Genomic DNA, 72,089 nt, shown 5'->3' on the forward strand with positions numbered 1-72,089 from the left:
CAGGTATAAGATTTTACTCCTACACAGAGAAACATTTCCAGATAGAATCATGGCTTTTCATGAAGTGACTGGCTTTTCATGAAGTGACTGAAACTGGAGAATAATCCATAATCTGAAGAGTCTGGTAGACATTGACAATAGAGTGTTTTAATATCAGCTAATGCTTGATGTTTTGAATCTGTCCGGATGTTGCTTTTCTAACACTATTTTTTAGTTACTGCTTCCCTGTGTATTCTAATGTTTCTGTTAACTCATTTGACCAATCTTAATGTGCAAATAAACTCACATCCATTAGTGTTGCAGAGCTGAATGGAGTGTGGGCCAGTATCCATTAAAACTCATTTGGATTTTCATGACACAGATAAAACAATTTGGATTTTATTGAGAGTAAAACCAGTCAGAAATCTTGGAAAATTTGTTGATAAATATATATTCTATTGACAGAATTTGCAACATGAGTTCATCTTACATTTAACTATGATACATTTCACTTTTGCAGTCTTCCATGTGTAATTTGAGACTGCAGATGTGTGTGGTAATATAATAGTAATTTGTTATTGTATTTTAAAATTACAATATGGGTATTAGCATTGAGATTTATGTATCTGGCTTCAGCTTGGTTACTATGATGACATGATTTTTGTACATATAGTGGACACTTAGAAAAATTATTCTTCATAGTTTCAATGTTTTACATAATATGCTAATCAAAGATTACTCTTCTTCTGTGACCCCCCTTCTTCATTCGACAAATCACCATCTTAAATTTTTACTTTACTTTTTCCTTCTTTCCCCCCCCAAACACATCACAGTATATCAGTAAAATATTTTAAGTACCGATGAGCACTATTTTGGATTGCCTTTTTACATACTAGATATCACCATTCCAGTACCATTTTCCCACAATCTGATTTTCACATGATTTTAAAGCCACATCACTGTGTTTTCACATTATCGAGGAGGTAGTTGATGCGACTGTGTCTTAGATTTTTATAGAACTCTTCTGAATGAGACAGTCTCTCATATCAGTGATAGTAATTTATTTTTTGGCAGTATAATTCTGAGGTTTTTCATATTTAAATATGTTCAGAATGTTATTTTTATAGATCTGTTACTTCTTCATCATTTAAAAAGCAGAAATAGTTGCTAATAACTTTAAATATGAAGTTGATCTTACTTCTGAATAGTCTTCCTGGGAGGAATTATAAAGAAGACATGCATTATGCTGTTAAACATCTCATTAATTTTAAAACCAAGCATGTTTAGTTGCAGGTTTACCTATTACAAAATACCATAGTCATTGTAAGCAGTATTGTATTGTACTGATTTATTTGGATGCTGAGATCTTACCACTGCTTTTTTACCTTCTTCTAAAGCAAATAATTTTAGCAAGAGTGACCAGCTCTCAGTTATATTTAAGACTAGAACAAAAATGGAAGGTGCAGGATGCTAGCATTAACTACAATACCTAAAGATTGCCTATAATATGAGAAATGGATAAGGATTTCTACAGATACTTGGATTTCACATATTAAGAATGACTTACAATGAAGGTGGTAGTCATTGATGGATATTTTTAGCCAGATCAAGGTCATCTTCGCCAGTTTGCAAGAAAATGTGTGCTTTATGTTTGAAATATGTGCTCGGTTTGCATATCTCTCTCCAAATAAATGATTTAACCTTTTAGACATTTGGCAATTAGAAGTAGGACTATTCAAATTTCAATGCATAATTGAACTACAGATGCTGATTTTGCAGACAAAAGTGAGTTTCACCCTTTTGGAAATTTGCCTTTTTATTTGCACTTCATGACTGTAGAACATCCTGAGTCAAGCTTATCCTGTCAGTGCCTTAGAATTATCCATTGGCCACCAACAAGATGTCTCATTAAAAACAGACTGGAACAAATAATCATCATAGCCCCAAGTCAGAGGAACCTTTTACTGAAAAAATAGTTGTTCCTGTTCTATTTGACTAATCACTTTTGCCTGTCCTGCAGTTCCATTCATGCACAGGTCCCATACCCAATGTGAGAGCTCCATTAAATTTTGACTGCCACCTTCTGTAGCATGTGGAAACTCCACAGGAACCACTACCGCTGATAGCAAAGCTTTTATCATCTCCATACATTGCCCCCTCAGTGATCTTTCTCGTCATCTAGATGTTACACAACATTATTGCTTCCAAAATTCCCTTTCCATTAATTTCATGCATACCTACTGCACTGACCCCCTTGTGTGTCTGTGTCTTGTCCTGAAGGCTAAATGCTGGCCAGGTGAGTGGCATGGTCATGTTGTCTGGAGACAAGACAAAGCAGTGACATATATCCTTTAGCTACAGAATGACTATGGAAAAGGCCATCTATACAGCAGTAGAAAAAAGCCCTATTGTCTTCTTTATTTCAATGTGTCTGTGTGATAATTCAGAAATTTATTCCAATTGATTTTGTATAACCAGAATAATGTCTCATTATGTTGTGTGATACTCCACAAAGAAAGACCATGAAATAAAATAGTGCTTTAGTCAGTGGTGTCCTACATGATAAGAGTTATCCTATGAAAGATGCTGTCCTATCATTTTCTCTAGTGTCTGGCTTTTCTGTCTTTCATTTATTACTATTTTGTTATGACAGTAACAGAGATGTTGCTTTTCAAATTCATTATCACTGCTGTTTCTCAACATTTCCCAAATGAAACCATGGTGAGATAGAGCACCATGCTTCCATTTCCCTGATAATCGCTTTCTCCAAGGAAACAGATAGGTTTCAAATTTATGTTGATAATGAAGGTGCTGTTTGTCTACAGCTATCTCGGTAAGTCTTTTTTCTCTCTGTCTTTTTTCTTTTTCTCTTTTTTTGTCTTTTTTTGTCTTTTTTTGTTTCTGCACAACAGCCTTTGTGCTTTCCAGGTCACTGAAAATGGGACAGAATGCTCTGAGCTATGTGCCCTACTGAGTGGAACTGTTTTGTTCACATGCACTGATGCTCCGTTTGTAAAGAAATAAAAAATGCAGTCAGGAGAATGCAAAGGTGAATGTTCTTATTCTACGCTCTAAGTTTAACAAAACAAATAACATTACTGGCCTCCTCTGTATTTGAAATACTTCACAGATGTGTCAGGTGCTGATAATTCCATTTTGCTATGGCACTTAAATGATTTTTATTGCACTAATGTTTCTATGAAGCTGTTCTATTTATGCAATGACACTTTAAAGTGGAGGTATTGTCCAAAGAAATCTTATTTCTTTATGGAGGTTTTCTCTGCACAAACAAATTTTTTTCTTGTATTATTCTAATATTTCTAAAACTAAAGAAAAAAGTAAAAGTTGCGGGTTTTTTTTAAAAAAACCCCTAACATGTAAGAGCACTTGAAATAATAATAATCTGTATTGTTTTAAAGGATCTCAACAGGCAACATATGCTTTGCACAGAAATGCAATGAATGCTGGCTGGCCTGAGATGCAACACAGGAGAAAAGCTGAAGTAAGGGAAATCTTTGCTACAAAGACATAGTTTTTTATCAATATGGCAAAAAAAGAAGTCTCTTGCTGTTAAAAAAAAAAATGGAGATGGGGAGCTCACCCTGTCTTGAGTGTAACTCAATAGTTTTTTCCTATCTATCTGCTATTTTGTGAGATGAGTACCCTGAGACTGGTGGATTTGAGTGCAAAAGAGACAGAAAAGGCAAAGACTCACAGAAATATTTCACTCCAGTAAACTTTTAGTAGTCAGGGGAAGGGAAGGGAAGGGAAGGGTAAAAACAAGCTTTGAAACTATGAATGCCCATGTAAATTGCCCATGGGTAACCATGCCCATAAAAATTATATTCTAAATATCTTTTGAGCATTATACTGTAAAGCAAACTGAATAAAAGCCTCGTTCTTATTCATGTCTATAGAACTGCAATCCATTAAAAACTTCATCTCTAACAGACTCAAGAATTCAGTGAACAGATTTCCTTTTGCTGGGAAATCACAATTTTTACAACTATAGTATTTTGGAATATACTAACAGACTTTTTTTCTCATAATGTGAGTATCTTTTTGTTGAATATCCACTCAGAATCATCCATACAGTATCTGACAAAAGTTTTTTCATGAACATGAAACCCAGCTATGTGTCCTATATCACGGAAAAAGTCATGAACCCAGCTTTCCAAAATACCAAAAACTTTGACTCACTCCAGTCCAGCATGTTTGCATGTGTCCATTTTCAGTAAGGGACTGGTCACTTGTTTAAGTGCTCTGCTGGAGCAGTACCAGAGTGTTTAGTGCTTTGCAGTATTGAGTTTTATGTACCATTCACCACCTTTCTGGTTTCCTCAACTTTGAAGCATGTTTTCACTTACGATTCAGGGGCAGACTGCCACTTTCTGAAGCACTAACACTGTTGCCTCTAGAATCTGGATTTTTTGGAAGCTTCCAAGCAATTATAAATCAGGCCTTGAGCCTGTTAAGTGTAGGAAATAAAACCAGACCTCAAGCTCAGGTAGTGCCTCTGATGGGTTCCAGAAGTAGATATTCTCAAGTAAATACACACATGTGAGCAGTGTCACTGGGGAACTTTATCAAACTGGAACACTGAAATGCACCAAAACAAGAAAGTAATCAAATATTATTAATTATCTTGGACTATCTTCTATGGAGGCTATCCTTTATAATCTGCAGAGAATCTTTGATATTTAACCTGAGTTTTAGGACAAACTGGCTAACCTCAATTTTTAAATCTAGGCATGCTTCAGTTTCTAAAGTTCTCCCCAGGCACTTCAATGCAGAATTTCTTTGATTCACTGCAAAATGAAGTTTGACATATCTTATTATGAAGAAATACTTCATTTGAAAACACACAGAGTAGCTCTAGGAAAACAACGGTACACTCAGAAAACCTTGCCAATAGTGCAGCCTTTCTACAAATGCAACTGACCAAACTGAAATAATATTTCCCATTAACAATGAAGCTTGCAAATAGCTGTGAGTGGAATCTCTGATGGTACTTTCGCTGTAAGACTGTTAGCCAGAAAATGTTGAGAATTTATAAGTTTGCTATGCTGTCCTGAGGGCACTTACAGTGAATTCTGTGGTCTCACTTGCTGTTAATAGCTCTCTCACCTCTCTTTGTTGCTGTACAAGAAACATAGGTGGAATATTTATGCAGCGAGCCTTGTGGTAACAGTTCCTCTGAGTCAGTGTAGAAGACATTTCACAAGTAAAGTGGCTGAATCACAGGTTGCATGAAACCAGTCTGTCAAAATCTTATATTCATTTTGTCCTTCTCAGCAGAATACTGTCATTTATGTGGAGTAATGCCCACTTACAAAAGGCAGCTTTTTCCCCACCCATTTCCATTAATTGTTCTCCCCTTTCACTGACATCTACAATGGCATCTTACACACTCAGACGTGGCTGATATGGCTGATATTGCCCACACTATAAATCAGATTGTGGATTCACACTGTCAATGTTTCATATTTTCTGAGAATTCCCTGGGATGTCATAGCCTTTTCCTTTCCTCCCAAAGAAAACTGCAAAACATGTTCCCTGTTTAGCTCAATATGTTGAGATTATTTCACTGAATAGGCTGGCGGGGAGGGAGATGGTGATGGAGAGGGGGGTGGGAATGAAGAAAAGGACACTCTTTATCCATATATGCTTTTATTGGTTAAATTTATCAAACAAAGCTGTCAGCCCTTTTGAATGGAAAGGTCATTAATGGCGAATGCAGGGGTGTATGGGATACCGAAGGCAAGTTAAACCATTATGGCCTTCTCATCATTCCCAGTACCACTGTGTCCTCCATGAGGCTTACTCATGTTTGCGAGACATCTCAGTGATAACCACCTGGAGACAAAGAGACTGGCAGCCTCACCACCCCAACCAGCTTCTATGAAATCTCCAGAATGCTTAAGAGAGAAACACACAGATATTACTGTCAATCCTAAGGGGTCATTTCCTTCCATGAGCTTTTTTCCATTTTTTAAAAAAATCTTCCTCACCATTTTATTTCTAAAAAAAAGCCTGTAGTTTGCAAATCTCAGCGTTGTGTTGTGAGCCATGACTGTCATATTGAGATAAATCAATGCCTTCAACAGCTAGATATGGTGAAGGATTTGCTAGCTGTGTGAGCAGCCCATCTGAGCAGGTGCTGTATTTCTGGTACAAAGAGGGAGTACAAAGGAGTCAGCACCAGAAATAGAAGCATTTTCCAGAAATATTTTCCCTTGTCATCATTTTGTTTTCCTTGGTTGTGTTTTTTGTTGTGTGTGTAAGAAGAAAGATAGTGCTGCTACAAGGATAGTCCGAAGTTTTCTCTTCCTCCCACTAATGACTCTAAATCATTCTTGATACAACCCAAAATATTGTCCTACAGAAGGGGGGAGGTTTATACACTTCTGAATGAGCAAAATTTTAAATGCAAATTTTACTTGGCTGAATGCTCAGAAAGGAGGCAGTAGGTTCGTTACAATATGCAGTGATTGAGACGCATTTCAGGGTAAAGGGCCAAGGTGTCTCTCATAGCGTGGTTAGGGTGAGTATAAGGAAAGGCATCCAGACATGATGTATGTGCTCAGCATAGCAAATGTAATGACTGCACTATGTTGCCAGTGGCTTGACCACAACCCATTGATTCTCTGGTGCTCTACTTAGAGGGTAGTCCATTAATCAACTTACCTGCCAATTGGACAGAAACATTTTGCATGTTCTTCCAATTCCAGCACAAACACCAGAAGTCTAGGTCTTTAATACTATATGTAGCTGCCTTAACAAGCCATGGCAATATAGCATTCTTTTTTTCTTTTTCTCACTCATTTTCATGCATGTAAATGAGGATGTAAGGGTGTGCAGATATAGAGAGCTGTCAGTTACCTCATATTCTAAATTCTTGGCAATAAAGTCATTCAGAAACACAGCTTCATGCAGGTAACAGTAGCTTTGAAAGAAACATAAAAAAGCTTCTTTTACGTCATGGCATCCCCTTCATAGGTGTGCTGAAGCAGGAGACCTAATTACTTTATTGGCTGTCTGCAAACAGACAGATAAAGAGTAAAATATTACACCTCAGCAAAGGGACCAAGCGGTGACAGCAGAAAGAGGGAGGGTAAGAAGACAAAGAAACTGTGGTTTTGTTGTTACAAGGAAATCAGTACAAATCTTTGGGAAGGTGTGCTGAATAACTGGTCTTTAAATCACTGTAGGTAGTAAGGGTATTTTCAACCAGGTGTTCAGTTAATAGGATTTAATATAATAGGTGTTGCCACCTGCTACACCTACAGTTGTATTAATAAAAAAGTGCACAGACATGCTGTGACCTCAGTCTGCAGCAGCACATTGGAGAATTCAGGAGTTCTCTCCTGCTTGTAAATACTCTTTCTTCCTTTGGAGACACACATAGGTGAATAATATCCGTGGGAACTGATAGAAGCAGTTCACCAAGATAAAGTGGTCTTATATTTCTGACATGTCAAAAAAATCTGCTTCCTTCTTAAATAAGCCATTGAATGAATATTCTCATGCAGCACTACTGAAGCATGCAATACAGATTCACTAAAAGCCTTCCACTGCCCTCCAGACACACTTAAGAAAATAACTCCAAATGGAAGGATGATACACACAATAACTAAAGGAAATACAGTCACATTCAGAGGAGATGAAGAAATCATAAGCAGACACCTGCATTTCTGGAAAGTCCTTCGGGTCTTGCTTTTGACAATCTAACAAAACACTTCACAGCATACACCCATGTCTGCTCCCAAAGCTTTCAGGTTGAACCACAGGCTCTGGCTTGCCTTGCTATTGTGAGAATAACTTACCTCCATGAAAAGCAGTTACTTAGGAATAGGAAAGACTATTAGAAATCAGTAGCACCTGGGCAGTTCTTCCCCTGGAACTTTCTTAAGCATTAAAAAAAGTGTAAGCAGAAGAACTTCAGGAGTGTTAAGGAATGGCTCCTCAAGACTGTCTTCTGTGCAATCAGAGTACCCTGGCATGCCAGCCCCAGCTGCTTGCATAGGTAACTCAAGTTCAAATTTTGCTTGTGCCATGGGACAGAAGGAAAATTTCTGTCCTGGGACCACTGTTTGAAATAAAATTGGGAAGAGCCGGTCATGACTAGGGTTGCATGATAGCATCTTTCAGAAAAAAACAGAACACACAGTCAGAAGCAAGAGAACATGATAAGAAAGTTGGGGCTGTTCAGCCTGGAGAAGAGAAGGCTGAGAGGAGACCTCATAGTAGCCTTTCAATATCTGAAGGGGGCCTACATGAATGCTGGGGAGGGACTCTTCATCAGGGACTGTAGCGATAGGACAAGGGGTAATGGGTTTAAACTTAAACAGGGGAAGTTCAGGTTAGATATAAGGAAGAAGTTCTTTACTGTGAGGATGGTGAGGCACTGGAATGGGTTGCCCAAAAAAATGGTAAATGCTCCATCCCTGGCAGTGTTGAAGGCCAGATTGGACAGAGCCTTGGGCAACATGGTGTAGAGTGAGGCATCCCTGCTCATGGCAGTGGGGTTGGAAGTAGATGATCTTAAGATCCTTTCCAACCCCACTTGGAGTACTGCGTACAGTTCTGGTGTCCTCAACATAAAAAGGACATGGAGCTGTTGGAGCGAGTCCAGAGGAGGGCCACGAGGATGATAAGAGGGCTGGAGCACCTCCCATATGAAGACAGGCTGAGAAAGTTGGGGCTGTTCAGCCTGGAGAAGAGAAGGCTGCGTGGTGACCTCATAGCAGCCTTCCAGTATCTGAAGGGGGTCTACAAGGATGCTGGGGAGGGACTCTTCCTTAGGGACTGTAGTGGTAGGACAAGGGGTAATGGGTTCAAACTTAAACAGAGGAAGTTTAGATTAGATATAAGGAAGAAGTTCTTTACAGTGAGGGTGGTGAAGCACTGGAATGGGTTGCCCAGGGAGGTTGTGGATGCTCCATCCCTGGCGGTGTTCAAGGCCAGGTTGGACAGAGCCTTGAACCACGTGGTTTAGGGCAAGGTGTCCCTGCCCATGGCAGGGGAGTTGGAACTAGATGATCTTAAGGTCCTTTCCAACCCTTACGATTCTATGATTCTATGATTCTAACCCTAACTATTCTATGATTCTATGATTAGCCTTGTACTATGTCAGTGGGAATATACATGGGAATACGTAGTGACTGATCTAATTGTACTCTGGTTCTACAACTCCTTGTCTTCAGATTTTCTTCCTTCTACACAATTTAAGTAACAGTGATTTACCTGTTTTGTTATACTCCAGTTGTATTAGTTTCCACCTTTGAGATAAACTCTTAAAAATTATGCTTTTGTCTTTACTTTTCACCAATTGCCACATTGGGCAAGTGGGCTGTCCCCTAACTTGGTGGCAGCTGAATACCGTCAGTATTCCAGGGAATACTCAATAAGAAAAAAGGTGCTCTTGTTTAAGGCTATGGGGGGCATCCTGAGCTTCCCATCCCCTCTCTTAAATGTTCTGCCTTTCTTTCCCTGAAAAATCCTGTTGAAAGGAGTATATTTCTTAGAGTGAAAGTCAGAGAGAAGGACTAGAATAGCTTCCTGCAGGCAGTTGCCAGGTTGATATAGCAAAGCGATATTGCTTTCTGAATTGAGTGGCACCAATCAGCAGGAACTGTCAGTCTGAGCATATAATAACTGTGGTGCCAGTCATCAGGAATCTAAATGAAAGTTTCAGCTGTACTTGTATATTTAAAGTGCCTGTTGGCTCAGTGAGGGGAATAGGAAGGGGAAGAGCTTTGCTGGCAGTGTCAAGGAAAGGATGGCATCAGAAGAAAAATTTGATGAGGCACAGAGCACCTGGATTCTCCTCCTGGAGCAGTGTGAGAGTCAGAAGACCAAAGTCATGGCATGAAATGGATCTCGCATCTGTGCCTCCCGTAATTCCAAGCCCCGTTAACTATCCTTGTGAAGAGAAGGTGAAGATTTGTATAAGCCCGTCACATTTGTCACATCCTTCCGAACTGCCTCTCCAGACTCCAGTCCAAATATAGATCTCTGAAAACTCTGCTCAGCTGCTGTCTGACTCTGTCAGTGCCTGAAATCTGTAGACACCTGACTTTTTAATGAATAAAGTTCCTCAATTCTTACTGAGATGGTTACGCGAACTGCCTGAGAGCCTGCAGACCTGGCAGCCTTCGTTTCACCCTGCACGGGTATGGCTTTGGGTGCATGCTGCTGGTCGAGATGGGAAGGGCACAACTGTGGGCTCCGCTATCACACTCATACATGGAGCATGGGGCCCAGGGAGCCGGTTTCCACCTTCCCAGGACACGTCTCTGGTTGTCACCATAGACGTGACTGTTTTGTCCCTCCTGTTGAAGCTGTTGCCTTCACATTACTAAGAATGTGTGAGGACCAGAACTTTCAGGTGAAGTCAGAGAGGGAGGATCAGGCTCTGTTTGCTGCTTCCAGGGCTCTTTCAGAATACTATCATATTATGACTGCTCAACACAAATAAATACTGTTTGAGCAAGGACTAAACCTTGCTTATCCCCTCCTGAAGGAATACCCACAGCACTGCAAGGTGCATGTTGGAAGTTCTGAGGTATTGCCACTCTCAGTGTTATGACATTGGAGATCTTTTGCAGATATAAGACTGAATAAAATAACTAATGTAATGAACTGGATCACCCTTCTGTGAGGGAGCCACAGGTCCTGGCATCAGTCCTGTTTTAAGAAAATTTTGTTATGTGAATCATAGTTTAATTGAATTTCATTCTTTTTTATACTCTGCACTGTAAACATGAGCTAAACTATTATATCCATGCAGTACCTGTGACTAGTGGTAAGGTCACAGTGTTGATTCAGTTTTCTGTGTACATGACTATGACTCACCAGGCAAAGGAAAACTCTCAGACTGTAGCAGTGCAGGTATCAAAAGCAGGTAAAGCTCATGTTTTCTGGGACCGCACAAGTGAGCCTCCATTCCCCAAAGCCTTAGCCTGATGTCAGATTTATTGAGAGGGGTGTAGAGTCTCAGCTTCGTTCCTGTCTCTCTACTCACATGCTGCAGAGCTGTGACTCCCACTTAACTTGAATAATTGTCTGGAAAGCCACTCCCTTGCTGAATCGAGCAAAAATCTGACTATCTACTAAAAAGTTCAAAATAATATTGTATGCAGCTTTACAATTCCTGATCTGGAACTTCTAGGAGAGTGAGATACAACAATCCCAGCAAAAAATGTAACAGAGGAGGACCACATTCCTGGCCAAAAAGAATTTTTCCTTTAATTTCATGAGTTGGAAGCATCTGTGATTCATTGAGCCATTGTAGATACACAATTAAACATTCTGCCTTTAACAATATTTGAGGGTTTACCTTCTTAAATCATGCAAAATTGAAACTAAGGTCTCTAATGAAGAAAATGCCTTTAAAAATAAAAGTAATTTAGAATAATTTTTAAAACATGTATTCTAAAAATTCCTCTCTTTCATTTAGTTCTTCCTGTAATGAAAAAGATAAATTATTATTTCTGTGGAGTGGGATTAAATGGACATTTTAAACAGTTTCTCTGCCTGGGAAAGAATCAGATAAAGATAGTACAGGTCTGATTTCTCAATTTATCTTAACATGGTCTTTAAAAGATGCTAACGACTGAAAAGGTGATAACCAGTTTAAAAGGATATGTAATATTGATTTTACAAATGGATTCATGTTAACCAGATATGACTGCAGAATTTCCTACCATCTGTCCCTTTGGGGAATGCTCTGCAGTAGTACTGAAGGTTCATGGCACATCTCATGCTTAGGCTCTTCAGGCAGTTTTGTCCTCCTGGATGTTGTCAATTGCATTTGCATTTCTTTTTTTCCTCACTATTTTGCATCCTGGTGCCCACTGAGGAACAGATTCTTGTGCACACATCCTGTGGCATTGCTACAGGCAGATGCTTTCTACCCCAGCGCATTACTGGCAGTCCTAGAATCCTGAATTTCTTCTTTTAAGGATTTTGACTAATGTTTGCTGTGCCAGCAATAGAATGATCTTTTGTGTTTTCTAACTTTAGAATAGCTTTCAGAATAAGAAGGAATTAGGGTATCCAAAATTGCTTTCCATTAAATAATAAAAAATAAATTCACTTCCTCAAAATATTTGTGAAATCTTTAACCTGGAATAAAAAGGCAATGGCAATATCAAATGGTTGAAAAATTAAACTGAATGCATTCAGAATGGAAGCAGTGTGCCAATAATCAATAGTGGCAATAATTAACCACTGGGAGACCTGATTATAAGGAGAACATAATAACTTTTAGTCTCTGAATCAAATTCATCTCTCTCACTATTGACAAGCCTATTCCAAACCAGCTCCTTCACAGGGACTATGGGTTCCGATTATCTGATTCGCACCATGCAAAAAATCAGAACATATCGTAACGGACATTTCTAGACCAAATTTTTCTCCCCCAGTTTTATTTGAAAGTTATTTTCTTTGGTTTTATGAACCATAAATATCTACACATAATTAAACTATTCAGTGAAAATAAAAAGTAACTTGTTGTAACCGATAAAAGGAAATCTTAAGTAAGTTCTTTATTCTTGTTTATTTTTAATGTGTTGTATTTACATACCCACTGGTTACCACTGCATTTGAAAGTTTATCAGGATATTAAGAAGGATAAGCAGATACAAAAGGAGAACATCTATAAATCATCTACTAACTTCAAGGAGATTTGGGAGAAGAATTCCCTGATGACTCCACAATTGTTGATTACCACAATTGTTGGTATTTACTTAGACAGGACCAGGTAGGCTGTTTACTCCTTGAATTTTGATGTATCTGTTAACAGCCTTAACTTTATTGGTTGTGCTGGCAGAGAATTGTGGACTGCTTGGTGGGAACAAGGATATTTTATATCTTATTTGAACATTTTTTCAGGAGTTTGCCCATTGCTTCTATCTTTACCAGATGACTAGCTTTATATTAGCTGCACATCAGAGATATAGAGATAAGCAGAAGGAACTGTGTAATTTAGCCAGCTCTTCAGTAGATAGATAAAAATAAATTTTTAGCAAAGGGTTTCACCGTGTAAGAACAGGTAATACAAGTGATACGCATCAGCTGCCTTCTGCTCTCTGTTGACTGCTACAGACACCACCATCCCTGGCAGAGTGAGAGTGATGCTGAGTCAAATTCTTCTGCCACTTTGCATTAACCCCCCCTGTTTACAGTTGCTCATAACTTTGCTGGTCTTTGGCTGGAGGACAGAGAAGGGCTGTCCCCATAAGTGTTGGCCCCAGCCATGCAGCACTGGGCTCAGGAGCTACAGGCAAGAAGGTAATCTCTCCTGCCCAGCTGGGAAAGGCAGAGACATAAGGCAAGATGGAGGATTAAAACCAGCATGGAGAAGTATAAGGAAGAGAAAAATCAAGTAGGATGAGCAATAGGAGTTTTAGCAAAAGGCACTGCAAATAAGAGGTTGATGGAGGAGACACTGATAGCTATAGGGCTGCTGACAGGGCCAGGGACTGAGATTAAATAAGACTCTGGGATAGAGAAAGGAAGGGGACCGGCAGGAGGGTCACTCTGAGATATCATATATAGGAAGGAGCCAGAACTGAGGTGGAAAGACTGGGGCAAGGAACCATGCTCTGAGTGTGAAAGAGCCCTGCTATGGAGTAGTGCATAGTAAGGAAGTAGAGACACTGTCCATAGGGCACAGCAGGTCTGGGCAGAAAGCACCTGCATTGAAAAGCCTGTGGGAGAAGTCCAAGGCTTCAGGTATGTGATGAGGAACCCTGGGGTTCTGGAGGGAGAAAAGGCATGAAAAGAAATAGATTAAATAAAACTGTTGACTTGATATAAACTTTAATTATCTTTATCTCAAGGGGAACAAATATTGACAAGATCTAAAGCAGCTCTCTGCTTTGAGGTTAAAAGTTGCTAGGAGAAATGTAACCCTGCAACCAGTTAAAGCCATAACAATTAGTTTCCCATCTCCTTGTCTGGTGAAGGGCTAATGTGACAGGTGCCATGAGGCATCTGCAGTTATTCCAAGAAATACCAAAGGGATGTGGGAAGATGTAAGGTAATGGGTGAGTGACAATAACTGTTCATTAGTTTTCCCCCTGATCATGTCAAGGCTTTATGCTGGACACATGGTGCCATATGCTTCCCTCCAGCTGTTCCCATCAGGGAGACCAGACTCTGTTGCAACCGTACCCTCTGCACCTCTTTGGTTATGCTGCTGCAGCCCACACTGCTCTGCCTTCAGTGAACAACACTGCAAATTAACTAGATTTAACTATTCAAAGGTTGGACTTGTCAGTATCGAGTTTTGTGTAATGCTCATATTTTACTTCTAACACTGTCTGAACCATACGAAATATGCTAACCTACCATCATCGCCCAGTTTCTCCATAAGCTCAAACAGTGGAATCACTTAGACTAAAAGGTGTATGAGGTGGACCACTTTTGGGGATGACACAGTTTTCTGATGTAAGGTCCCCCAGTGCATTTGTAACTGAGGCTGAAAGGCTTGTGTAGAGGAAGACAGGATTTCTATAAGAGAAAGAGTGGTTTTCTGCACAAGATAGTCTTCAAACAGTCCTATCCCTATTCCTGCCAGAAAATATGTACCTAAAGACCTAAAGCTAGGTTAGTCATTGCACTAAATGCTCTACACAATATATAAAATGCAGTTAATATCACCCTACATACCACAAAAATACTGCACAAATAGAGTTTACAATGAGCAGCACCATAGAAAAATCCCCCAAGGACATCTGTGATTCTGTCACATGAAGAGGTTTCAGTAGCATAAAGCAAATGTACCCATGGACCATGCACTGAAATATTAGGGTGAAACAAAAATACTGAGAAGCCACTCAATCACTGAGTGCTGTCCACCCAGGGCACTGAATGAGATGGTCTTGTGGAATAAACAGTGTGTGATCCTCAGTCAAACTGCCACAATTCATACACAGCAAGGGGACAGCCTAGGGCTGTACAGACAGAAATGTAGATAGATACACAAAAAAAAGCTTAATTCAGGCATTTTGTAACTTCTCAGTGCTTGCATTACAACTTTACTGTAACTTTACTGAGTGTCTAGAACATAGATTGACCAGAGGTGAAGGGTATTCTGATAGTTTTATTGAAGTTCCACTATCGCCTACATATTCTTTATATCTTTTCAGAACAAGACACTTTCATTTTAAAGTGTTATAACTGTCCTGAACCCCTGTTGAAATTATCTTCTTATTTAGTAGTCAAATTGCTGCAGCAGCAAAGTCTTACTGGATAGCCATGAGAAAAAAACCTTTCATAGTTCAACACTCATCGTGTTATCATTCTCTTTTATTCATTTTGACATTTCACTTTTATTCAGAATATATCATGGTATCCCTTCGTGTTACCAAAGGTCCATGCAACATATGTTCACTTACCTTGGACACCTCATTATCCTCACTAGATTTTGATTTCTTCTATTTCTGAGACTGACAGGCCTCGGAAACCATACAGGAGCAGGCACTTTTGTGCTCATTCAGGTACACCTTGTATGTACCATGATGACACTGACCACAATAGCCAACACCATTGCAGGCAAGAAACATGCATCCTAGCTCTGCTACAAGTTAGTATCTGTGGCAACACTTGCTTCGTGATAGGTGCAAGGCAGGACTGTTCAGTGATTCTGGCCCCAGGGAGTTAGGCTGGTGCATATATACATGGGAGCACATGTTATGCTCATTTAAGAGTGGCAGGAGCTGTCACAGCAGCATGTACTACCATGCAGGTGAAGGGAGGGTTCAGGCTAAGCAGATCAGAGCTCCTCCTGGGACTCCCATTCTTTCATTGTCCCTGTGTGATCTGGAAATTCAAAACCACAATCAGACCTAACATTTCTTAACATGTTCAATTTGGTCAAATATGAGGTCTTTTTCCTAAATATGTTGCAGTTTTCTGTACTTTGTCAGTTGAAAGAAGATGGGAATGTACATATCTCAGCGAGTGTTGCAAATGTGCCCTACCAGCTTGGTGTAATATTCAAAGGGTGAGAATTGACAGTTCAAGCCTCTTTTGCTCTAATGTGCTGAATCTGAATGCCCCAAAGTAAAGAAAGCTTGAATTTCAATTCAAAATTCAACACCCACATCCCTAAACTCAAGAGCATTTGGGGTTGGTTTTTAATGTTGATTTCTTGCAGGGATAAAACCAATTTGGTATGAAGCCAGAGAAAAAAAAAAATATGGGGTCCTCTCTGCCCTTTGCTACTGTTGTCTGGCAAATCAACCTCATGCCTGATTGAAGACTGCACCTGCAGAATATTAAATGTAGGGAGTGTGCAATACATTTTGAGTGACACTCACCTCACTATGATGGATGCTTTCTGACAGTGTTAACTCAGTGAAAGGATAACACCCCTCCTCTCCCGTTACAATGAGCCTGACAGCAGCAAGACAGTTGGCAGCCTGTGCCAGCCGATGATGGCGCTGCCCAGTCTGGTCTGACTGCTTCTTTGCGCCCATGTGATGTGGAAGGGGGCTGCCAAGCAACCCTCTCTGTTGCTCTCCCTTCCCTGCCCGTCAGCTTAACTGTCTGCTGGCATGTGAGCCAGCTCTCTATCTTCTCAAAAAGCATTACATGGCAGCAGCCTTCAGAGAAACTTTACTGAAATATCGATAAGCAGATGCTAATGGTTGCCAGCCAGTATTCAGAGGAGGGGCTCTTAGAAAAGGAAACATCAAATACACAAAAAAAAAAATTATAACTAATCTAAAATATTAAATATTATCTGGAATGTTTTGCACCATTAAAAATAAGATGGAATTAGCTAATAGAGATACTGCGGTTCTTCCTACACAGATATGGCTCTTTTCTTCTACCTCTATTAATAGGATTTCAGCTGCAATATTCATTTACATAGCATTTATATTGCATTAACATTAAAATAATATAGTGCTCAAGCAAACACATTCCTCCAAAAGTTTCTTTTAGAGGTGTTTTCTTGGTCTGTCTGGGATATCCTTGATTTGCTGTCACCTGGGCTCCAGAGTTGAGAAAGAAAGGCAGCATCTCAGTGTTTGCAATGTCCTCCTGACTCTCATCAACAAACTGTCTTAATTCTTCACATTCTGGCTTACAGATAAATCACTGATGACTCTTCAGCTAACAGTAAACACAGAAATAGGATTTATCAAAGACAAGGTCTCTTCCTTGTATCTATAGGGTTTAGCTTGAGAACTTATTTCAGTTGCCTATGCATGGGTTTGTAGAGCTACAAGACACTATTGTCTACCCATAAACCCAGGTAAATTAAACACTAATATCGACACAAGCATACCATCACCTCAGATGAGCTTGCCTACATTCTCTTCTGAAGAGAGGCAGAATCCCAGCTTAAAAGCAGTGAATAGCAAAATGCAACATGTAGTCCCTGGAGGTGATGACCAGTTCACTGTGCGCTCTGTCTCGTCCATAAAACAACCTATGGTAGACCAAACCCCCACCTTCCACATTGCAGGGGGGTTGGACTAGATGACCTTTGAAGGTCCCTTCCAACCCAAATTATTCATGATTCTATAAAAGTTACTCTTGGCAGACAAATTAAGCCATTATGTGTACTGAAAGTAGTGAAGGCAGAGGACAGAATTTACAACAAATTCATTTAAGTTCTGCACTGCTCAAATCTCCTTTTTCTCACAATCTTTTTTCTGCAGTCTAAGTAGAAAAGCTCTTGGAGGGTGAGCACGTATGGCTTGAGGCAATAATCAACCACAATTTTCCTCAGATAGTGCCAGAAAAAGCTACTGAGCATGACTTGTTACTGTCATGCTCATTTCCTGATTTTTCAGAGTCTCATAGCTGAATGCCCCTGCTCTCTACATGTGGGTAAGGATCCAGAATGTTCCAGCTAAGATCCACCTTTCTTTAAACTGTTTTTTTCTGCCCTTTGGCAAAAATTCAAATGCTTGACGTAGCAAAGCATGTAGGCTACACATTTAGATCTGTTCCCCTTTAATCTACTCATCGCCTCTGCTCTTACATTGAAAGAAATGCTTATTACTGGAGCTGAGCCATCTATTTAAATCTGAGCACTTAACATGGCAGGGTCATGGTCAGTAGCAGGGACTCCCCAGGGACTCATTAGCAGTTCCAAAATTGTGTATCGATGCAGTATATATGTATATATATGCTGCTCTGTCTCAGAAAGCTCAGGGAAAAATCCCAGTTTAACTGTCATGTAAGTCGAAGCCCAGAAAAGTAGTGTGCATCTTTGCAATCACAGCCAAAGCAGGAGGCTCTCTTTCTGGTCGTTATGAATTTTGTCAGCTGAAACAAGCTGAATCACAAAATTTTGTTTTAACTACAGTGCATAAGAAATCTTCCTCTTCCCTTGTTCACCAGATGAAGCTTCAGTACAGCTGAGTAGGACCTGAGCATGGCTGTCTTCAAGTGAACTGAAATCACTAGCACTGGAGTAACTTAAGGACTTTGTCTGAGCCCTTACTGAAAGAATTTGACAACATGACTCATGAAGGACAAGCTACAGGATGATAAAAAAATAACTGAAGAAGGCAGTTGCTTTTAATTTTTGTTCATTTATTTCCTTTTTTCCACCAGTCTCTGGTATTTTCTTAGCTTCTTTTATTTTTTAACCTCTCAGTAGTTTACACTACTAAGCGGCCAAAAAGCACTAAAGGACTTTAACCTGCAATTCCTGTTCACACCAGTAATACCGTGCAACTTTAATTATGGAGCAACTCAAACATATGTACTTGTCGTAGAACTTTGAACAAGTATTAAGTATTAATGTAGCCAATCATTTAATTAACTACCAAAGTATAGACTATTGTGATGGTTAACTGAAGAAAGTCAAGGGAATCACATTGCTCTAAAACTCCTGGGTTTTGACATGGGGGTATTTTGTGAATTATATGACTGTCTTCCCTATTAGCCTGATGAAAGGAAATGCAAAAGGAAAGGGCACAGCAAGGCAAGGGAAAGGGGAAGGAGAAGAAGAAGAAAGGGAAATGGAAGAAGGGTAAGGGAGAAGGGCAAGGAGAAGAAGGGGAAAGTAATAAGAAAGGCAGAACAGCAGGAAACATTCTGCTTTAAAGGAAGCCTTTTGATTAGTGTAATCCCTACCATAGAAGTGAAATGGTTTTTGCTGAAGTACCACAGTGATTCTGTTTGTAAATTGCATTCTGCATCATGTCCTGGCAATATTTTTTTGGATGTTAAGCAGAATCTAGTTATATCTGACAGCAAACCGAGGATGACCAAGTAGTGGAGCAACAGCGAATTGTGGAGAACTGGAGCTCAGTGCTGCATGAAGGCAGATATTTAGCCAGAAAGTGTTTGATTCTTCAGTCCAAATGACACACTCAGGCACACCACAAGAGAAAACTTAAGTCATAAATCTCATTCTAGGGAGAGTGCCTTGCAAGGATAGAGAATCAGAAGCAAGTTAGTGTTTACACTTATGACAAAGTGCAATTTTAGATGTGTCAACCAATCATGTTTTGATATGGATAATGCTCTGAATTTGCATGTTACTAAAATGATTTAACTGGTTTTGACACTTTAGGAATTCCAGGGGAGGAGATGAAGAGAGTTGCATTGTGCTCTTTCCAATCAACTTAAAATGCAGGAGACTGGAGACACTGTACTAAGCAAAGGAGAGAGATGGCACATGTAATATCCATGGCAGTAATCTAGGTTCTGGATTAAATTCCCTGATCTGATCATGCTTTCTGAAGCAAGAATTACTCCCTTTCCATTAGCTGGAGCAGCAATGTTCCACTGCTGCCCATTGGCTCTACGCGTATTAATGAAAAGAATAATTTAAAGTTGTCAGATATAGTGTGATAAAAGTCCGAAGTTGTGTGCACTACCCTAAACTCATAGCATCAGATGGAGTGAAGACTGCTACTGCCCTTCTAATGTGAAATGTGTTTGGGCTGGTCTAGTTGGTTTCTCAGCTGCCTTTTATGTCCAATATTTTCTTCTCTCTTCATTACTGTTACTGTGACACTTGGCTGTAGATTCCCTAGATAAACAATGGTGTAGCTTGCTGCAAGAAAATGAGCCCTTCAGACTGCTTGTTGCAAAATCACTCAGGAATCTCTGGTAATGTGTTGAGTACATGTATAGATACAGTCTTTATAATTTTGAAAAGAGAGTTACAAAAAGGACTGAAACACCTCCTACCTCATGCCTGCAGCACGAGGTTCAATTCAGTTGCCCATAGGCATCTAATGACCTCTAAGATACCCTGGTGTATCCAAGAAGCACAAAAAAGTGGTGGGTAAGACAGAAGACTTAAAAGAGATTCAAGCCCTTTTGGAACAGCTTCTGAAAGCCAGGTAGAAAAGTATGAGCTGTCTGAAGTGGTACTAGACAGCCATGTGTGGACAAATGAATCAAGCCCAATGAATAGGATTCTGTTTGTGATTGAGACACACAAATATAGATCTCTCTATATGGGTACCTGTATGTGTGTTAGATGGCCAAATATGTAAGTACTCACTATAGGCAAAGGAGATCAAGAGCCCTACTAGTTTGCCTGACCACCAGTATCTAGTGCCATGTGAGGTTCATATCCATATGAGGTGGGAAAATGAGACCCAAAGGCCTATAGCAGACTTGTACTTTTCTGCAGTATGAGAAGTAGAATATCCTAGAATATCTTAAATGAAACTAGACACCTATGTTGGGGCAATGGCATGGATTGGGGGGTAGGAAGGGGGGAGCTCTTTCATTAAAGCCTAGAAAGTTTCTCCAAAGTTGGCAGCACAGACTCCACTCAGCTGTTCACACCAATGTGGTTTGTGCTGTAAGAAATGGTATTCCTAGCCTCTGCTTACCACTCCAGAGACAGACTGTGGTGAGTTGCCCACCAAAGCTGCTCTATCACTCCGCTCCTCAGCTGGACAGGGGAGATAAAATATAACAAAAGGCTCATGGGTAGAAATAAGGACATGGACAAAATAAGGACATCATGGGCAAAACAGACTTGATTTGGGGAAATTATTCTATTACTAATCAGATCAGAGTAGGATAATGAGAAAATAAAACCTAAACCTTAAAACACCTTCCGCCCACTCCTCCCTTCTTCATCATGGGCTCCTCTGTCCACGGGGCCACAGGTCCTGCCAGGAGCCTGCTGCAGCTCGGGCTTCCCATGGGGTCACAGCCTCCTTCAGGCATCCCCCTGCTCCGGTGTGGGGTCCTCCATGTGCTGCAGGTAGAGATCTGCTCCACCATGGACCTCCATGGGCTGCAGGGGCACAGCCTGCCTCACCATGGGCTGCACCACAGCTGCAGGGGAACCTCTGCTCCGGTGCCTGGAGCACTTCCTGCCCCCCTTCTGCACTGACCTGGGTGTCTGCAGGGCTGTTCCTCTCACGTATTCTCATTACTTACTCTGGCTACTTTTGCTCATCAGTTTTTCCCCACTTCTTAACTATGTTATCCCAGAGGCGCTACCACCATCACTGATGGGCTTGGCCGTGGGTACATCTTGTAACCGGCTGCATTGGCTCCATCAGACACAGGGGAAGCTTCTAGCACCTTCTCACAGAGCCACCTGTGTAACCCTGCTGCTACCAAAACCTTGCCATGCAAACCCAATGCACAGATCTTCCATTTGCTTTGTGCTCTGTTTGTTAGCCTCATATGGATGTCTCAGATGCATAAATGCCACAAATTACATTTACACCTTCATTCACTTCAACTAGAGTCTAAACTAGTTCACATGGAGACAGATAAACTTTGTCAGAAAGGATGGCAATGTTTTTCATTTAAACCGAACTAAAAACAGGGTCATATATTTTTTTCTTGGAAAGAAAGCAAGCTGTTGCAAAAAGCCTTCAGGAGAAAAAAGTTACAATGAAATGAAAAGTTCTTTTGACTTTTGGTTGTTATGAAGACCTTTATGGATCAGAAGCATGCTGGTTTTTGCATGTAGAATTAATGGAGAGCTGTTTAACATCACATTTGTTTATCTGAATATTTTCACTCAGGACTGCCTCATTATGTCTTATTATTTTCATGCTTCAGCCTTAAACTATCAGCTTAAGGATCAATTATAACACCACATTTTCCTGTTAAAAAGAAGTTCATGGATCAGTGACAGAGTGCTGAAACAGCAAAAATTTTTTTTCCTCATAAAAATAACCTTTTCTGCAGAAGTCTCGACGATAATTTCATTAAATTATGGAAGATCTCACAATCCCCATAAATGTGTATATGGGTCTCCTGTGCCTGTGCTCTCTTGGCATATTTGCACTTACCAGAACCAAGCTAAGAAAAAAGGCACTCTCTCCCTCAGAAATCTAGACTTATTTTCAGAGAAAGACAAGTGTACTCACATGGCTTGGTTTTTAAGGAACTACCTTGGAACACTGAAATCTATTCGAAAGCACCAACCAGCTTTCTGAAAGTTAGATCCTATTAAATATTTCATATTGTGCAGCTCAAACTGGCTAAGTTAAATCTCACATTAAAGCTAAGTGTAACTTTATGTTAATGACGTTTGTTGCAAGTGGAGGTAGAAAATGTCTGCTGTATGCAACTAGAAATGCAGATACGTTTCCTTTTGTTTCCATTATCCTGGTGCACATATAATTTTTTCTCCCAAATATGAAGACTACAAAATGCACGCCAAACTTCAAACTCAGATGGCCAACTCCTCCATTGTTTGGATGCTTCTCTGATATCAGGTTCTCTGCACCTTTCTTCTGCTTTTTGACTCTACACTGCATGCAGCTGGTCAGTGGGTTGCAGTGACCACACCACAGGCATCAGCAAGCAGGAGCAAGACTGGGGTGTGGCTTTGCATCCAGGGATTGTTCCCTGGAGGGGTCCTCGGAGGAGCTCCACAACTTGTCACACTTCCTGCCTGCAGATGACAGTGCCCCATAAGCAGATCTACTAGAAGAGAGACAGACCACGCTGCTGGCCTATGGAAAAGAGTAGGAAAAAAAGATGGCTGAATTTCATGAACAAGAGGGATAAAAAGTGCTCTTCTTCCACAGAATAAAAGCTTGGATAGATGAGTCTATCAGTAGGATTTTAAAATGAGCTCTGACAAGAGATGGCAATAAAACATTTGTTTCTTCTGGTAGATTTTGCAATTCAGATTTAAGCTTGTGACACGCTAGTGTATGAGAAAGCTGTCAGAAGCATTTTAAGCATAGTTATTTTTCTCTTTTCTAGGCTGTTTTAAGGTAACCTGGGTTTGTAACTTGAAGAATTAAAGCAGAACATTTTGTAGAATTCTGAAGTATTTCTTAAATACTTTCTGTAAGACACAGATTATGCTGCATAGATGGTGGTGGGGTAATGTTTATTAGTATTCACTCGATATAACCTAATTTATTCATTGCTTCATCACCCTGAGAAATATGCACCCCTCCAAGTGAGATGACTAAACCATATACCTTACCATCATGCATTCTCTTTCCATAAGATGCCACAAATGGTAAATGTATGAGAAATATGTTTCCCCCTACAAGATTAGTCTGTGCAGTCAGGGAGTCTAGGAGATATGACAAGGTTGATGTATTGTACAGCAATTCATTTCAGTGAAATATTTCTGCATAACTATTGATAGAGAACAAAGTTGGAATTTGCAGAAACGGTTGTATATGGTATGCACTAGCATCTCAACAGCAGGAACCCTTTAGCAGTACAGCAGCTCATTCCTAAAGGGTTCTTTGCTTAAGCCAAGATGCAGCAAAGTTGGCAGCTTGGCCCCATCCGAAGTGGTGCTAGACAAGATGCAGAACCACAGGGTTTGGACAGATGTACCACTGACAGATGGTGCTGAGATTAGTCATTATCAATCAGCTTCAACTTGCATTTATTCATCTGGTTCAGTGCCAGTCAATGATGAACCCTGACTGGTAATGCTTTATTACTGGCTAACATTTATTAAGAGTTGCTGACTCCCTAGAAGACAAAGTGGGGGCATAGACCCCACTCGTGGGAAATCACAGACATAGCATACTGAGTTTGCTCATTATTACTAAGACTGATGCTCGCAACTCCAGCATCAGCTCTGCTGGTGTCACTCTCTGCAGAGAGATCAAGGGTTGAATATAAGCAGAAAGACCAGCTGCCACCTGTCTCACAGATAGTTCCACCAATTAAGGCTGAAGCGTGCTTTTTGGGATAGCATAAGAGGAACATAAGTAGGCACTAACCTGTAGAAATCCAAGACTGGCAGTTATACGAGTACTATATCCACTTTAAAAATGTTAAAGTAATAGCATTTTATTCTAAATCTGTATTGCATTTATGTGGCAAGGTGACCCTGCCAAGGTCAACCAGCAGCAGAATCCTGAACAAGGATTTGAGGACTTAACTATGGCTCAAAAAAGCCTCTCATTTCTTGTCTCAGGGATAAAAAAGAGTACATTTGTAAGTATGTATGCAAGTATGTTGTACAGAGACATAAATTTATTAGGAGGTAGATGGGACTGTACATCTTTCCCTGCCTTTTCCACCATTATACAATCTCATGATGTGGCAGTGACAAAGCAGACTGGCTGCACTACATCCTCTGTGAGCACCCTAAGATTGTAACATAATACTAAACTCACCCACCACTCCAAAACTACAAGAGCATAATATAATACTAAGCATTATTACACTAGATTGAAACTCAACACTGAATTTCATCCCATGACTTAACTCCTTCCTTTGATGTTATGGAGATTGAAGAATTGATGCTAAAAATAAAGATATTTGTCCTCATACTCTGACTAGTATCTACAAATTATATTAATCTCCTCTAAAGAAAAAAAAATTAAATTATGTTATAAGCAGTGGAGGACATATTGGATGTTCATTGTTGAGATGTCACAGAAAAGTTTTCTAAAATCATCATTGCTGATACTGACTGGAAGAAAAATACATCTATAATAGATAGCTGCTTTAACAAAACTGTCCTAGCATGTCTTTTATTTGATAAGGATTAAAAGAAAATTACTGCATAATGCAATATACCCAAGTCAGCACAGCAGTAAGAGGAGTCATTTTATCTACAGGATTAAGTCTCACAATAGAATAATCCATCATGGAAGTTACAGGAATGGAGCAAAAGAGAGAGCTAAAAAGGTTGCTCTTTGCTTCTTTTTCCCCCCAAGAGTTATAAGAAGATGATCTACTGCTATGTTTCCATAAGCAGAGTTCTTTTCCAAAGCATTTCCCAGGATCATTTCTTTTTTATATTTAACGAATTTCAGGAAGAGAGGAAGCTTGATGTTTTATGCTTAATGTAGTCCCCGAAAAGCAGAATACATCCAAGAAGATATTCTATGTATCTTGTTTCATAGCTGTCAAAAATCAAAAATTCTTCTTTTTTCTTTTTCTTGAACAGAGACTATCTATCAATTTATGAATGTATTTAAACATTCAGACATTTCAGTGCAGCAGAGGTTTTACCTGAGGGTATAGGGAATTTACAAACCTCAGGTTTTCATCACAAACATCCTCCCAGATTGGTTTAATACCAACATTCTCCAGCATAGGCTGGACATGGTGTCTGGCTGCCCCTCCCAGGACAGAAGAGCCTTTTGGTGAGGGGAGGCATGGCAGGGTGGCTGCAGTCTGCCCTGGGAGGTGAAGCCCAGTGATAAAGCCTAGCTCACAGGAGAGACCATGGCTCAGCGGCACCTTTCATGAGGCAGCATTCAAGAACCAAGTAATTTATGACCTGGGACGTTTCTCTGCAAGGTAGAAAGCACAGACAGAATCCCTGTAGATAATTCATGACACTTCCATATGTACTTGTCAAGGCTAATGTCATCTAAATTGAAAAAAAAAAAAAAAAGGACCTACTCAGAATTGATTCTTCAGTGGAATATAGCAAATGTGAGCAATTAGTTGGTCAGTTTACTGCAGCTAATTTCTTAGTGGGAAATGAAGAGAAGGAAGGTAACATCCTTTAAGATTTTTTTTTTCAAAGTCATAGATAGGCTTTCAAGTAAATAACCAGCTAGTTGAAAATACAAAGATTTGAAACATTTTAAGTCTTTGAGGTTCATGACAATATAATCTGAAATACCTTATGTGTTATCAACTATTTTATGTGCAAAATATTAGATTGGGTAATGTTGTACTTAATAGATAAAACACAAGTTCAGCTGACAACTGAGACTGTTATTTTGGGGAAAAGACATATTTCCCCAAAACAGTTTTCCTTATCTTTTTAAAAATCCTACAAAAGCTAATGCAATTTTTAAAAAATAAATAAGAAATTGAATCAGTTCCAGACAAATGTACCTGAAAAAAATTCATACCTTAAATAAGAGAGGTCTGAACTTGCAGCACTGACATAGATAAATAGGTCGCCTAATAGGTTGTTTACTGTGCTATTGGACCTGGAGCATGATAAAGTAAGCAGAAAAAGGACTGCATAAGCTTTATCTCCATAACAACCAAGGAAAGAACAATTACAAAAGAGCATGGAAAAGCCACCTTCACAAAACAGACTTTAACCTTAGAGCAATGGGAGCAGCACAGCAAAGCACTGCTGATGTCTAAATAAGAAAAGACAGTCTTGGCTCAAAACTATTGCATCTCGCACCCAGTTGGATGCTCCAGTTGGAATAATAGAAGTGTAAAGCTATCTAATACAGGAATTGGATGGAACAATAAATTCTTTTAAAGGAATTGAATTATGTTGAGTATGTTACAGAAGAATAAAAGATATCACTGCATTAAAGTGCCTTTCAGAATATACCTGTATATTAAGAAATCATTCACATAATACTTTCATTTAGCACATTTCAGGGTATTATGCCATTTTAAAATCAGCTAGTTTTTCTCAGTTTTTTCCACAAGCTTGAAAATTCAAAAAGCTCTTCACTGGAGTTTGACCTAGCTGGGTGAGTTCTTCAAGGTTTTACAAGAAAAGGCAGCATTCGAAAGTAGTCTTCACAGAAACCTCCTAGCTGAATAAAAAAGGGGACAGATGTTTAAAAAGAAGGAGTCCTTGGGAAACAGACTCACTTGCAGCCTGAACCTGTTCCTACTCAAAACGTTGGCAAAACTCCTGCTGGCTTTAATGAGCATGGGGTCAAGACCCTGGGTTTTCTCTTTAGATTACAAATTAAGCTCCTGGATGTTAAACTACTTTTAGGGGAAAACTTCAGCTTTAATGTACAGGCTTTCAGTAATGCAACGTCTAGAAGAGCCTTACTTTGGCTAAAACTCCTGGGGGGCATTTTTCTTGCCCTCAGGTACAATAATTTGTACCAGACATGCTACAGGTATATGTAACAGAATGGGCACAGCTACCCTGGCTGCCATTAGCAATTGCATTTAGCTCCTCCCTTCTCTCACAACCCACAAACTCTTTGCATTATATCTCTCAGACAGTGTCATCCCAGTGGCTTAGAGGCAAAATGAGAATTACACTTCCTAGAAGAATTTAAAAGCTCTTTTAACTGGGACTACTGAAAATGGTTATTTGGCTTAGATATTTTTCCTATGCTGTTAAATACTAAATATAACAAACAGAGGGAAAAGATATGGGGACTTTTTTTCCCACAAATAGGGGTTCTAGTAAACAAGAAGTCTTGGCACAATTTTTCACACAAATTAGGAGAGAATGAAGCCATTTTCAATAGTAAAGCTCTTTATTAAAATAATTCCAATGGCTGTAGAGAGCAACCCCGACCCGTGAAGCAGATCCCCTGTCCCTGCTCTTTGGCAGCACAACACAGCAAAGAAAGACAAGATGCTTGCCTCAGTTTCCTCACTCATGTGCAGTGCCCTTCTGCAGAACAGAAAAATCTTGCCTTCACTGAGCACACTTAACCCAATATTGAGACGCTTACTTACCTACATGAAGAATTTTCACTAAGCCTTCCAATCCAAATATCAATTAATTTTCTTTTAGGCAGACATGCTACAGGTAGGTGCACAAAGCAAATAAACTGCAAGTGGATAGAAGAACAACTGCTACAATTAGCAAATATGTATATAAGATTTATTCAAGCACTAGTCATTCAAGACTTTATTCTTCTTTTCCTTGCTGCCATATGTCTCAATTAAGTTACAATTTCATTTCTACCTATGCCAAAATACTTGAATTGCAAAATTCGTTCTCCAAAACTATTTAAAAGACCTGCCAAGGCTGATGTTTTATCACTTTTACACTGAAACATGTAACTTCAATGATATGAAAGAAGTAAGCTGGTTTTAGTCATTTTGCACTCTTTTGGGCATGTGTGATTTTAATGCTTTGCTCTACTGAGTACATGAAGATAGTGACACTAATTAGAGGAACATGAGAAAGTAATGTTTAGCAGATACTGGTGTAAAGCTGCTTAGCTATGACGCTGCAGCAAGACTAGCTTATTCAGGTATTAACACTGAAATACTACTTACGAAATTAACTCTGCATCAGAAATACTGGAAGTGGCTGGTTTACCTTCAGTGAAAGACCACAGTAATCGGTAGATGAAATCTGTTGACAAGAACCCTTTTTAAATCCCACACAACTGGATGTCTTACTTCTCACTCAGGCAACAAGAAGTTTCAGACTCAGTGCTATCACGACAGAAATACGGGAGAAGGACTCCCTATGTGACATCTTCCACCACTAACTCTAGCAGCTTTCAAATGATATATTCACCTATCCGTTTTGCATAAACTTACTCTCAGGTACTCTTACTGAATAACTGAGTGGGAAAATACACTAGCACTAACAGAGTTTGTTATTCAGATCATCCTAATGTCTTTTCTTTTGGTGGTATTTGACAAGTATTGACATTTTATACCAAACCTTGCAAGTATGTATAGTATCTAATTATAAGGTGTTGAACTTGTTAGTATGGTTCTTTTGGAAGGTTGAAACCCCATCCCAGACTGGTACATACGCATTCATCCTGCTTACCATTCGCAAGCAGTTTTCATGAAATCAGTTGTTTCTTTGCAGACTAGTGTGCAAATCCTACTTATAAAGCTTACAAAAGGTTAATGGTGAATAAGTAATTTAAGATATAACCAATATCTGGTAGATGACCTTATTTGCTTTCACAAGAGAAATCATTTCTTAGAAAATAAATGTCATAAATGAGTATCTGTGCTGGTTTGGGCTGGGATAGAGTAATCAGTAGCTGATATGGGGCCATGTGTTGGATTTGTGCTGAAATCAGTGTTGATAATTCAGTGCTTACAGAGAGTCAAGGCCTTTTCTACCCCTCCACTCCACCAGTGAGCAGGCTGGGGGTGCACAAGAATCATAGAATCATAGAATCATAGACTAGTAAGGGTTGGAAAGGACCTTAAGATCTTCTAGTTCCAACCCCCCTGCCATGGGCAGGGACACCTTGCACTAAGCCATGTGGTCCAAGGCTCTGTCCAACCTAGCCTTGAACACCGCCAGGGATGGAGCATCCACAACCTCCCTGAGCAACCCGTTCCAGTGCTTCACCACCCTCACTGTAAAGAACTTCTTCCTTATATCTAATCTAAACTTCCCCTGTTTAAGTTTGAACCCATTACCCCTTGTCCTACCACTACAGTCCCTAAGGAAGAATCCCTCCCCAGCATCCTTATAGACCCCCTTCAGATACTGGAAGGCTGCTATGAGGTTTCCATGCAGCCTTCTCTTCTCCAAGCTGAACAGCCCCAACTCTCTCAACCTGTCTTCATATGGGAGGTGCTCCAGCCCTCTTATCATCCTCGTGGCCCTCCTCTGGACTCGCTCCAACAGCTCCATGTCCTTTTTATGTTGAGGACACCAGAACTGTATGCAGTACTCCAAGTGAGGTCTCACAAGAGCAGAGGAGAGGGGCAGGATCACCTCCTTTGACCTGCTGGTCACGCTTCTTTTGATGCAGCCCAGGATACGGTTGATTTTCTGGGCTGCCAGCGCACACTGCTGGCTCATGTTAAGCTTCTCGTCAACCAACACCCCCAAGTCCTTCTCTGCAGGGCTGCTCTGAATCTCTTCTCTGCCCAGCCTGTAGCAGTGCCTGGGATTGCCCCGACCCAGGTGTAGGACCTTACACTTGGCTTGGTTAAACTTCACAAGGTTGGCATCGGCCCACCTCACAAGCATGTCAAGGTCCCTCTGGATGGCATCCCTTCCCTCCAGTGTATCAAGAACCACACAGGTTGGTGTCATCAGCAAACTTGCTGAGGGCGCACTCAATCCCACCGTCCATGTCGCCGACAAAGATGTTGAACAGGACCGGTCCCAGCACCGATCCCTGAGATCGTTGGGAGAAGATGAGATGTTGGGAAGAAGTTGGGAGGGGACACAGCCAGCACAACCGACCCCAACCGACCAAAGGGATATTCCACACCATATGGACTCATGCTCAGCATATAAAGCTGGGGGAAGAAGGAAAGGGGACTATTCAGAGTGATGGCATTTCTCTTCCCAAGTAACCGATGAATGTGATGGAGCCCTGCTGTCCTGGAGATGGCTGAACATTTGCCTGCTGATGGGAAGTGGTGAATTAATTCCTTGTTTTGCTTTGCTTGTGTGCACGGCTCTTACTTTACCTATTAAACTGTGTTTATCTCAACCCACAAGTTTTCTCACTTTTACTCTTCCAATTCTGTCCCCCATCATGCTGTGGGGGGAGTGAGTAAGCAGCTGCGTGGGGCTTAGATGCCAGCTGGAGTTAAACCACAAAGGCATCATATGCCTAGGTAGATACACATACAAAGTATGCTAATATTTTATTCAGCTGTGACATAATGAAAGATTACACTTGCTGTACACTTGCATCTGCAATCTAAATAATACACCATGGTCTTGACAAGATTTTGGTGATTGACATCAGCAGGATAGCATTGTTTCAGAAGCATTTCCAAACCCCTGTTTGAACCTGACTCAGTTATGAGCAAAATTAGTTTGGCCAATTTACATACACGACTAAGAACTCAGAGCAGGAAGGTTTCATAAAGCTAAAGCAGCTCAGTTGACATCCTGAAGAGCTCTGCGAAGGCAAATACCTTTCCTCACGCAATGAAGTTTCGCACCAACTTGGTGACGAGCCTGCACATGACAGGAATTCCACAATGTCTTCAGACAGCTTGTTATTGCCTGCAAATTTGCTGCCTCATCCATATCTTTTTATATAAAAAGATTTAAAGAGCCTTTTGAAGGTAAGCAAGCACAAACAGGCTCAAAAGATTAAATACCAGGGAGAGTTTTTCCAGGGCACAAAGAACAGTCATGTACTTATCTCTATACATGTTGTTAATGAATCTTACCATGAACCAGTGCAATGACATTTACAGAGCGTAATCATGACACAGTGCTCCATCTTCGGTGATGGAATTCAAGTAACACGATAGGGGTAGACAGATGGAGAAATGGCAGCTCCTTTCTCAGATCTCAGCTCTGGGAAGTCAACCCTGTCTGTACATACTTCTGGGGTGGCTGCACGAAAATAACACCATTGGGATACTACTGGCACACTATAATCATGCCATAGTGTAATATGGGATCTGCCAGAAATATCATGGTCTGATCTTGTCTCCTGACAGTCAGAAGAGTGAACTCCACAGTGTGTCTATTGCTGAGCTGCGTATTCAGTTAATGTGCAGTTCAATACAAGAACAAGGCAAAGTCACGCAGCAATGAGCAGCCCTGTTCACTTCAGTCTAGGCAGTGAGGCACTGTGCTTTTCCCAGGAAACCAACGCTGCCCTCTTTGTTGTTTTGATCTACCCATTCACATTGCTTTTCTCTCTCTTTGTTAAAAGAACCACATTAGGTGTTCCTCTCCCTTTGAGAATACAAACATTCAGATTACACCTTTACCCTGGGTTGGAAGCTTATATAAATACCAACAACTGGAGCTTTTGGTCTCATTCTCATGACCTGTGCAGTATTTCCATGGAGTCTGTGGACAGCTGCACTTTCGGGCTCTTAAAATACCCACATACCTCTTCAGGATTCAATCAGGTTACAATATTTATGCTCTCTGATGGTCCTGTTCTGGAGACCTCACGCTCTGTCCTCTTCCCCAGAAGGAACAATTGAATGTGGACATAGGGCCACTGCACTGTGTGTTTCTTGTGTCACACAACTGCAAGGTGCAGGCTGCGCTACTTCAGCATAAACTGTGCCAAAATCATGGAGGGGGGGTTAATACTGGTTTTTAATTTTTAATAATGTTTTGCAATTTAAACAGCAGCTTTTCCTGTCAATTATAGTTGTTTTCTTTCTTACTTTCTTATCCGATCTGTTCAGACATGCTTTTGTCCTCCTGTTCGTCTGTGCTACCACTGCCCTGTCTGGCCATAGCCAATAAACCTGTCAGTGTAATATCTAGATACTGGCAAAGTAAGTCTATCCGTGAAGAAATAAGAGGTTGTTGGCAATGAAATTGCGGTCTGCAAGAAATTTCTATGAAGTAAAGTCTGTTTTGGCAACAACAGGATACCTGGTATCTCAATCTTTGCTTTGCTAAATCTGGAGAGACAGGAGGAGAGGAGGGGTATCAGTATGTATCACAGCGAGCAACACATCTGCTGAGGAAGGATTAACTTGATCCAAGGGGAGAGAGGTCAAAGGAGACTTAGATGCCTCCAGAGGGTTTGATCATCAGGAAATGCTTAGCAATCTCCTAACTCCTCACTCATAAATTACTAGTTATTTTTTGAACCTTAAGTCACTAGACAATACTAATTCAGTTGCAATTAAAAATATATAAGTATTAACATAGTTGTACATTTAAGTATGATGTTTAAGGACCAGAGTTTAAAGGAATACAAAGCTTCTGGAGTCGTTTAATATGTGGCTTTATTAGTTGGCAGCATTGTCTCTATTCTGCTTGTCATGTGGTTTTGTGCATTATAGTAATAGCAAGACAAGATTAGAGAAAATAGTCACTGCAGCATAGGATACATCTAGATTAACATTTTAGGCTGGAATGGTAGTCCACTTTTGAAGCTTAGGCAAGTCTCATCACATCATTTGCCACACACTGGTCTGGACTGCATAGCAACACCTTTGAGCAGCCAGTGGACAGTCGTATTGCGTGCTTAGAGCACCTGCAGCACACAGACACTGAAGAGCCAGGAAAAGAAAGACAGATGGCAGTGTTCAGCTCTACAAGTTTTTTTGCAGATCTTGAGATGTCCAGAACTTTCCCAAAATCTCCGTTCCCAGAGCTATGTTATTACCTGAGAGTTTCTGGTTTCACCAGAAAAACATAAATTTTTGGTTCTCAGGAGTTCAGAGAAAAGCTTATCAATTTTAACTGCTGTGACTTTAAAACTAATCTCATAATTTGGCAACTTTCCCTTTGATTTTTTAATGCTTTAAACCAGCATCTTCTAATTTTTTCTCTAGTGATAGTGACCCAGAATAATCTGTGCCAAGCTTGATTTTGACAGAAAATTGAATTGACAGTAATGATAAGCAACTATTTATATGTCGATGACTAAATATATGTTTTATATATATGTGAGGTATCTAGAATGTGGTAGTATGCGCAAAATAGCTTACTGCTGATAAGCTAGTTACTGTAGTCTTCTTTCCACGCTATTACTATTTAGTGAGAAGTTAGCAACATTTAAAATGCTTGCAGAACTTATGTAGTTCAAACTAAAACATCCAAATTTACCCAAAAATGAAATCAAATTGTGCAGAACATTCTAGCACTATTTGACCTCTAGTCATTGAAATAAGACCTTTTGACAGTTAATTTATTAATAATCTTGTGCATATGATGAAAAGTTCAAAGGTTCTCAGCTTTCATCTGAAAAACTAAACCAATTAGAATTAATATGTGAATGGAAAAAGAGCTTATGCTCTCTCTCTCTCTTGTACATGCATGCATCATATGAATCCCATACATTGCTTATTAACCCATCCAGAAAATTTTGAATTGGGAAACTGAAAGTATTTCCAGAGTACTAGCTACTGGTGATTAGGTATAGTCATATTGATTGAGACTTTGCTTGAAAATAAAGCAAGCTTGTATGCTTTGTTTATATTATCTTTTTGACATGGGCTAACTGATCTGAATTTCAGAACATTAACATAACCTTATTATAATAAACCATGATATTTTAAATGCAATGGCAAACACAATTAACCTAAAGAAGGGGGAAAAAAAAAACCTGTCTTAATTGAGTAGCTCACATAACAGCTGGATGTTGCTAATGAAATGCATTTAAAAGAAACTCAGTTTGACTTTGGATATGAAAGTCTATGGTGAACATTCTCCATGAGTCATACATGCTTCTCATGAAATAAAAGGCTTGTGTAGTTGAATGACTATGTTTTTTTTCTTTCTACAAACCTGTTTGTATAAAAATAATATATCATACTTTCTCCAAGTCCAAGATAGGCCAAACTGGGGTCATGTGAGCCTGAGGCAATGGGCTGCCTCCATAAAACTGCTTTCTTTTCTTTCCAGGAGACAAGGAATAGCATTTAGGGAAGGCACAGACACATAGCACCTTCTCTGAATTCATCTGGCCCAGGAGCTGTGGATGCTGAATTAATGCAGCTCACAAGGGGCAGGGAGATGACGAAGCCTGCAGCTCAGGTTTCATCTTTGGCTGCAGAAAATTGGTCTGTCCGTTATGAGATGGACACATATAAACTCTTAGATTTCATCTAAGAAAGGTTTTGTGTTACCTATGCTGCAATCTGTGATGAAGATACCATCAAAGGAGACCAGGTCCAGTACTGATGTGTGACTAATCAGTGAGGACCCTGACACTATGGCATTGGCTAGTCCCACTATCACTGTTGTTCTTACTTTGTGCCACAGAGAAAGAAAGAGCACAGAAAGATCACATCTTAGGAAACTTTTCATGCTGGGTGATGCCTGCATCCAATTAGTTTTTCTGGGAAATGATGGAGTCGTATCTAATAGTGAGAGCAGACGCAATATCCAGCTTTACCTGTGTGAAGCCTGGCAGTCTTACTGTAAACCTCTCCTGACCTCACGCTTCTGAGGCAGCAGCTGACATCAGTCAGAAAAGTTAATTCATACCCCTCACATGAGGGGTAACATGAATTATCAACCTGTGAAAATTTACCCAAATTCAACCAAGTGATAAATCTCCGGAAAACCTCCAGTCCAACGACTTTTTTGCTCAATTTCCTGTCTCTGACAGTGACCAGTAGCTTGAGTAGAAGTATCAGAAAAGGGCAAGTATGTGGTACTCCTTCCTTGGCACTCATCCAAGCCTTGGCCAAGACATTGAGGTTAGAAAGCGATCTTAATCCACTCCTGATTTCTGAAAAGAAATCACATATGCCTTGGGTACTCATCCAAGGTCTCACAAAGATCACTTGAACAAAAAATATGAAGAAAGGAATACCTTTTTTTCTTTTTTTGGAGGGCTTGAAGGATCTAAAGTACAATCCAGACATGTAAGAAGACGGGGAGGGGGTGTCCTGGTTTCAGCTGGGATAGAGTTAATTTTCTTCCTGGTAGCTGTCACAGTGCGTGCTTGGATTTAGTATAAGAATAATATTGATAACACACTGATGTTTTAGTTGTTGTTCAGTCGTACTTTAAATCAAGGACTTTCCAGTTTCCTATGCTTTGCCAGTGAGGAGGGGCACAAGAAGCCAGGAGGGAGCTGAGACAGGAAACCTGACACAAACTAGCCAAAGGGGTATTCCATACCACAGCACATCGTGCCCAGTATATAAACTGGGGGGAGTTACCTGGAAGGCCCAGATTGCTGCTCGGGTTGGGTTGGGTATCGGTCGGCAGTTGGTGAGCAATTATATTGTGCATCACTTGTGTTTCCTGAATTTTATTCATCCTTCTCTCTTTTTCCTATTATTATTATTGTTGTTGCTATTTTTATTATTATTATATTTTACTTCATCTCAATTATTAAACTGTTCTTATCTCAACTTGTGGGCTTTACCTTCTTCCAGTTCTCCTCCCCATTCCACTGGTGGGGGGTGGGACGAGTGAGAAGCTGTGCGGTACTTTGTTGCCGGCTGGACTTACACCATGCCAAGGGGGAATACAGAAAAAAAGATAAAATATCATTTTCCCATAGAAAAATTATGACGTAATGACATAATTAATTAGCATATCATCATATACTTTCAGAAGGGAACAAATAATATTTTTAAATACAAGTTATTAGCAGCTGTTTTCCAATTATCAGGTGTTTTGGAATGTAACCAGAACAGTGCTCCTTAATAAGGAAACTTGGTTACTGACCAGAAGTTAATATAAAAAATATTAAATGGTACATAGAATAAAAACATTTACAAGTTTAAGACAATGAGTTTGCTTTAGTAAGTTAAAACGATTGTATAATTAAAAAACATTTTAGAAGAATATTTAATACCAATTTAAAATTAAATCCTGTTTCCAGTTTATTAATAACCTGCATAAACCCATAGTTTTGCTATGGAAAAAAACCCAACAATTTATTTTTAATCAAATGAAGAGCGAAAAATTAGACTTTCCTTCTCTAAATCTTTGTTAAGATCCTATCATGATATACAAGGATATAAGACATTTCTGCTGCTTTTCTCCTAACCCCAGATAAGGACTTGATCCATATTCTATACAAGAGCATACAATGACAACCTACATATAACAGCTGTATTGAACAAATTGTGATGAAAAGGTAGGGATAACACTATAGTTCCATCTTGGTCATCTGTTTTCTCCTTTTGTCGATATAAGGACAATGAATGTTGTCTTTTAATGATTTAAAACAACATATGGATCACTTAACACAGAGAAAAGAAATGCCTCCTTCATGTACAAAGGTCAATTTTGCCTTGAAGTCTTGTAGAAATCAATGTAACAAACACTGATAATGAAAGGTTACAATTTAGATGAAGGCTAGCTATATAAGTTAATATCCAGTAATGAAAACTTGAGAAGTGTTCAAGATAAATCCAACAGTTATGACTCTAACTAATAAAAAAGTCCTTCCAAGTAGCTTCTTCAACATTAAAAAAATTAATATAAATTTTGCGTTTGAGATAAATTCTTAAGTCTGCTCAGAGAGATAACCAAATTACAAACTTATTAAAAGGCCATCTCATACCCATTCATGACTGCATATTTTAACTGGAATTAAAAATGATCACCTGATCTCATATTCGGCAAATAAGTAGAAAGTAATCTTCCTGGTTAAGTGGTGCCCACTAATGTTACTACAGATAAGGGTCTGACAGCATTTTCATTATGCAGTCCTATTTTTAGAGATTTAATGCAAGTTGGCTGTCAATTCCAGTTCATCGTTGCGCTTAGAAATACAGTGACTCAGACCACTGAATGTGCCTTAATACAAGAAAAGAAAAGAAATCTTGTGGTTAGCAGTATTTAGGTTAAAAGATGCAAACTAAACTTTTTGAAGCAAAGGTTAACTACGGAGCAAACATTTGAGCAAACTCAAATAAGTTTACTGGACCTGAGGGTCGAGTTATGTCTTAATTTAACAACTACATTTTATGGCAGTCCTCATTTAGTAAAGATCCTAATCATGTAGGTAACCTATATGTACTTAAATTCCCTGCATGTTTAAGGGAAGTCATACATATAAACAATTTATTGCATCAGAGAAAGAAACTCAGAGGTACTTTGGAGTACAGGTACCAAGGATGGGAAAAGATCCTCAAAGCCATATGAATAAGGAGCTATCTATGCTTCAGGAGTGAAATGCTTGGCTACAGTGTCTGACTGACTCTCTCCACATCTTCCTCCATCTAGGATCCTGTGCAGCTGATTTTCCTCTTGCAAATACACCACAAGACAGCAAGACAGAGTCCTCTGAGACATGAGCCAGCTTGCATGCTTCCCTGGGAGTTCATTTCAAATCTCTTCCTGAATCAAAGCAGAGGTGCAAGCTCAAGTCTTTCTGTTTAGTACTGTTCCACTTCATACAAAGGCAACATGTTTGTGGGGCTGTTGTCCTGTTGTCCCCATGTCGTTTCCTCCTAAAGAGATGAGGGAAGTTAGAAAGGCTCATTGACTTCCCTGCATAGGATTTAGGGCAGTATAACCAAATCTCTTGAATGAAGAGATTTAAATGCCTTTTTTTCATGTACAAAAGACTTTGCAAAAAATCAAGAAAAGTCTTAAGCAAGAAGCTTAGGAACCAGGTCAAGTACAAAAATTTTTTATTGAGCAACACACACAAAAAATATCTAAGATTAATGAGCCCGCCACCCCAATAAAATATCTTTGCTGGAGAGGTGAGCATTAGTTAGATGGGGAAGATCTGACTTCCAGTGATCCCAAGAGCAGATCCTCCATTTCTATTGATTTGCCACCTTCCAAATCCAGTTTTTTTCCTTCAGAATTATCTGTCTTTCCAAGGTTGGGTTTCTCCTCCTGAACCCTCAAGCTACTGCTGACCCCAGCCTCAATCTCACACCTCTCTTCAGTTTTGCCTTTTTGTCTTGCATGGCATGACCCCATGGCCTTTCTTAAATCTCTTTCTCTCTTTGCAATTCCCTCTTAAATCTGAGCCATGGTTATGTATATAGACTGTATCAGAGCTTGGTCATAGATAGCTGAATCTCAAGATAATAAGGTTAAGGTCGTTCCAGGCCTGCGTGATAACCAAATTCAGGTTTCTTTCTGATTAATATTATTAAACTGGAAGAGCTACAGTAAAAGAGCTACAGAAAGTACTTTCTGTACCACCCTGGAATAACTAATAACTGATGGCTTAATTATTATGAACCCCGTTGGAATAGAAAAGCTAACAATCTTAGAGCAACATGAAGACGAGTAAGGAAGTGAAACATCACGCTGCCACTCTAAGATACCCTTTGCTTTTTCTTCTCAGATACGCACTTTCCCCATTAGTCTGAGGGATTGCAGGACCGTCAGAACTGGTCAACATGGAGAAGAGTCCGTTAGTGTTATGTGCCTGCACACAAATAGGATTTAGGCACAGGCAGTGTAAGGCAGCACAGCAGTAGCTTTGCAGGTGTCAGAAACACAGTTCTTTGGAAAAAATGCATTAAAAGTCCTGGGACCTGGAAGGACACTGGAGCCTGAAAATTTCCCATTTAACATGCTGAATTAATGACATAAAAAATATCCAGCACCATAATTCTTTTTCTCTTGTATGCATTTGGATCTACACATACATTAATCCATTAATTATACTGAGAATGGCTGACAGAGTCCATTTGGGAGTCTGGTGGAAGACCTCATTTTCCAATTTTTTTGCCAGGCAATGAAAGGTTTTGTTTCAAATAGATAAGGGCAGATTTGGGCATGTTCGGAAACTTAACTATAGTTTCTGGGACACAATAAAATGAAAATTATAGTTCCTGTGGAGGTAGGGAGGAGCAAGGATTACAGTCAAAAAGAGAAACATAGAAAGCCCACTTTAAACTCCTCCTTAGATACCTATCACCTGCTCTTTTAGTATATTCAGTCCTTTATCAAGAGTACTCAAGTGATAAAATCAGGGCAGTGGATATAAATGAGCTCTTCATTTTCAGTATTCATTTTGCATTCTGTGGTAATGATTTAGATCCAAATTCTATTTAGAGCTAGGGAAAATATCTTTTAAAAAGAAGTCATTGTAAATTTTGGCAATTTTTGCATCACTTATTCATAGTCCTTTATTAAGCCAGCTCTATAAATGGCTAAACAATATAATATGAATAACATCCATTGCAGATTTTTGGGGTTTTTTCAATGAATAATTATCTATCTTGACATTTCCTAGTTGCTCAAACAGCTCTTATTCTCAGACATACAGATAACACCACTACTAATACTACATCTGGAGTATGCTGAAAGTACAAAATATCCAAGACTACATTTTCAAGCAATACATAGACATTATAGCATGCAATGCCTATTAAGTTTCATAAGAATTGAGCTGCTAAATCCACATTCCTGTATGATCTCCCAGAATACAGGAGAGGCCTCCCTTATATTGAATTCAGCATTAATCTTCATTCTCTCTCTTTTTCATGGTGGATCTCAGTAATTCCTGTCAGCTCCCTAGCTCACAGGCTAGCTTGAATAGCTTGTGTTTAATGCCATTACCACATGAAGTCCTCATAAATCCTCCTACTGGACTAGATAGCTATGAAATGTGCTGCAGGCTGTATTACATTCCCCATTCCGAAAATTTAGGGGCAAATGCTTGAAGAATGCTGTGATTAAGTTGAATATTTTGATTACCAGTAAGCTGGAGCACACAGGTACCATGATTTATAGTACTTCAAGGAATGGTGAGGCTGAAGTGGATATTTCTAAAGTGAAAAGAGATGTATTATAACATCAGCTGCTTCTTCATTTGCCAGGAAAAAAATGCAGCTCCTGGAAGCATCTTCCTTTACAGGTTTACTGGTAGTTGGCATAATGCTTGGAACTAGCAGATATCTAGAAAGAGGTGTTAACACTGAGTTTCCTTAATCACAACACCATTAAACATTAAGGACTGGTGTTCTTTTCCACAAGTACTCAGGGTACAGCCTTTGCAGAATTTCCTATGCATACTTTGCCTGTGGAAGAGCACTGGTAAGTCCTTGATTGCTGCTGCTGAAGGAGTAGTCGGTGCATGGGGTGCAGTGGTGATTGATAGCCCATGAGCTGCCTTTCCCTAAAGGAAGCTGATCAGTAGCTCTGATTTTCCAGTCACCTTCCTCCAGCACTTGCCCCATCATGTCCTGCCTTCCTCTTCCAGGAAGAGACGGAACCCAAGCTGGACCTCGCCTTGGTTCATCATCTTGTAGACCACAAAACTCAGTTCTGCTTGCTGTCCTGGTAAGTCTTCAAAAGGCTGTACTTAGACAAGCCTCAAAATAAAAGGGAATCGAGCCTGACATATTTTTAGCCGTATAAATAAACAGTATTGTATTCAGCAGAGAGAGGTTATTTTTACTGGATCCATAGATTGATTTCCATGGGAATTCTGTACCTAGGAGGTGAAATCGTTATCTTAGCAGAGCTATGGAATAAAGGCTGTTTATGCCACATTTGCTGTTGGTATTTTGTATCTTTTTAGATATGTTTGCAAGCACCTGCAGACAGGTGAATTTCAATCAAAGCTAGTTTAGGAGCAGATTCTAAAAATAATAGATGCAGTTGCTTATTGCAGATCTGCAGCAGAAGCACTAGGTATTTTCATGGCCATGTTCCATGTAAACATAAATTAAATGTAAACATGACTGCCCTTAATTTGTATTGGAAAACTGACATGAGCTCACAACACTGAAACAGGGATGGAAGCAGACAGTTGTGGAGTAAATTTGGATAAAACTTTTTTACTTTTTGATTTGTCTTTAAAATTTTCCCGCATGAAAGAATTATAATTTAATCTACACAAGAACTTTAAACTGTACATAATTTAGGAGGAATAAGAAATTTTCTTCTTCAGCTGTTCCAGACTATTGGATCTGACCACATCTGAGAAACAATTTCTTGCGTTAAGCAGCAGATATTCTGAAACCATTTGAATGAGTACATATTCAACCAACTTTTTAATAAGAACTCATATTTGTCAGGATCTGCACCTACACATTGACCACAGCTTCCTGCAGGGTTTGGAGGACAAAGCAGAGCTGTGGGGACAAGGCTCCATGCAGCCACAGGGCCAGGCTTGCTGCAGCAGCCAGGGTTGAGCACCAGGGCAGACAGGGCAGGATCTCAGCTAGAAGCTGCAGCCTCAAGTCAGCAACTGAGGTCAGGATGAGGTCCGGAGATGAGGATCTGGGTCAGCCTCCATCCAGGGTACTGACAGATGAGCTCCTGCAAGGGGAGGCCATTCAGGTCCCTTGCAATGTTAATCTGACTTGCAGACTTGTGTTAAGATTTTTTAGTTTGTTGGTTAAAGCTGGTAGGTTAAAAGTCATATTATAGAGAAAACTACAGGGATGACTCTTCAGAACTAAAGTACTGCATTTTTCAAAGCATTTTTATATCTCACATATATATTCACATTACAAGTACTATTTTAAAAATACTTTTTTTTTTAAGTATTCTTCACTCTGTTAGAACCACTGAGTGGTGATCTGTGTCCTCACAGGGGAAACTCCCTTCCTGACACTTTCTGTCCTTTGGGTTGGCCTTCAGATGTGAAACCAAATCCTCCTATTTGGGACGAATAGCAGGCAACAGCTGTGGTTCACAGAGCCTTGACTAATCACACACTGCTGGTCTTCACTTTCTTCTAAAAAATACCATCTGGTGTAGAGTGTTTACAAAAAAGATGGAGACTCCCTTTTTACAAGGAGTTTCACGGAAAAGACAAGGAGTAACGGGTACAAGTTACTTCTGAGGCGATTCCAACTGGACCAAGAGGAAATTTTTTCACAGTGAGAACAATCAGTCATTGGAATAATCTTCCCACGGAAGTGGTGGGTTCCTCAACACTGCACACTTTTAAGGTTCAGCTGGACGGGGTCCTGAGACATCCAGTCTAGACTGTTTTGGCAAAGAAAGGTTGGACTAGATAATCTTTGAGTCCCCTTCCAACCTGGTATTCTATGAATCTATGATCTTTGTACCAATTTCATAATAAAATTGAAATGACTGTCAACCCCAGAAACAGGAGTACAAAATTGCCAAGTGTTTCTTAATATGAGTAAGGACATTTTTGGTATAGCTGCCACCAATGTAAAGGCTAAGGTCCCCTCTGGTTGCCTGGAGTCTGACTCTGCATGGGACATCATGGAGTATGCAAAGCACATTGAAATAAGCTTGTGACTGGAATGCTAAAACATCCTGGGGGACCTGCTCTTTCCTCCCTCAGCACTCTTGCCAGTGACATTGGCCTACTGGTAAGAGTCATCACTTTTTTTCTGAAGTCCTTTAATTACCAGTTTTGAATTCTAGGGTAGTCCTCAGTCCTCAAAACTAAATTATCGCTCACTGACTTATAGTGGAAAATTGAAATCCTCTGTGATTTTGTGTATTTGATGCAAATATCTCTTTGATTGCCCTAGTTTTGTGATTCTCAAGGTGTGGAATAAGTAATTTTCAAGACAAAAGTTGAGGAGAAAAATATGGCAAGTAGGAAGCCTGGGTCATTTCTTACAGGTTCAGATCGTCCCTGATCCAAAACTTTATGTGGAGTGATAAGTTAAATCATCATGAAGGGATGTTCAAGAAAGTGTTGCTCAGGACCGAAAAGCTTGAAATTTGGAGTACCAAAATGAGTTAATTCAATTTATCTTAATAAAGATCTTAGTGAAGAAAGCAGTTTTTAAGATTGTATCGCGATAAGGATTTGCATGTCACTATGGAGCCAGAAGGGATTTTAAGAGATCATTTATCCTGTCCACAGCACAGGACCAGCTGCAGCTATGTAATTCAGTTCACTGGCAGATTGGGAACTGAGGTTACATGGATGCTATTGCAGTGAGCGGTGCCAGTGCTCACACCACGGAGCTGGTGCAGCAGTTTTGGGAACGGCTGCACCTGCACCAGCCCACACTCTCCCAGAGCATTCCTGGCACGGTTTGGGAGTCCCAGCATGCCAGGGACTAACCACATCAGACACACCACAGGTAGAATATTAACACTTCAAAGTTCTATTGATAGGCCAATGACAATGCTGCAATTCTAGAAAACTGAAAAAGACCATCAAGTTCTTTCTTATTCTGTCATGATTAACACAATTTAAATTGATAAAATAACACATGGGCTTATGAACAGAAATAAATCATAGAATCATAAAATAATTTGGATTGGAAGGGACTTTTAAAGGTCTAGGCCAACTCCCTGCCATGAGCAGAGACATCTTCAATTAGACCAGGTTGCTAAAAGCTCCATTGAATCCGACCTTGAATGTTTCCAGGGATGGGGCATCTACCACTTCTCTGGGCATCCTGTTCCAGTGTTCCACCACCCACACTGTAAAGAATTTCTTCCTTATATCCAGTCTGAATCTACCCTCTTTTAGTTTAAAGCTATTACACCTTGTTCTATCACTACAGGCTGTAGTAAAAAGTCTGTCCCAAAATGTCTTTTCATGGTTAAAAAACACCCTTCTTTTAATTGTCAAAATAAGACAACTTCAGAAGTTCACAACCATTGTTTCTCAGTAACTAATAGAATTAAAATATCTTTTATGTTTTTTCTTGTTAATTATTCTGTGGCTTACAAGTCAATTAAATTTAAACAGTGTAAAATTTGTCTAGGCCAAACTGATTTATAGCATATTTTGTGACCTCACATTATTGGAAAAGCTACTTTGCAAATAAGGGCAATTTTGCTTGAAAAACACTAGAATTACCTAATAAAGCTCAGTATCAGAAAAGTGTTATTGAATCAAACTCATGTCAGGCACAGCCTATCTCTTCCTCTAGGAAAACATATCTCATGTATTAGTTCTGTGGATTTATATAACATGAAGATAGAGTAGTAAAACTTGTACTTTGATAGCAAAGCCATCATACCACCTGTCCAGTATCTAATTTATAGAGAGAGAAATTTTTAAAAGCAAGTGTAGAACTGTATTGCACGATCTTCAGTAATGCCAAGAACTGCCAGTCACACAGCACTTTTAATAATCAGATTTGCAGCATTGATTTGGCAGATTAACATTTGTCACTTAAAAATATACTGGTCATAAATTCTGTGGGGTTGACCTTATTTTGGTAATATTCCCATCAGTATAAGTATTATGCTTTAGACTACAAGGATTAGACAAAAATAATGCAATACAAAATGTAGGCAAAAAGAAGTAAAATATGCAGTTTGATTTTTTTGCCTGGTTTCTGTTGTTGACTGCTCTTGATTTATTTGAAAAGAAACCCATCAGCTGTGCTCCTGAAAATTGATTTCTAAAGCAGGTAAGCTAAATTGCTTATCAACAGGTTATCTGTCATCATTTTGTTCCAAACTGTTATTACTACCTGTAGTTGGTCAAAAATTTTTATCAGAACAGTTTTGATGGAAACTGTGCTATAAAAGTATTTCATTAGAAAACAAATAGGAGAGAAACAGCTTGAACTTGAAGGGAATGTAAGAGGTTTTAGATATCTACTAATCAGCATGTTCCTTAATATTATGTGTTATAACTTCATGAAAATGTAACAAAACCATGTAGAAATACAGATTATTCTTCAGACATTTTCATTGAAGTAATTAAAATTTGAAGTTAAGTTTTTGAAACCCCACACCATGGGAAATACTAAAAATACTTTTGATGTTTCATGAAAACAAACTTCAAAATATCAAAACTGTTCACAAGTCATCAGTTCAGAGTTATGACCAGCTCAGATACATACAGAGAAAAAGGACAGAATATTATTTAATAATTTTACCAGTCAGCCAATGAGGACTGGAAAATGAAGCATGACCTTCTGTTTCTGCTCTTCCTAGGCAAAGGAACCAGGAGAAATGAAACAGTTTCTGAGCTTCCTGCAACTTGCTTTTTTTCTGTCAAGACTCCCACTGATAAATATTAAACATTTCTTACTTCTTCGTCTACATATTTTTCTGAAAGGTTTGAGGCTTTCTTTGCAATTACAGTCCCATTTGTTTACAGTGAGACAGTCGGGAAGTTTTTCTGTCTGTAGCCTCTGTTCACTGTGAGGGTGGTGAGGCCCTGGCACAGGTTGCCCATAGAAGCTGTGGCTGCCCCATCCCTGGCAGTGTTAAAGCCCAGGCTGGATGTGGCTTTGAGCAACCTGGACTGGCAGAAGGTGTCCCTGCCCACAGCAGGGGGTTGGAACTAGATGAGCTTTTAAGGTCCCTCCCAACCCAAACCATTCTATGATTCCATGATTTTGTGAGAATATCTCTTTAGGCATCTCTGAAGTCAAGTGAATCATCCGTTCTCTACCTCCATTTTCTTCCTTTAATAGTCTAGCTATGTGCTTAAAGCTAAGCAGATAGTTATGTGCTTTTCCAAACTGTCTCAAAAACAGCCAAAAATACATGCCTTAAGAATATTTACAGTCTTGCTGTATCCATGGAAACATGATGGCTGAAGATAGTTCCAGCAGATAACTCTTTCCTCAGATGTATTAACACGTTTGCTAGAAACATATCTTCCTTGGTCTTATTTGTCAAGTTTTCTCATCACTCTACCTTTTAGGGCAGAGTCCCTCAATACAGAATGTGAGCATCTGCTTTTCTTCTCTGTTCATGGGAATTCTCATTTTTAGACCACCTTCAGGCTACTCAAATGAATTTCATCATTCTTTGAAATAATTTATGGAATTATTAAATGTATGCTATGTATTTCTGTATAATTTACAGTTGGTATAATTTTTATCATGACATATAAATGTCAGCCTTAACAGTCACCATCTTAACACTTTCTCTCGTTTCAGCAGGGCAGGAAAGAGAAGATTCATAATTATTATTTTTTTTAAAGTCAGAAGAAAAATATAAATGAGAAAAACACACTAGCATGTAAGGGAACACTGAAATTCATCTGTGCTCAGTCATACACTCACTGCTCATTTACTCACTGTGCTATTAATAGACAGAGGTTCTATTTTTGTTAAATAGGCTCAAGTCATATTCTTTTCATTACAATGCTCAGGAGCACTATAGGAGATTCAGAAACAGGATTAGAATAATAGAAAAACAACACAGAAGGGTTGTAGTGAGTCTTTTATTTGCCATAATCTAGTACTCAAAAAGCAGAAAAAAGCTTTCCAGAGAACTGCCTCCTGCCCTGAGATACTCTCACAACCTAAATATCCATGTCATACCTTTCCCACTCATGAAACACCTTGCTAACAAGAACTACAAACAGAGAGTTGGCAGTCATTAAGGCAATGTTTTCATTTCATATCTCCAAAAGTAGTTAAGTTTCTTGCCTTCAATATGCTTATTAGAAAACTTCTGACCACCCATCCACACATCCTTCTTGTGATCAGAAACTGTTTGATAATTTCCATTCAAAATATAGCTAATTAAATACTATTCAATCTGAGGCTACTTTGTTCTTTAACTCAAAGAAATTTTCTTCACCTCTGCTGGCTATTTCCTTTGCATATTTTCAGGTACAATCCTGTCTCTTTTCATCTTTTGTTTGGCTAAGTATCTTATTTTACCATTAGATTACTTGAACAAGAACTCATGCCTTTATAGATCTCGTTAACCACCTCATGGAAGCTGCCATAATATTTCTTCTTAGCAAGTTCAAGACAGCTTATCTTTTAGTGGGAACTAAGAAAAATTACCTTGAATTTACTATGAGAGAAGTGCAAACAAACAAACACTTAGTGGAGACTACTTACTATGAATAGTAAACCTGCATCCTTCCCAAATTTGCAGTAACTCATTCACATATCTGTATCATAAGACTCCTCTTTCATTTGAGCACCTATTCAGTTTTAATTTTTTAGGGAGATTTTCAAGTTGTAAATGACATTTTATCATTTGAATAATGGTTTTGTCCATTTCTAGCATCATTGGAAATTTTTTGACAGTCATATCCTTACATGGCTCACAGGCATTCTGTGGCTCACTTACACTCATAAACTTGCCCTCCTTTCTCATTTGCACCTGTTGCATTCCCAGTTTATGGCAGCCATTCTTCTTCTTAGTCCCTGGGTGCATGACCTTGCACTTGGTACTGCACATTATCCTCGTGTTCCTATTGCACCAGTCCTCAAGGTCATCCAGCTCTTCCTGTATGATATTCTGATGCTCCTGTGTATTGATTACTGCTCCCAGCTTTGTGTCATCAGCAGATTTCATCAGCACACAGCTACTTTTTGTGCCAAGGTCACCAATAAAAACATTACATATAATTGGCCTCAAGACCTGTCCTTGAAGAATTACACTAGCTACCTTCTTCCAGAAACACTGTTCTGCTTTTTGCAGTCTCTCTGCTGCCCAGGGTTTTTTTCCTGCTTTACAGCTCTTGTGTTGTGTATTTAGGGGCAGGTGAGTTTATCCTTTAAGATTTTACTCTCCTTCCTTTGCTCATAATGCTCATTATGTCAACAAAGCCAGAGATCAGCTTGATCTGGTGTGATCTGTCATACATTATCCTACATTGCCTTTTTTTTCTATTTTCCATCTGCCTCTCTGTCTTTGTCTTTTCCTTCAGATGTTGTAAAGCTTTACAGACTATTCTAATCAGACTGTCTGGCGATAGTAGAAGAGGCATATATGACTATGAACTACCTTATAAATAGCAAATGCAAATTCAGCTTATTTCCACGGACACAGTGGTAAAGCCAAATCAGAACAACACACTGTTGTTATTAAAACAAAGCCCTAAGGTCAAGTTTTAAGACTCTTACACCTTCATAAGTACCCTAGCTAGCCATCTAGTGGTTAAAAGGACATTAGGACTTGCTTTTCCTCTCATCTCTCGGAAAAAACAATTTCACTTTAAATGCTGAAAATAAGTAAGCTCAGTTCCTTGTTATGAAAGAGGTGCCCATCGCTAGCTCAGAGAAGTTAACTGCCTGTCATAGGCAGGATGCAACTCTTCTACTCTCCTTTATATTTCTGCTTTAGTAAAACCCTTTTTTAGGCTTAAAGCTTTCTCCTTGCATTATATGAGAACACATGGGTGCCTTACCCAGGATTGTGAATTGCATTGCGTGCCAAAGAACCTGAAATTACTTATATTATTTCCACTTGAGAACCTTTCCTAATGTGATTTAGAAACTAGATTCTTTAAAAGAGCATAGAAAGTGATCAACAGAAAGGGTTTATTTTGTCATCATCCACTTTTTCCTGCTTGTAAACAAGGAGAAATGGATAGCAAAATATCTTCTCACTAGGTTGCAAACCTTCCAGGGCAAATGTCAAACCCTGTGTTTGGCATCATCTCAGTTCCAATATTCTTTAACAACCTGATTTTCTTTTACTTTTGCACAGAATACCAAGAAGCTCAACTCAACCTTATAGTATTTTACCCTACATATATTTTTAAGGGACTTCAAAGGTACTCACTATGGTAAATTAGGCTTCAACATTCACAGAGGTTCTTTTCTGCTTTCCTGTTCTCACATCATGTACTCAGAGATAGGTTAATTCCTCCTCTCTGAATTAGCTATAAAGCAGCATATGATACTAAGATGGCCTTACTTCATGCATGATGGGTCAGCTTCTAACACTTTCTTGGTTATTCTGGTTGCTTGGCCCTTCATAAAAGCTCTCACACGTTGATCAGATGCAGCTTTATGATCTTTTTGCATGTCCTCAAAAAGAAAATAATTTTAGAACTTCTAACCTTCTTACTTCTCAACAGAGCAAAAAATAAAACTCATTAATCATGTCCTGCAGAATGTCACTATTATAGATGCTGTGGAGAGTTGCCACAGTGGCAGTAAAATATTCATATTTTCAGAAAACCAATTACAAGGTACAGTAAATCACTTCAACATGTTATTGGTGATATTCAGAAAGCAGTGAGAATTTCTTCCTGTACACATAATTACCTGAGGCAACCTCTTCTTTTCATGACCAGTGAGGGGAAAATGATAGTTGATGGTGAAAAGAGAAGCTCATGTTTGAGAAACACTTTCCAGCATAAAAATGTCACCATTTTCCACTCTTGACTTCAACAGGGCCTGAATGCAGTCTTCACCTCAGTGGTTAGCAGAAAACAAGTTGCAAAGACCTCTTTTAAATCTTTGCCAATATCCTATTGAAAGTACAATTTGATTACCCTGAGCACTCCTCTGGTACCCCCGGTCCATTTGGTCTCGGCTTCTTATGACACCAAGACCAATGACATTTTTCTTAGCATTGTAAAAGGACGTAGTTACTTTCCTTTGTGATAGAGGTCCTCATTGCTAGCAGTATTCCTCAACTTCCATGTGAATGTAAGTTTATGAGAAATAAAGTCTGTGTCACCATGGTTTCTCACGGTCTCAACTTTCAATGTTCTAAATCCCTCTCACAGTTTTTCCTACCATAATACTGCCAGGTCACTGGCATGTGGCTTGGGGCAACCTGGTTATTATCTGTGGCTTATGTGACCACTTTATCTGTATGTGAGGAAACCCGTGGTTATTGTCACCTTAGGCCTCCCTTAGGTCCTCAGCCCTCATGCATTTGCATGCCTTTTGCATCTTATAAATATGGACTGCTGGTTCTCTGGATCGGAGAATAGCCTTTTCCCATGTTTTCCTTTTTTTAAATTTTATAGCGGGGAACCCCAGGTGCTACCATGACAGAATGAAATAACAGTGGGAAAAAACCCCACAGGTGTACATTTTTAAACTGCTGCAATCAACTGAACAATGCTGGGTATGTGGCAGTGTAATTGTTGAACAAAGACTGCACACATTTTCTTTGCCTGGATTCTGATAATAGTTACTATGGTAATGTAAATTAAATAATTGGCGATGTGTTGGACTATAAATACACCTGTAGATTTCGTCTGCAGTGCCCAGCTTTTAAAGCAAAGGAGTTTTGCATTAGATATAAATACAAGAAATGTTTGTCTGAAACACAACGCAAGAAAACTTCTGTCATCTTTACTAGCTGCTCTCTAGACCTGAGTGAGAAGATGTGTTAATTTTGGCAGAAAAGACAAAATCTCTCTTTCCTTCCTTACCCTCTCCCTGTTTTATTCCTTTCTTTCTTTTTGTCTTTTCTATTTTTATTGCCTTTTTTGTCTATGTCTATTAGATGGTTTCCTTTGTTCTGTTTGACATTTCATCCTCAAATATCATTCCTTCACTCATCATAGAAACCTTGTGGAGTTAAACTGCAAAGTTGATAAGATGAATTATTTTTAAGCACACTTGCCTGAGTTTAGTTGCTTTTGCTTGGCAGTCCCCCTAAATCTTCTTCCTGTGCTAGACCTCCTTCCTTTGCTATTAGTGGTTTGATCTTCATAACCTTCTTCTCTTGCCCTGCCACTTCTCCTAGAAAAAAATGGATGCTTCAAAGTACCACTGATCTTCTTTGACTACAGATTGATTAACCTGTGCTTTCCAGAAAAAGATGTCACCCAAGAGCCAGCGGACAGTAATCTTTGGTTGCAACCAGGGTGAGTCTTTTGTGTTTACACTGACATAAATTGTAAATAATCTCAGTGAAGTCAGTGAGTAAACTCTGCATTGGTATATATCTGAAATGAGAATCAGACGTCATATGTTGTTATCTCCATATATTGATAAAAGCTTCCAATAGACCCACTGCAGTAGAAATCCTACACACAGAAGTTTTAATACCCATGAGCATAGTGCTCACTTATAAAAGTTAACTGAAATTGTCTAAATAAAGGCAGGCTCTTTGAAGATCAGATGCAGGTTTCCATTGATTCACTTTTGTTATCACTCTTCCAAAGCAATACTGTGATCCCTATCAGTTGTAAAAAGGTACATGTGTCTGCTTTTATAGATGAAGCACTCAGGAGTGACACTTGGCAGCACACTGACCATTTCAGTTTCTTACAGCAACACTCTGTGATATATTTGTAACATGTTAGCCCTCCGCACACATGTAAATATAACACATTTGGCTTGTAATTGCACTGTTCATATACACACAACCTACCTCATATATCAGCTGCACACATGCTCTGTGCTGGCCTGCAAAGCTTAAAATACAGCCACAATCACTTAGCACTGACTACATGAGCAGAAATCACGACATAATAAATGCTACTTTTGTTAAAATGGGTAAAATGATCTGATCAGAACTTTTCCTACTGGTGTGCATGCATAATTATACACACACACACACACAAGTGCATGCACAAAGACACACAAAAACAGGCACCTTTTACAAAGATTATGTTATTGGCTTCAGTGAGAGCAACATTTCATCTGTGTGAAGGTAAACTGATGACAGACAAGAAATAAATAATACTTTCTTGCCCATTGACTACCTTGCCAATGCTGATACATCTCCCTTGGGAATGCCTGTGACACAGCAAACCATTGGGTCCTCTGAGATATAGCTGAAAGTGTTTTAAGTCAGCCTCCAAGACAAATATTTCCTCTCTCTACAATATGGCAGAATTTCAAAATCCAAATAAGATTTTATTATTTCCTGCCTAACAGGTATAATAACTTATTTTTGTCACACCTCACACCCTATCATGAATGTTATTGCACTTGCTAGTAGGTAATTTTATTTAAATCTTTGTCTTTATAGCAGACAGCATAATGCGTGAGACTGTATACTATGAAGACATCAGTAGCTAATTCATAGTTAAATGGTTTGAGATTTGCAGGATTAAAATATAACTATTTCACACTTTAAGGAGGGTATTTCACGTCCAAATTTAATGAATTAATTCTTCATAGGACAACTGAATTACCATACTATTTTTGAATTTGATACTCAGTGACTGGTGCAGCAGAAACAATTAAAGTGAGCCTGCTGGAGCAATTAAATATCAAGAAACAAACAGCTGTAATCCCTAAAACTTTCAAACATCAAATATGTATTGATTGTTACAACATCTCCCAGAATATTTATCAATATTTAGACATAAACTATTTCCAGTTCTTTTCATAAAATGTCTTTTTAGAAAAATGAAGTTGGAATCTCTCATAATGATTAACAAACATTCTTCAACCTTCTTAATTTTAAGGTACTACAGATCTTCTCTGGAGTTTTAAAGTGAAAGTAGTTGAGTCAGTAAACTTTTTTAGGTTTTCACCTAACCTGAATCAGGGCTATAAAAACCTGGATGTGCCAATTCTAGATGTACCTTAATGATGAAAGGAAACTCCTATGTCATTGAGAGGTATGCAGCTGTATTTTTGCATTGGTATGTTTGGGTATAACCTTTCACTGGACAGGAAGACACAGGAACGGTAGTCAGCCTTTGTATTAAATGTGATCCATAATGCCATCAGTGTTGAATGGTGCACATGGTTAGGAAATACCTTGAATTACAATGTTAACAGTTAAGTAGACATTAATCTGGTGTTAATGAGTTACAGATGTTAATATACGCTGTTCTAAGAGTCTGCTTGTGTTTTAAGAATCAGTTAAAATCAATATTAAAATAAGTAAACATTTTCAGTGACAAAAGCATAGTCCTTGACAGACCAAACAAGTTTACCTTGTCATGATGTAGTTTTTTGAAGTTTACTGTTACAATGTGAGTTGTTTGAAAGTCAAAACACAGTAGTTGCACTGAGGAACTCTGCTTTTTCTCTGAAAGTCTGTTAATTATGGCATATCCATATAATTTAAGTTAAAGTTGTGATAGTGGGAGAAAATTCAAGTTCCTGTTGTGGTGCAGCTGAGTGTAACTGTGCCTGTGCACACACCCAGGGCTCTGGGTGGCTCAGGAACGCATCAGCTAGTCCCTGCACAGGGGAGACAAATGGTTCGATGGGCTTATTTGACACAAATACTGACTTGAAAGAAGGTGATTGAACTCCACAACAAAACGTCTGACTAATCCTTACAGGAACTCTCCAGGTGGGAATTTTGGACAGCCACTTCCCCCAGGCAGCTCCTGCTGTGCTTAGTCCAATTACTAGACACTATTTTTGTGCTTCAGATGTGCTGATTAACTCCCTGGGTGGAGAAACTGGCAGTCCCAGGGACTCCTCCAGGCAGTTTCTCCTGTAGAATTGACCAAACTTTCTATAGATTATTTTAAATAGTCAGTAGCAACTGTTCCTGAAGATGCAGAAATGGTCACACAGGGCAGTATTTTGTATTTAGTTAAGATGGGACATTTTTTTACACAGAATTCAATATAATGAATAGCAATGGTTCATGCATATGCTGGAATAATCACATAGGACCATGGCCCAGCTGAATCATAAGAATTCACTGGAAGGGCTCAAAGACTCTCTTTTGATATAGCTGAAGCTGTCACTACAAGGGACATTTGTAACAAAGACTCCTGTCACCTTCAGGACAATGACTGACCATCCCATTCAGAAAATGTAATTACATGCATGAACATGTTGCTATGCAAAAGATTTGAATAAATAAGGATTTTTAAAAATGCTCTGTCCATGAGTATCTGTGCAAAACAATAGGACATTCCTTTCCATAAACCCTACGGATAGTGCATATATTCAGAATATTATGTCCCATTAAGATGTGAACTGCCTACAGTCTGAGCCGGTACTTGCAGTGCTTAAAACCACATTTTCTTACCTTTCACTTGGTGTTTTCTGTTCTGTGTTTTCAGAAGAAGTCACACAGGGTCAGACCTCAGCATATCTGCTTACAAATTCTGTAATAACTTTCCATGGCCAAGAATATACATACATAAATATCTCCTGGCCACAGAAGAATGAGCAGTAGTCTTCAAAGAAGTTTTAAATTCCAATAACATTAGAGCTTTGCAGAGACACTTAAAATATCAGAAAGTGTTGTTTAAAATTAGCAAGTGGAAGTTCTTTAAGAAAGAGAAGTGTTTATGGGGCTGCAATGCAAGGAAAGCAAATGGCATGAAATCTTGAGGTTTTCTGCAAATACCTGCAAACACTAATAAGGAAAAATACTTTCTTTATTCTTCTCCATGGCAAATATATCAGGACAGTAGGTTCCAAGTGTGGAATAGCGGCTTTGGAATGAGAATGGACAGAGGCTACGAGAGCTTCTCTCTTTAAACAGAGCAGAAGTGAATTCTTAGCCAAAGGAAAAATAGGACAGTTCCCTACAAATTCCTGTGAAGGAGTCTGAACCTGAGGTTTTGAAACTATCATTGTGGTAGCCAAAGAGGACAATTCATGTATCTGTTAATACTGGGGAAATAAAGGTAAAATTAATGAAGCTTTGCAAATATTTCAGTTCCTAAATGCTGTTGACTTCTGTATGACAACAGTTTCTTTTTTGGTTTTACTGCAGACATTTTTTTACTCACATTACATATGACTTTGTGTTGTCATTTTATACACCCAGGTTCTACAAAAAAGTACAAATGATTAATCACAGAAATGCCTACCACTTCTGTTTCCTTATTCAATTTAAAGACAAACAATGATCTTCAAAAATACTTAAGTAAGGTATTGCCAACACCAGAAAGAAAATAAGAAGAAAGAAAATAACATTTCATTAGAAAATAAAAAGTAATTATTCCAGTGCATTCTGTTATCTTCTTTCATTAGCAGTGATTGCTCTCCTTCAGCTGGTTCACTTAACTTGCTGTTATAATCTCTCATTTTATCAAATTTAATTTATCTACACATAATCATGTAAATTACAGGCAGTAAATCAGGTAACAAGTAATAATGACAGATAATGCAGTTACTTAATTTTATTCTTCATGCAACACAATGATATGGCTTTATCAGAGAAGGAAAGGAGAAACATTACTTGATTTGTCAGTGGTCTGTTTATACATGCAAGAAAGTGGGAGACTGGTTTTTGGGTCACAAATTTGTTTGTTCCTGTGCAAATAACCTGAGTCTGGAAGAATTTACCTCAGAATCTTGAGTCAGAAGAACGAGTGTAGGACTGCATTTCTTTGCATGTGCACATGCATGGATACACATGTACAGAGCCAGAAAAAAGAGAAAAAGGTCTGTGAATGTTAAGATGCTAACCTGGTGACTTCTTTAAAATAATATTTTTGTTAGTCAAATGCCGAAAGGAATTTCATCCAGCTGTTTTAGAAGTCCCAGTGATTGGTCTTAACAACTGGTCCTGAGGAGCCTGTTCTCCCTCTATCTTGACAGTCTTATTCTATAAATATGTACCCCTCCACTTGAAAATACTCAAACTTGTGATGTACCAATCCTGGACCACTCCATGCACAGAAATTTGAGTACTTGAAAGTCTATCGAAAATAAAAACAAAATGAAGACTGGCAGACCCAAAACAAATGTTTCTTTTAAGAGCCGAGGCACAACTAGGTAGACAACATTTTTTTAAAATGTTCAGAATTTGCACATCTGTAATACCTGTGTTTTGTACTGAACAGCAGAATTGTTTAGGATGATCATTCACACCTATCTTCCTCTGTTTTCCAACCACATGATGATGTATAATAGTTGCATGAGGCATAGAAATGTCACTTCTGAATAAATGTTTTTAGAAAATAGAAAACAAGCAGTGAAAAATAGGCAAAGAAAATCATTGTGACAGTGCAAAGTAAAACCTGTAGCAGCATCCAGAAAACAATGTTGATAATTATCCACTTTATGAAAACATTACGTTTAACTGAAATAGCAGTTGCTTAGTCTTATCATTATATTCAGTTCCCATATGCACAATACATAGGAATATCTATTTCAAGAGTGAAAAAGGACAGCTACAAGTTTTCAGAACAAAATATCTTCAATTTTTTTGCAGAAGCTGGTCAAATATATTTAAGCATTTTCAGTAAAACTGTTCACCAAACTTTCTTTAAAAAACTCCTTCAACTATGACTAATTTCCTGCTTTGTTCAGTGAGTTAACTTTTTTTCTAATACACAGACCTTTGCAATTGAAAATTTACTTTGGTATTTAGAATAGCACCAAGAAAGAGTAAAATAATTCTAAGTTTCTAAAAAACAAGCACAAGTTTCTAAAGAGTCCCTTTTCATTCTTCCACCCCCATCAGATATTACACTTTCCTCTTCACTTTCCCAGTGTAGCCTCATATGTATAGCACATTTTTCTAAACACCAGTTTTCATTTCAATCCTGCTCACTGCAGGAATGCCCACATAAAGCCTCAAATACTGGCTTGAGAACATTTTGCCAAAATAGGCTAAAAAGGTTTTCTGCTTTGGAACTCCTGACACACCCTCATAATCGTGAGAAAATCAATTTGCTGGTGATATTCCACGACAACTCCATTGCACACTGCAGAGTGATGTTTACTGCCTTTTAGGGCTGTCAGAAATATTCACCAGAGCATATTTCAGCCCAATTCTTAAAGTCATGTTGGTGGTTCTGAGCCTCACTTGCTGGGAAAAATCTGTGGATGCTTTGATAAAGCTTTAGTAACGTCACTCTTCAGATGATGAAAGAGTAGAACAGGATTCCTGGGCCTAATTATCTTTTTCTGCAGTTGTCTCCATGAACAAAAGATCTGGGTTTCAAAGTCTGCTCCAGCAAGTCCCTACATAGTCCTTATACATTACAACTTCTGCTCCTACTGTCTGTTACTATCTTGGGTGTCCAAACACGAACATAACTGTGAACGTGTTTTGTTCCGATCACTTCATTGAAGACTTTCAATCAATCCATTTCATGCTAAGATATGCTGTGTCCCTCATAAATAATTTCTGATAGTCCCATCTTTTCATCTCATTCAGACCATAGAGCACCATCCTCGACTTCAGATTTTTCTGTGGCCCAAAGGCTACATGTAAATACTTCTTTCTACATAAAAACATTCAATACAGGTCTCATCCAACCACCCAGTTGAAAGTCTTGACCAAACCCTTATCATTCTGTATTTCTGTTATTGTAGTGTCTGTTTCTTTGGTCTTGGTAAATGCAGTTTTGTGCTGCTCATGTCCATTGAGATTAGCACTGCAAAAATCAATTCTCAACCTAATTCATCTGCTCTTCCCCCTTATTTTTTTTTTTCACAAGCATGTTTTTCTGTTCAGATGCAAACACAGCTTAGTCATCTCAATTTTCAAGATCATTTCCACCTTCCTCTCTTGACACTATCAAAATGCAATGCTGCTTTACTCATGACTCATGACCTACTAGCCACTCAGTCACAACTGCATCTTAATTTTTAACCCAGGGTCTTTCTTCCTTATTGCTCTTCATGCTTGAGAAGACCTTCCAATAACTGGCTCCAAATCTACTTCACTGTTATCCTTTAGTTTCCACTTAAATCCTCCTATTCTGTCACATTCAGAAATGACTGACATGAGTTATGCCTATTTAACACCTTCAGTTACTGCTGTCTAAATATTTCCTTGTGTTCTTTTTTTGTCTGTAACATATCTTGCCTTTTGTTTTAACTTCGGATTGCAAATACTTTCTTGCACATTTTTGTTCTGTGTCATCCCACCTCTTCAGATATTACCATTCTGTCTATGACTGAGCTAAAGTAATAGAAGTAAAAATTATTGATACCAAATCATGTCAGTTGCTGCATACACCACATACTGAATCTGAAGCTTCTAATGTAAAGCTTTATTTCATATTCCTTTTTCCTCTTCTTTCTCTAACTTCTCTTCATAGATTTTCTTTTTCACATTTTTGTCTACTTTCAGTTAGGAAGTTCTCCTTTTCTTCTGTCACCGTTATCGCCTTGTGCTTGTTCCTTCATCTTAAAACAGTCTTAATTTATGTCTCTATTACATTTACATGCCTTCTCCATTGTCTTCCTGCTATGCCTCTCTCTCCCTCCATATCCCTCTTATCTTCCTTTTCCAATTCTTTTGGAGGATTCAACAGCTACATCTGCATAAATGGAAATAAATTGAAGTTATTTTTGACCCTAATACAAACACAGATATTCATAAATAAATAAGCCTTTTTTTGCAATGCCTTTTTCACTCAGTGGTCTGTAGTATATGTACTAGGACCCAGTTTCTGCACCAGTCTCACCTGATCAAAATTCAGACTGTCTCATCTTGCAGCCTTTGGTCTCCAAAGAGTAAAGTATGGAAAAGCAGAAACAATTGCATGCTGGTAAATATGCTACAAAAGAGACTTCTGAAAGGGGGAAACAATTGCTTCAATTCTATTTCTTTTTGCAGGTGAGAAGTGAGTTACCACAGTGTTACAAAAGGTGCAGCGCTGCATTTTTGTGAGAGTTAGTGTGTTTAGATGGGTGTAGGATACTTCAAGAAACCCCATCCTTCCCCACCTGTTTTCCTAGTTTTGTTTCAGTCTAAATTTATTTCAGTACAGGAAAACTGGGTGGAGCTAGTTAGAATTTTTTTTTTTTCCCCTCTGGAAATAAATGTATTTTTTTTCAAAAATTTAGACCAAAACAAATATTTTTTTTTTTACAGTATTTTTGACAATAAATTAGAAGACTCTGCTGTTTTGCCAAGATAGATTTTAACATGGTCACAGGATGCTTCCTTCCTTCCAGTTGCTCAGAACTCAATAGCTAGCTGACACTTCTAACTTTATCTAGTTAAAAACACCATTTTTATTGAAAAAGCCGCTTCAGCAGTTCTGGTTTTTTTAATCTAATAAAACTATCAGATCAGATGAAGAATCGGGCTGTACAATGTTTTTCTTGTTCATGGGCAGGTTTTTTCCCAAGTTTTTACCTGAAATAATTTGCAATTGCAACTATAATATGTGGTCAGAAAGACCACTGTGGAGGGGTAGTGAGGGCTGAGACACACGCATTGAAGCATGTGAAGTAGCTAAGAAAGTGCTAGTGGAGGAGTGTTTAATCGGAACAGCACACGAAATCTGTAGAAAATGGGGCTTTTTTCATGCTGCTGCCCACAGAAGAGCTTTTTCTTTCTGTAATACCATCTACTATAGTCTGCAGGGGGCTTGAGGTCTAACAGATGACTGCTGGTAACTCACTGTGGTGCTTTAAAACATTACCAACCTCAGCTGCTTGTTTCCTTGGCTTTACTGAAGGCTACCACTCCCACAGCAAAGGCATGAAAAAGGAGCCTGTTCCCACATCAGCCACTCCAATGCACAGGGTTTCTAACAGCCTAAAGTGCCTCTGAAAGGATGCTGAAGCGCTGGTTTGCAAGCTGCACCAGCTAAGGGAAGCTGGCAGCTTCCTGGCAGCCAGTGTGGCTGCTGTGTCAACCTCCAGCAGAAGGTTATTCTGCTCCACAGGACCACCCTGTCCTGAACATCTGTGACTCCTTACTCATCGAACATGATTCAGAGCCTGCAGATCACATTCTCCCCAACAGAAATTGCTCTGTGGTCAGAGTGTTTGTTATACTGGTTGCTGTATGTTTGTCACAGTGTACTTCCACAGAAAACAGAACAAGATAAGAAAAGGAAAATGACATAAAATATACTCAACAGGATTCATGGTGCGTGCTGCTGTGTAGAAGAGGAGAGTGATTACAGAATGCTGTGAGAACATAAAACCAGTGCAAGGTCACCATAATGATGACACTGCTGTAATTACTCTGCTTTACGTTGATTTAGAAAGTGGTGGAATTGGACCCTCATGCTGCATTGTGAACTGCAAAGCCATTAGACTTTGTGTTACATCTGTTAACATAGCTGAAGCACTCTTTCCATGGAGAGTCACAGCCTGCCCAAGAGCATTCAGTGTCAGCTATGGCCCCTGGAGGACATTTTTGCTTCCTCTGGCCCATGTGGTGCCACCTCTCAACGTTGCCTGTGCAGCTTCTTCCACTCCTTTCTGGCTACGGTGAAGGACATGGAGGGGAGCTGGGTGCTTGCTGTGATGTTCCTGGGTCCTGCTTTGTAGATATGCCACGCTCCTGAGTAAGCAGTGCTGTATCATTATGTAGCTAACCTTAGAAACACCTGTCTCCAAGCAGGTTAAGGCAACTGCAACTCAACATAATTTCCAAGGCAAATTATCTGAAGAAAGGAAATCTACTGCATTACTTGATCTGAACAGCACAAACGTAAAAGCTCTTGAATGCTAAAAAGGCTTTTACAACCTTTTAAAGAATTGCTAATCTGAAATGCAAGTTTGGAAAACTTTTTCTTACAAAATAAAGGCTCTCTATTGCCAGCATGCTGACAGTTTAAGGGAGCTTCCTCTTGCAGCAGTTTATTGCTAGTGGCTCTAATGGTTGCTGATCTACCAGTCAATATGCACAACACGTTTCTCTTCCAAAGTGGCAGCCACATAAAAGTTTGGCTCATGTATGAACTTTTACGGTAAATGGGAAGAAAAAAATCCTAAACTAGTGTATACTCATACCTCGCTTCAGAAAAGCCAATATAACAAAAAACTCTAAGCAAGATCCAGTACTGGATATTAATTAATAACCAGAGTTAATTTAAAGAGAGTTATTTTCTTCCATTTTATTTTAACTGAAATCACTATGAAGATCATAACTTGTTAATCAAATAACACTTTCTGTCACCCAAAGGAGAAATAAAAACTGTCTCAATCTCTACTTCATCTACCGAAAACTTGACAATACTTTCCCTTAATTCTCCAGGTATTTTTGTAGTCCAGTGGTGAATATCTGCATCACAGCATACCTAATTCTTCATGCTTTTTCTCAAGCCATGACAGGTCCTTCCTGTAGCTCTAGAAGTCCTGTATCTTGCCCTACTCTAAGTCCAAGGCTGCAGTACTCCTGCCATGCTGACCCTGAGCTAAGGTTGCAGCCACAATTGTTCATCACTCCTACCATGGTCTGATAGTGAATACGGCAGCCTAACTTGATGCTGCCAAATTCAGGAGTCGACAAAAATCATATTCTGGTTCGCAGCAAACACACAACCATCAGCCAAGGGTAAGGGGAACTGTAGCCATTACTTGTAGGTGCTCACCTTCTTCCTTGATCATTAGAATAAGTAATACTTTAGTATCTGTTATACTCTCTTGCACCACAGGACACTAACTCATGAATATTATTAGCTGATAAAGAAATGATGAAGAAAATATGTATTTAGAGAAGAACGGAACCACTTTTCAGAACTGAAAATCTGAATCACACGCTTCACTGATGGAAAATGTGTTGTACTATCCCTGCTTTTAGTTACTGTGGTAAAAAGCAGAAGCTTTGAAGATAATCTACCACTCATTAAGGACAAAAAATATAATCACTCACCCCAGATGACTGGAAAATTTTGTTAAGCTGGCTTTAATCTTGAGGCAATTACTTTTCCATTTTTGACTACTCTATGCTGTCCTAGTTTATGTCACCCCAGGCTTCTAGTCCATCTGGCCTGCAGGTGAATCTATCATTGCTATCTGTCATTTGTGACAATTTTTTAAAAATTGTGGTATGTATGTATATGTACATATATATGTACATCAAGATATATATATCTCAACAGCGAGAAAGCAGACATAAGCATTCTTACTGGATTCTTACTAGAGGATCAAGAATAACTTTATTACTGACTCTTCCTGCTTTCCATAAGGGAAAAAGAGAAACAAATGAAAATCATTCTCTTGTTCTGCAGAAACACATTCTTGAACACACTAAATTCATTGTCAAACACCATCTTGGAATGGGAAACAAAAATGGCACTAGCAATATTTAATTAATTATTTTCTTGGATTGACCTCGTCACCACTGGGAACTCTTCTTTGGTGCATTCCACAGTTTTATTTTTTCTTGCTTTTTTTTCTTGCTCGGAGTCTTTCCCAGACATCAATGAGGAGTGACTTGAAATGCATAAATCTAAAACACAGAAGAAGAAAGGCTGCCACTTCAGTCCCCAGGCTCCTCACTTGACATCCTCTAGCCCCCTTCAAGCTGGCCATCCATGCCACTAGCAGTGAAAGTGAGAAGCACAATGATGCTGATGCTAGCACCTCTGTGTCAATTGCTGTAATATCCAGTGCCCTTGGATAAGAAAATTTCTTCAAGCTTCAAACCATTAATGCCCCTGTTAAGTATCTTCTTCCAAAAGCCATTGACAGAGTAAAGGGTGTGTTCTTCCTGTAGTCAATAAAGATAAAATACAGTATACAGGTAATTAAGGGAATTGTAAGAACACAAAGCACTTTTTAAACATGATTTAACCCCTTGGGCATCCAGCATAAGTACAGTGCCTGTGAAGAAAAGCATGAATGGGGATTCATTTGAATTTGTGTAATTTCAAAGCACTTGTCAGAAATATTGTATAGAAATGGGCACATTTGAGGTTCTGTTTATGTAAACTCTTCAACACATATAGTCAAAGATTGTTTGAAAATGGTGTAGAAATGGATTTTCTAAGATTTCCCAATTTTATGATCTTTACCGAGATGGTCATAGCTTCTCTCCTATCTGGTGCTTCAACCTAATACCTTGCTCAGAATCCAAAACTATATTTAAAAAAAAAAAGAGAAAGAAAAGCATGAAGGAACATGCCAAAATACTGCTGCTATTATCCATGCCTTCCTGTGATAATCATCTGCTTCATTTTTATTTTCTAAATCACCACAAGCAGGGTAGAACAGACATGCTGTTATCTTTAGAGTATCTGTAGTAACTCTGAGGATAACATAATCTTAGGTCACCTCCTTTTACTGGAAAAGCTTCAGGATAGAGTGGTGGAAAAATACAGAAATCCTTCGCACTGCAGGTGAGAGGTATGTGGAGTACGCATTGCCTAACCTCACTGAGATTTAACTATCCTTGTGGCATGCTAAGGAACAACAACTTATTATGCCATAGTACACTGACCATGAGAAAAGTCTGATTTTGGAAAAACGGTAAAATTGCTTCCGTGCTCCTCCAGCATTATAAGGTTTACAGCTGTGATAAATTGCTTTCCTATCTGAGCCTTCACTTAAATCAATCAGTGGCCATTTCAGTTATTCTAAACATTGATATACATCAAAATGCAACTGCTTTTATCTACAGCCAATGCTACAGACACAGTGTTGATAAGCAGAGAATACAATCTAGGTTGAATAACACTGATTCCTTCCCCTTATTCTTACTCTTCCCTGAGAAAAGACTCAAATGTTGGTTTCTATACTAAAAATAGCAAATACAATAAGGTGTATTAAGAAAGCCTTTGTCAGAATATTTTTATGATTTATTAAATAAGGGATGCTTTGATCTGGTATACTGAATAATAATAATAATAATGCATTTACAAACATAGGGATTTGTTATTAATGAAATGTATATATTTGAAATTAATGAAAAATGTGATTATATAATGCAATGTGAAGTTACAAAAAAATCCCACATTACTCGAGGATAAATATAAAATTAAATTGAGGAATAAATTGCATGATGAAGTTTAAATTAAACTTAAAGCCTCTAACAAAGGAAATTAATATCCATCATGAACTGAACATCTTTAAATAAATTTAATCAGAAGATTTATTCTGGACATTGAATAAAGTTTTTTTCAGTGTTAGTAAAGTAAATTTGATATACTTCTCCCTCTTACAGAAAAAAAAATCCTAAATGTTACAACTTAAGAATCCAATTTCTACTTTGCAAATAAAACTACTGTAAGTATCTTTTTTTCTCTGTAACCCTTAAACTAGTAATTTTTGTGAAGAAGCTTTCCTTTGTATGTAATGTCCTGTAATCTTTTTCGTCAAGCTTTCTTGCACATTCCTTTGAAACATTTAGAAAACTGTTATTGGAGAAAAGAAACAAGTCTTGATGGTCTATTCCTTTATTGACAGGTCTTTTCATCTCTGCTGTATCAGAGCCTATCAGTGCATGCAATACCACTAGGAAGTGTGGAATGAACAAGGGAGATATTTCTTGCTGACACTCTACCCATACTCTATGTCCCAGTAGAAAAGCTGTCTCTGCAACTGCCTGTAACACAAACCTTCTATATCCCATCTCCTACTTGCTTCTGTATTGGTTGAAATGACAGTTATGTGTGGCTAGTAGGATGTAGTTGAACTAAAGCTTTATGGAAAAAGCTCTCATAGAGAATGGGAGAAGGGAGACAAAACTCAGATATGAACCTCAAATCTGTGGTTTGGGCTCATCACTGGTTAATTTAAACAGTCAAGGTTTCCTTGGAAGATGGGAGTGGTGGATGTGTGAAAAACATTATGATCAATAACAAATCAGGGTGAGAGTCTCCTAAATGGGAATAACTGCAGTACTGGAATCTATATGCAAGAACAATCAGGGATTGGAGTATTTATGATATGAATTAACTGCCCCAGTGCTAATTCAGGAAAACAATTTACTTTTCCAAAATGTTACCGCCTGGAATTCTCCTGTTTTAAAATTTAGTAAAACTTTCAAAATCAGTTATTACTCACCGATTACTTTGCAAGCCAGATGTCTTAGAGAAAAGGAAAAAACCATGCTGTTCTGATAAATCAGGCAATAAATGCAGATCTCGACAGATCGGATGGAAGCCATCATGATTAGCCTCATCTATATTTCCTTGTTTATTACAGCCATTTTCTGCTTCAAGAAAATACTCTCATCTGCCTGCAGCATAGCTTAGAGCTAGAGTAAAAAATCTGTCTTTTCTCACAATATGCAAGCAGACTAACTCAACAATCATTACACAGAACAGACATGGAGAAGAGAAACTCAAAGTGTCACATCAACAATGCCACATTCTCAGTTCCTGTAAATCCTTTTAAATTGGACTTCTCCACACATCAAAAATAGCCAGTTAGGGGTTTTATGTCACCCTTTAAAACTGCATCCTAGTAGCTTCTACCAATTTCTATCCTATCAATAACTGGATAGCTCATTTGCTGCAGTGCCAGTCTATAACAAACATTTACAATGGCATTGTGTTATTTCACCTACGTACTTCAGGCCAGCATGCTAACAAAACTCATGGGAGAGGAACAACGGGGAAATCTCTCTCAAGACCACCATCAGGGAGGGTGTGTGGTAAGCTGTGCCCATTATTGATTCCAGTCCTGTGACCACTGTGGATCTGAGAGCATCATGGGGGACCAGCAAAAAGACCACAGATATCTCTGTAAGGAACCAATCACCTTTGCAGACCCAGGGCCTTTTAAGTTTCTTGTAGTCCACATTCCCCTCCTTCACAGCTCACAGCAGAATGGCTTTAGCCTGCCTGTGTACTGAGGCACCTTACCTCCCTTGAAGGTGTTGCTTCCCTAGCCATCTCTGTGAATCCAGTATGTCTGCAGTCCTCTAGCACTCCCATTTTCCAGCTCCTTCACCACTATTAATCCTCTAAGAAAGCAACTATATCTATTCTGTATTTGTATTCTGAGATGTACACAAAGCCTTGGTCTTCTGCTTTGATATGCAAAAGGTAACAGCACACTCACATTTTCCCTTCCAACATTTACATATAATTCAATTTTTCAATCCTGCTAGTTAAGACTCTGGTTATTTGTCTCTTTCTCCAACATATCTCTCTTAAATGGTTTTAGTCAATTTTTTTCCTCAATGTAGTCAACCATACTACTCTACACAAACTTGCACTGGCTAAAGGGATGTCCATTTCTTTCTGCTCTAAATATTTCAACTGCAATTGAACTCAATTATTTGCCTAGAAGTTAAAATTCTTAGATTACATTTTTCAACTTGTATTTATTCAAACCTGTATGATTTTTTGATCCATTTCCAGCCTTACTGAATTTAAGAAAATAATGAAAAGGGATGGTAAAGGTTAGTTCCCCTTCTTTGGCCTAAAAAGCCTTAACTCAAACTCCATGTATTGATCCTGACTGGGAGACTGTTACCCATCTTCGAGCTTGTGATCCACATAGCAGTTAACTTCACAGGCAAAGGCATGCCTGGTGCTGCACAAATCCTTCGCTGCACGATGAGCTTGGCTCACCGCCACAAGGCCACCTATATGGCCTTGCCTTTACCTAACAGTGCAACAAGTAGTTTTCATGAGAACATCTGTTACAAATAGAGCTGTTCTCTTGTAAGGAAATTATAGTTTGAATGGCTAAAACGAAGAGCTCCTCTCCATGGGCAGGATCTGTGCACTGTGGGCAGATCTGTCTGGGCTCTATCCAATGCTGCACAAACCCGGAGTGCCCATCATCTGAAGATTTACTCACTATTTATCTCTTCTCATTCTGTTTTATTGAAGCGGTTATCTTATTAAGCCACTTGTTGTCAAGCTTGTCCCATCAAGATGCAGAAAGGATCTTGCACTGTGTCTCTCTCTGTCTTCATCTCCCCTGTGCCACAGCTGGTACAGAACAACCTGTGACCCCAAGCCTCCAAAAAATCCTAGGATACTGATTCAGTGCCTTTCTTCCATGAAATATCTCTTACCAGTTCCAAACTTTAGCTTTGCTTTTCATTTGTCATAGTCTAAATGTTATAGATACTCCATTGTTTTATGTAATTCAATAGTCAGAAGTAATTAGTATTTTTATATGACCAAATTTTGTGCTATTAATCATATTTGAGAAGGAGCTTTTTTATAGTTTTTTATTTTAGGAAGACTGAAAACTGATCTTTTTACAAATAATACATGAAGCATTTCCTTGAATATGGAAGATGACTCATTTTTAAATTATTGTTTTCTTCTGTAACATGATTTGGGAAGTAATCGGCCACAAATGGATACTGGCTGTCACAGTCTAGTTTCTGCTGGGTTGACTTTCACAGATTTGAATAACCCTGGGTCCTACTGAAGCCAAATGGATCTTCAAATGTTCAAATCCTTGAAAAACCAGGCCAAATCTATGTTCAGGGTATTCTCTTTTCCTTCCTTGCTTCTTTAATTCATACAGGGTATAGCAACATCTTTAAACATACCCTAGATTTTCTGGTGATTAGTTCCCTGATCACAGTATTTCCTCAGGTCATATGTCAACCACTGACTAGAAGTGGCAGTACAGGAGTGAGAAGTAATAGAAATATGCAGCAATGTTTGGCATCCATAAAAAAAACAGTTTAACATGAGTGCTTCAAATGTATAGGAAGATTTGCTAAATAATTTAAAGAATTCTCAGGTATTAGGTACAGGACATCCTTTCACCAAAAAAGTTTAACCCCGGGACTGAATATTCCCTGATTATTTATAATGGCAAAGCTGGAAAGTGTTGGGACAACTCCATTGCTTCTGGAACTGTTTTGTAATCTCACTAGGAAAATGGTAGAATAGCTCAGCTTAGTAGTCATTTTTATATCTTACTGGAACCTTGTTATTCTAACTTCATATCTTGATACATTATACGGCTGTCAGGATAGCATGTGGAAAAAACAGTCCTTGTCAAACATACCTTCTAATCTTTTCACCAAATTTAGAGCAAAATACTACAATCTCTAAGGAGACTGAAACACACGCTTCAACTTCTGTTTACTTTTTTAATGAACTAAACTTTCACATGTTATTTACTTGAAGACAGAGATACCATTGATGTCAGTCTTTCTCAGATTGGGTGTAGCACCTCAAGTATCTCCTGCTGCAATGCTCTTGAATCTATTAACAGTTGTGTTCACCTGATAAATATGGACTCTGGACACCATTGCAATATACAATAAGCCCTGTGGAAAGCCAAGGAAGCTCACTACTGCAGACATTGCATCTGTGCCGTCATATGGTATAAAAAAAGGAATTAAGAGAACTCTACATTGATAATATGAGTACAAAAACTCTAAATATCAGCAGTCATTAGTTAATAAAAAATTCTGAGTTTTCCTTGAGCCCATTGGAAGCTGGAGGAAAGAAGTTATGACAGCAGGAAGAGTAGCTGTCAAAGGAGCACCAATGTGTAATGAGAGAAGACATTTCAGAAAATAGAATATGGTTCCATTTCTGCTTGTCAGGACTCATTGAAGCTGAATAGCTCTGAATTCACTGCTCAAAATGGACAGTGTAGACCGATGACTAGTAGCAACCAGCCTGCCTCCAAACTACAAATCTGCCTCGGAAGGGAATGCATGCCCAAGCACTTCTAGAGTGCGGTGTCTGGTTGCATAAGCCTGCTCTCTCATGGTGATTAATGTGATTGTCAGGCATTTATGAGTACTGGCACTTTGGCCCATTTACAGCGGCAAATGTTTATTATCAAAACCTGATTTCTTCCATTTTTATAGCATGTGCTGAAAAAGGAGTTAGTGCTTTCTTTCCTTGGCTTGCAAAACTGATGTGTCCCTTGGAGTAAATTCATTACTTGGAAAATAGGAAAGCATGAAAAGAAATACATGGAACATTTCTTAAATCTAGACAGCTATAGATTACTACATATGCCAGGAAAGTGCCATTTCAGTTAAATATAGTGTAAATACAATTTTGGTTTGCGTTGTGTCTTTCAAGCAGAAATCAAGAAAATACATGTTCTTCTATCTCTATGATCCTTTGAAAGACCTGTCTTTAGTGAATCAGAGCTAGAGATTCTTGGAAGCTGAATGTCTACAAGCAAATGCACAAGATGCTTTCTTTTGGAAGGAAACCTCTGAGCCTAATTGGTCCAATGTGCTGAATGACATTTTACAGACACAACACAAGATGCATGTCCTAAACAATGATACAAGATAGTTCTTTCCCAAATCTCTCATGCAGACCTGAAAAAGCTGTTGCCTTACCTAAAATTGTTTACAATCTGAGTCCTGCTACAAAACCTACTGAGAGACAAAAAGCAAAACTCATGCTGATTTTGATCTTGACCAAGCTCTAAGATCAACTTTTTGTCTTGTCTCCACCATGAGTGAGCAGAGAGGAAGCCCTTCTGCATTAGGTCAGAACTGCACCTAGAGCCATGTGCAAATACCATATTGGCTCTAACCCTGTTAGTTCAGTTCTCCCAGTAGGCTTTAGAAAGGCCTCCACAGAGCTACATGGGAATTTGGATTTGGCATGTAAAGGTGGATAAGTACCTCAGTTGATTAAAAGACATATTACAATCTCATTGAATCCCAGCATAGCCCCCACAGAGAGAAATCACATATAGAAGCAACACAAGCACTCTGGGCAGTCCACATATTTCTCCTTTCTAACAAGAGGTAAAGGAAATGGTAGACTCATAAACTGTAAAGACTGGGTGGAGATTTGGGTAACCATAGGTTCTCTTTCATCCGTCCTAAATGAACACAACCCAAGCAACTGTCTTGTTTGGGGAATGAACACTTCTGGTTCCTTTGGATTTGGAATCATTTTAAAGAATAAACAAAAGGGCCCAAGGAAGAGAGTTATCAGTCAATAATAAACCACAAAGGATTGCAAGTTCAGAAAAGAACCCGTTGGAAGTTGACATATATCTTCTAAAAAGCCTACACCTGCCCAGAAAATCTCCAGAGCTCTTCATGAGCTGGTCCTAGAAATGGCCAGACACTTCAACATGAGGAGTGATGTGGTGAAGTGTGACACCCACACCTCTGAGGGATTCAGCATTCTGCAGTCAGAGCACATCTCTGATATAGCCCAGCCATGTAGCCTTGGCTCAGGCTGCTGAGGAGACTGCGAAGCTGTGAGAAAGAGCACTGAGACGTTATGTAGAGCAAAGGCAGGTAAGATAAGGAAGGTAAAATTGTAGACACAGAGATGTAGAGACAGGTTGTTAGCAGCTCCAGGACAAGAGTTCAAAAGGAAAAGCATGAACCTTAGAAGGTATAAAACCTTAAAGGAAAAACCATGGATCTGGAAAGTCACCACCTCTGAAGACATGCCCCATAGAGCAGTGGTCCAGCCCTTCCTCACATGTCTGATGATTGATGACCAGCGACGACTCTGTGGTGAGCTCACTAACACTAAGCTGAATAGCATGGTAAACTTTGCTATCTTGTATTTGTGTTAGCCGCTAAATAATTATTCTGTACTTGTAAGTTGTGTATGTCTTATTTTCAGAGTCTCTTTGAATATGGTAAAAGGTGCCTGAACAAAGTGACCTGGAAAATTACAACTGACACAAATAAAATGAGCAATAAAAGAAAACTTAGGGTAAGGAATAGGCATAACTGAAAACAAAGAAAATAAAATATGACCCTGAATAAGGGATGGATATACGCCCATAGCCTATTCAGCAAAAGCTACCAAGAGAGGGATTGTTGTAACTCCCTGCTGTGCAAGTTCTCTGCAATACCTGATATTTATTTAAAAATAAGTATGCCCTATCAGGAGGTGGATTTCCGATGAGTACCAATAATATCAAATAAAATCAGCATTGTGTTTCAGCTGTTCACATACATAAATTGTTAATCTGACATTAGTTATTTCTGCATTGCAGTTGCAGACTGATATCATTTTAGTTTATACTTTGCTAACTAGCTGACTTGAATGTTGGTGGTAGCCTAACTACAGCAGAAAAGAGGGTTTCTTTTCCAGTGAAAGCAGACAAATTCTGCCTACTTCCATATGCTGTGCACCATGATACTGCAGCCAGGCTTTTGCAAATGTTTGAATAAAGCCTTCATTGCTATATCTACACTGCAAATAAACTGTTTTGCTCAAAGAGGACAAAGATCACCAAAAAGAGTCACTTAAAGTAAACCACTGAACGCAGCTGAGAATACTGCTGATCAACAGAAGGCTAGCAGGAAAGTCTTTTGAGATAAACTGCTGGAGCAGAAAACGACCCCAAGGAGTGAATGCCACAGTGATAGAGAGAGACCCAGGCACCGTTTCCTGTTCCAGACCTGTGGCAGACGAAGGAGTCAGGCTCTTCCATACTTTCAGAAACTTTTCTGAAAAGGGGCAGTATTAAGCCAGGGTAAATCTTGGGTTGCAGCCTTAAGCAAAAGGCTTTGGAGGATCATGACGTCAAGAAGAAAATAGTAATGATCAACAAATCTTAGTGCTAAAAGAAACTATGCAAGTAAGATGAAGAAAAAATGGAAGTCAAAGAAAAGCTAGAATGTCTGAATGACTGCTGAAGCCAGGTTAGTTGAAAATGGTCCAGACAGCAGGATTTCCTTAAAAAAACAAACCAAAACCCAATCTATTCTATGTCAGGATGTATTTAATAACTGCCCCAATTTCTCTTTGCCAGTAAGCTAATTGGACTGATTCTGCATGACGATTAGCCACAGCTCTTTCACTTCCACCTTTGGACCTGGGTCTGACTTAGTGTTCTCCAACTACTTTCCAGCAAAAGCTAGTGCTCCTTCCTTGTTCTCTTTAACTAGTCGGCCCTCCCTGGCATTGCTTTGTTAAATTCCCATGTTTTCATTTAGTCCTTTCTCACATCTTGTAGGTTACAACCTGCTGACCTGTTTAGCTAGTTGGATAGAATGATGAAATACTCTGGAAACAGTGAAAGTATTGCTTTAGTGATAATTTCTGTCTGGCACTGTCTACTAAGAAGGAAATGAATTCATAATAACACTGTTTTCTCTTTAAAACAAACCCATTTTCTGATACAAGAGTTTAATTTTCTTTGGCAAGCAGGCAGGAAGAAATATACTAATTTAAATTTGCGTTCTCATAAAATAAGGAGAAGTTTCTGAAATGAACCATATTTTATGTTTTTCTCTCTTCCACTGCTCTCTATTATTCCTCACTCACCATTTCAATTCTTGTTAAGCTGTCACTTTGCGTTTTTTCCCTCTGGAATGACAGCAGGGCATGCTGTTTACACTGGCTAGACAGATGCCTACCCCAGAGAGCAAGCATATCAGCTTCTGGACTGCACAGCCTGTACCAACATGGTATGTGTCCCTGACATCAGATCTTTGGCATTAATGTATGTAGGTGACAAGCTCGTTAGCAAGTCAGATGGTGTAGAACTTATGCAATTCAAGAAACAGCCAAAGAGATAATTTTACTGCCTGAAAACAAAAACTTTAATTTTGGTTCCTGTATAAAAATTTGTCTGATAATTAAAATCAAATCGAGTCCCTGCAGCAATATTGAAATGGTTAAAACGTGTCTACAAACCCAGAAGTACTG

The sequence above is a fragment of the Strigops habroptila genome, chromosome 3 (genome assembly GCF_004027225.2).
Source record: "Strigops habroptila isolate Jane chromosome 3, bStrHab1.2.pri, whole genome shotgun sequence".
Taxonomy (NCBI): Eukaryota; Metazoa; Chordata; class Aves; order Psittaciformes; family Psittacidae; genus Strigops; species Strigops habroptila.